This window comes from Trifolium pratense, linkage group LG4 (assembly GCF_020283565.1).
Source record: "Trifolium pratense cultivar HEN17-A07 linkage group LG4, ARS_RC_1.1, whole genome shotgun sequence".
Lineage (NCBI taxonomy): Eukaryota > Viridiplantae > Streptophyta > Magnoliopsida > Fabales > Fabaceae > Trifolium > Trifolium pratense.
Genome location: NC_060062.1, coordinates 50,754,742 through 50,826,830, shown reverse-complemented (window position 1 = coordinate 50,826,830; position 72,089 = coordinate 50,754,742). Strand labels below are relative to the sequence as shown.

Genomic DNA, 72,089 nt, shown 5'->3' with positions numbered 1-72,089 from the left:
TTAGAGTCAGCAAAATATATTATTAATAGATATCCAAATGCACAAGTAATGCTCATGGACTAAAAGGTACAAAACCAGAACTGCAAACACAGTACATGGCAAAAATAACAAATCCTAAACTAACAGACACAAAGCCTACATCCATGGACTAAAAACATCTACAAACAATGACAATCCCTAAACCAAAATAAATCAAATTGCCTAGGCAACAAGAGGAAATACAATAAACTAACAGAAGAAAAACAAATGCAGGCTTCCTCACTCATAGATTTGTAGCATTAAGAAATATTCGTTAGATTTGTATAATAAAACATATCACATAGTTTATGTACGGTATATAATTTGAATACTTACGTTTCAACTATGTCACAGATTTTTTTATCCGGCTTCTTTCCCAATGAACATAGAAAGACTACTTCAAGCTTCGTAGGATTAATAATGAGCAATTGCCAATGATGACTACAAGGGCAACATACAATTTAATGTGTTAAATTAATTTATATCAATTATAAGTGATTGACTTTATCAAGAAAAAAAAATTCTTACTTGTTTAAATAAGGAGCAATGTAACATTCTTTTTTATCATCACACATCTTCTTTTGTATGTAGGACTGAACACTACCACGCTCATTTTGACTATGAGTGAATTGCGGATCAATAAATCCATAAACGTTATTGTTGCCCAATTCCATACAACGACGATGAAGATATCTACAACATATTAAAAGTTATTTACATTATAAATGAAATTAAGTTAATCATAAATTAATAAATTTAAAAATAAAATATACTTACATAAGCCACACTTGTAAAATACTGATCCCTAATTCTTTTGTACCCATACACAAGTCTACAATATCTTCCCTTGGGAGCTCAATAAAGGCATTTGTCCCACCGAATTCAACATTAAACTTCAAATTTTGATCTATATACATTGCCTTTACCCCTAATTTTTGACAGATAGGTTCCGACTTTTTCGGTGGAGCATCATATTTCTTAGATCGAACATGCTAAATATGATAAAATATTAGACAACATATTTAAAAGATCTCAATTGTGTAAAAAGATAATAATAATTGTAATGAATACCTTGTTAGAAATAAGTTGCAAAAGTCTTTTGGGCCATTGAATGAAAGTATTGGGGGCGTCACCAACAGTTGTAACCTCATCAGTCGGCACAGGTAATTTAGCATTTGCATATATCACTTTGGTAACAGCCACTCTCACCATATCATTATTTAACACTTGATTATGTATATTGGGCCCCAACCTATACACATTAGCATATGCCACTACATGATTGCTTCCTTCAATATACAATTCACACTCTTCAGGAATATCCTCCGGATCATCATCTGACATATGCGGCAACTCTAAACAACTAGCCTTTGTGCTCTCATATTGTAGAGTGGTATTTGGAGAACAAACTGGGTTATTTGTGTATTTTTTAGAGAAAGCTGGCAACGAAGATATATCCCGCATCACTTGCGCTGTAATATCCTTAGTAAGCTCAGCCTTTATGGCCTCTATTTGTTCTTTATTCATAACAGGAGGGGTACCGGAATATTTACAAGAATGAGATCTAAAGTATTCTCGAATCCCCACACCCCCACCAACACCCCGAACCCGACCAGGGTGCTCACCTCGCCCTGTGGCTTCTGTCAAAATATCGTGTCGTCCTTGTGGGACAAAGGTCCCTTCTGACACCAGAGCATCCTACAAATATCATCAGTTCAAAATCAATAATTAGTAAAAAACTGATCAATATACTCGCAAAATAGATCAACATATGTTTGCAACAGACCAATAAAACAATGTTTTTACATTATTTAAACTAAAGGAAAACCAGCAAAAACCCACATGAGACATTTAGCCCCAGAAAATTGCATATACCATGATACATTTACTATTATCAAAGGCAGAATAATTACCTCAACAAAGTTGTAGAAGCTTTAACTCATTCATAGGGATACTTATACATGGCATGTTGCACTTATACATCGGATGAAACAAACATTTTTTTTTTGGTTACAAAGAGGGAAAACAAACATTGTTTTAATGGGCACACTTAAAATTTCATCAAGACCTGCATCAGATTGTATTACCTCTAATAATGCAACATGTTGTACATCATGATGCAAATGGAAGGTGGGGACTAGTTGCTCAAATTGGCCTTCCTTCCATTACTTAAAAGAGAAGATTAGACACGATGTTGAAATTGCAAACCACTTTTGGCCATTTTGCTCTGCAACATACTATTCAATTCATTCTATATTGACCAATTATACTCTTTATTTTGCTAAAAGCATTGATATGGCCAATTATATATTGCTAAAATCACATGCATAAACTCAATAAACATATGCATCAAAGACTTCATCAACTCAGCGCACAATCATAATTCATAAACATAAAAAGACATGCATAAACTCATCAAATATTACCAACTCAACAAGAATAGATAGACATAAGAGATAAGATAAGAATAAATATAACCATGAGCTATGTTATTTCAACACAGTTTTTCCAAACACATATTTGACATAGTAGACAAATTGAGTCTATACACACATATCGAGGCAGATTAAAAAATTGGGAAAAAGGCAGAAGCGCAAGAAACACAATTGTATAACTACTTACAATATTTTCTGCAATAAGACGCGTGGCTTCTGATGTATACTCTCCTGATGGTTTTAGTCGGGCTTGCTTCCACTTTTCATGACGTTGTGGTGGAGATGGAGGTGGAACCTCTGCCCCTCCAGCTGCTTCTTTTCTTTTTTTTAACTTATCTGCCATCATGTCTTTCTCGAGCAAAGCATATCCGCCTTGAGACAATCTATGGGGATATTTATTATAAGACTGAGCCACCTGCCCCTTCTTTCTTTTCTCCTATTATATAGCACAATAATTCATTACGTAGTACTAAATAATTTGTTGATTGATGAACTAAATAATAAAGCCAACTAACCAGAAAGGCAGGGTCCTCTCGCGACTTAACAAAATCGTTCCACGTTTCTTTACCAATATAAGAGTAATCATCAGCAGCAGATTTGCCAAACTTATTTCCTTTCTCGTCTATATATCTACTGGTTAAGCTGTTTTTAAAGGCCTTCCAACGCTCACCCGCATATATCATCGTTTTCTTATCAGCAGCAGCATTTTTAGGAATATCCCATACTTGCTATGTCACACAACAAATAGAAGATTTAGTACATATCAAAATACTGAAGTTATGTACAATTGTGATAAACACAATTAAAATTACCTTAAGTCCTGTCCAAATTTCATTTCTGTCTTCGCTACCAACCTTATCCCACTCATCAATCAGAATACTGATTTTCTCTCGAGCAAGGGAAGCCACATGATACTTGAAATCATGTGCATTTTTCCCTATAGGACGTCCATCTGAATTGAAATCAATCGATTTTCTCTCACCCCGTGCTGACAAAAGTTCCAACTTTTTCATCCGGGTGCAACCTCTTACATTTTTTTTGGTTGATTGAGTATTCAACCCACTTTGAGAAGGAGTTGATGCATCAGCCATGTGTCTGTTTAGAGAGAAAAAAAATATATAATAATGGTCAATAACAATTCAAGCTCAATAATATGAAATATAAGGGGGATTATATGATCAAAACTATTGTACATGAGACAATAAAAAAATTTACTTAAAAATTGCATATTTAGATCAAAATGTTTGATTGATTGTCAAAATGAGGCACCATGCCTTTAAATACAATGGTCAATGCTAATAGAATAAAATGACATAAAATAAACTAATATTTAAAATAAACTAATATCCTAATATTAATTTCCTGTTACAGTTTGAGTATTTTCCCATATCCCTTCTTCATGATCCTCACGAGTGGCATACACCTCGTCACCAATCGTATCTTCAACTAAAGTTGGCACCCGTTGTGAGAAAGAAGGAGTCTCATAAATATCTAGCGTTGCATGCTCACTGTCATTAGGTCTGTGGTTGCATTTACCTTTGAGAACCACTGACCACTTTTTGTTAGAACTAGAAGGGTCTCTAACATAAAACACTTGTTTTGCTTGAGATGCCATAATAAAAGGTTCATCCGTATAAGCTATATTTTCAAGGTTCACCAACGTAAAACCAAATTCATCAATTTTAACACCATTTTTTGTATCAACCCATTTACATTTAAACAGAGGAACCCTAAATGTAATGAAATCAATATCCCAAATCTCTTCTATGATCCCATAGTAAGGTATTGATGCCATAACAGGATTTTTATCTTTTGAACTAGAGAAGTGCATGGACTCAGCTACAACCATAACCCCACTGTTTTGCACGGTACTGGTGTCATCCTGAGTCTTTGTATAGAATGTAAAATTATTGATATCATAGCCAGTCCAAGTTATGACATCAAATTTAGCCCCCCTTGCTAGACGTTTTAATGTTTCAGAACATGTATTGTCAGCTAAAATGGTTTCTTTAAACCACTTTAAGAAAGTCTTGTTATGCTCATTCAAAACCCATTTTTCGTTCATTCGAGGAAATGTTTCTTTGACAATCTTTTTGTGAGCAGAAATGTAAGGTTGAACTTCATCAGTATTATTCAATATATACAATTGTGCTCGAAGTACCTCCTCTCGACCCATGCGTTTAAGTTTTAAACCCCGAATACCTCCAAATCTTCCACCATGACGAGACATAGGAATTCCTATAGCATCCGCTTCAGACATGTAGTTAGAACAAAACTCAATAGCTTCTTCTGCGATGTATCTCTCAACAATAGATGCTTCAGGACGATGTTGATTCTTCACATACCCTTTTAAGATCTTCATGTATCGCTCAATTGGATACATCCACCTCAAATAAACAGGACCACACAATCTAATCTCCCTCACTAGATGAACAATTAGGTGAACCATGATATCGAAAAAAGAAGGAGGAAAATACATCTCCAGTTGGCACAAGATAACAGCAGCTTCATTTTCCAACTCATCTAATTTTTTAGGATCAATGACTTTGCTACAAATAGCATTGAAGAATAAGCAAAGCCTAGTTAAGACAACTCTAACCTTTTTAGGCAATATGCCACGAATAGCAACTGGTAGTAGTTGTTGCATCAATACGTGACAATCATGAGACTTTAGGCCAACCAATTTCAAATCTTTCGATGAGACAAGACTCTTGACATTTGAAGAGTAACCATGAGGCACTTTTATGCTACGTAGACACTCACAAAAGCTTTTCTTCTCATTTCTTGACAAAGTATGACAAGCCGGAGGCAAATATGTTCGCTTACCAGATGACTTTGGAGCTAATTGTTGTCGTATACCCATCTCAACCATATCTAAACGAGAATTTGCATTATCCTTTGTTTTGCCCGGAATGTTGAGTAGTGTTCCGATTACACTATCACACACATTTTTCTCCACATGCATTACATCGATACAGTGTCTAATGATGACATCTAGTCATTTGTTAATTTTAATTATAATTCTACAACATTTTAGTTAGTTTTTAGGAATATTGCATGGTCAAAGAGAAGAATTTATGAAGAAATTGACATATCCAAGAGTTTGAAGAGAGAAGACCAAAATGAACAAAAATACTTAAAAAAATAATGAAGTTTTGATGAAGCATCTTCTGTTTTTCTCGCGTCGCGGCACTTATTTCTTCATGGCGCGATTCTACAATTGGACTGGCACGTGACGTCATCAAAGCATAAGCAAAGTGATACAATCCAATATTTTAATGACGTGTCAGTTAAATCAAGTTAGTGGGATGCGATGTGTCACGTGAGGGAGGGGATTTGGCTTTTCTTATGCATATATAAAGGCAGCAGCTATTGATTAGGATTATAACTTCCTGAGAGAAAATACGTGCGGCAGCGGCAGTGAAGAGAATAAAATTCAAGGGTTTCGCCGTCGCGATCTTCATCGGTTATTCATGTATAATTTTCCTAACTCTTTTATTATGTCAATTATTATTATGAGTAACTAATCTCATTAGATTAGGAATTATAGATGATTCTCTTTGTAACTATCTGAGCCATGTAACTACGTGTTCTAGTTTATTCAATGAAAACTTATAATTATTCAGTTAATCTTGTGTTTATTGCTTTTCGTTAATTGATCACTTTCGAATTGATTTTAAGTTATAAATCACTATTGACCCTAGGGTTTATACTGGAACTAGATTAATTGTTTGCCAATCGTAATTGCTTTAGGAATAAAGAATTAGTTGGTATGATTAAGAATTTAACGTTCATTCATGCTTTTTATAATATTAGTCTCACCTAAGGAATTAGGGTGCTATATTAGATAAACGGGATCGATGAGCCAAGGAATTGGACTCGGTCTATTTTGTTAAATTATCGTAATTATAAGAATTTTATTGTTGAGGGCTAGAACCTAGAGTACCAGATAGGGACAAAGAGAGGATTCAAAATAATTTCTAATCGTCTTTCTCTCATAAAAGTTTACGTTTCAACTTTCTTGCAATTTTAATTATTGTCATTGTTACTACAAATCAATCTGAAAACCCCCCTTTGCAATTTACTTATTAATCTTAAATTCATTGAATTGTTTCGTTGAAATAAGAACAATCCCTGTGGATACGAATCTTATAAATTTTATTACTTAACGACGAATTTAGTTCACTTGCTAAAATTGTCATCAAGTTTTTGGCGCCGTTGCCGGGGATTGTTGATTAATTTCAACAAGGCAATTTCGTTTTATTTAGGATTTACTTATTTTTAGTTTTAAAAAAAAAATAAAAAATTTAAAAAAATCATACTTTATTTATTCATATTGAACAGTGCTATTGAGGTATTTTCTTGTTGTTTATGCGAGGTAAAAAAGTTGCAACAGAGCTTCTTTTTGATTCTGAAATCGAGAAGACTGCAAAGGCGAACAGGAAAGCAGTACGGTTAGCACGGTTAGCTGAGCAAGAGCTGGCTGAAGTATCAAAAGGAATTCCATCAGACACAGGTTCTCAGTTTGAAGAAGAAGGCACGATGGCCGAAGACCCACTACCGCCGCCTAGGCGTACCATGGGAGACTATTGTCGCAGAACAGATGCAGGACAAATTTCTATGGGGTTCCAACCGGCGAATCCTGTGACATTTGACATCAAGAATATAGTTCTCACCGGGCTAAGGGATAAACAATTTGATGGAAGTGCAACCAGAGATCCATGGGAGCATCTGGAACGCTTTTATGAGACATGTACTATGTGTCGTCCTGAAGGTTACACTGATAGTCAAATTAAACTCAGGTTGTTTGGGTTTACTTTGATGGGAAGAGCAAAAGACTGGTTGCAGTGTATTCCGAGTGGTACCATAAACACTTGGAAAGAGCTCGAAGATAAATTTTTGGAGCGTTATTTTACTAATGATATGTTTCTGGCAAGAAGGGCTGATATTACTGATTTTGAACAGGGCGAGTCAGAGTCTCTATATGAAGCCTACGAGCATTTCAAATTGTTATTGAGGAAATGTCCGAATCACTCTTTGGACAACATGGAACAAATGCAGATATTTATCAGAGGTCTGAGAATGCAATCCAGAATGCTTATAGATGCCTCAGCTGGAGGTACAATTAGAAATAAAAATGAGGATGAAGTCAGACAATTGGTGGAGAACATGTGCATGAATGAGTATCGTTCCAAAAGTGACAGGAAGAGAGGTGTGATCGCAGTTGACACAAACACAGCTCTACTAGCCCAGATCGAGATATTAAACAAAAAGTTAGCTGCAAAGTCTTTAGCAGAGGTGAATGCTAGTCAGGCTCAAGAAGTCAAATGTGATTTTTGCCACGGGCCACACGCTAATGGAATGTGTTCACCTGAAGCTGGAGAAGTTAATTATGCCGGAGGATATCAGAAAAATAACCCTTATTCCAACACATATAACCCAGGTTGGAAAGATCACCCTGATCTGCAGTGGGGTAATCAAGGTAATTCTTCTCAAGGGAACTCTCAAAATCCACCATCTAGAAAATCATCTCCCTTGGAAGAAACAATTAATAAGTTCATGCAGATGACTCAGAGTAACTTCGAAGCCATGAGAGCCAGTCAAGAAACATCCAACAGAAATCATGAAGCTTCCATCCGAAATCTTGAAATACAAATTGGGCAAATATCAAAACAGGTGGTTGCTCAGTCTAATGGGGGTTTTGCTGGAAACACGTTGGATAATCCAAGGAATGAGAGTTGTAATGCCATTGGGTTGAGAAGTAGAGTTGTACCATCGGTAGTAAGTAAAAAGAGTGAGAAAATAAAAGAGTCTGAAGTAGAGAAAAAGAGTGAAACTGAGGGAGAAGTAGAAAATGAGTGGTTGATTGTAAATGATGGAGAAGTAGAAAAAGAGGGTGGAGTCGAAAAAAATGAGAGACTAGAGGAAGAAAAAAATGAGAATGAGAATAAGGGAAACACTGAGGGAGAAGTCGAAAAGATAGAAAAATTAATTGATGCAGATTCGATGCTCAGAAAAACCAAAGCCCAACTTCTCAAGGAACATGGGAAAGAGCAGGTAATTCCTTCTTATGTGAAGCTTCCATATCCTCGCCTTAAGAAAAAGAAAGAAAAGGAAGAAGGGCAATTCAAAAGGTTCGTAGAGGTGTTCAAAAATTTGCAAATTAATGTTCCCTTCAGTGAAGCTTTGGAGCAGATGCCGATATATGCCAAGTTTATGAAAGATCTCTTGTCAGGTAAGAGGAAACTTAGGGATGACGAGAATGTTACCTTGTCTGAGGAGTGTAGTGCAATTTTGCAAAGGAAGCTTCCCCCGAAGTTGAAAGACCCTGGGAGTTTCACTATTCCGTGTTCAATTGGTAAGGTAAAAGTTGAAAGAGCTCTTTGTGATTTAGGCGCTAGTATTAATTTGATGCCGCTATCCATGGTAAGGAAGCTTGATTGTGGGGAACCTAAGCCAACAAAAATGACTTTGACATTGGCTGATCGCTCCATCACGTATCCCTATGGAGTTCTTGAAGACGTGTTGGTAAAAGTTAATGATTTATTTTTTCCAGCCGATTTTGTTATACTTGATATGAATGAAGACTCAGAAGTCCCCTTATTGTTGGGAAGACCATTCTTGGCTACCGGTAGAGCGTTGATAGATGTGGAGTTAGGTGAGCTAATGTTGAGGTTTCAAAATGAACAAGTGACTTTTAATGTATTTGAGTCTATGCGTCATCAGAATGAAAACCCTCAATGTTACCAGGTTGGTGTAGTTGAAGAGTTAGAGGAGGAAATTGCTCAAGATGAGCCACCAATTAGATCAATCGAGCAAGTTAATGTTCTTGCTGAAGAAAACAAAAAGAAGGGAGGAAGCATGAAACATATGAAAGCTCCTATGGAAACTCCAAAATCACCTCTGAAAAAGAAAAGAAAAAAATGGAGGAACAAGTGGGAGAGGTTTAGGAAGCTGACACTTGAAAATATGGTCTTTGTTTCTAAAAAGGATGATATATGCCCCAAGAAGGAGAAGGTTGAAATAACTATCAAGTATCCACCCTAACATTGGTGGGTAGATCGTCAAGCTCGGGACGTTAAACACGCGCTTGATGGGAGGCAACCCATCCGGTATGTTTTATTTCAGTCTTTATTTTTAGTCAAAAAAAAAATATAACAAAAAAAAAAAACAAAAAAGAGAGACTATCAATGATGTCATTTGCTAACAATCCCTTGTGTTTCATCTTTATGTTGTCTTGTTTATTATCAAGTTTAATGTTTTTATGTCTTTTCAGAATTGTTAGTGTGTTAATACCTGAATTTGCATGATGAAAATCTCTTAGACTTGCACATAAAAGAATAACAGACGTGTGACTGCTCATGAAAGTGCGATGGTTAAAGAGACAAAGAGATGAATTGGAAAGATGGAGTTTTGCACGGTGTACAAGTTTAACTTTCAGATACCTCAGCTGGTGAGCATATTGAGCCAAATAAATTCCATGGTATACCCTTTTCTTTCACATCTTATGAGTGTATCCATGCTTTGTATATTTTCTAGAACTTGCGACTATTCTCTACTGTTGATTGGTTTTGCATTTACACACATAGAGGCACATTTGTTTGGTACTCCGAGCCTTTTCAAGCTACCCTGTTTATTATTTATCCGTTGCTAAACCAAATTGAGCCTAAAAAAAAAAAAAAATTCTCGTTTCTTTCGGTGACATACCAAATTATAAGCCTTTTAGACCTGAAATTTTTATCTGTTTGCCCTCCTTGGAGTTTGGTAGAAGCTTTAAATTTTCTTGTCATGGCATTATTTTAAGTTTGGGGTTGCTTTTGGAATTAGCAACATCTTAAGTTTGGGGTAGGGGTACTAGAGAACTTAAAAAATAATGATAATAATAACAAGAGACTCACAAAAATAATTGAGTTTTCTTCAAAAAAATAAAGAGCCATTAATCATGAAAAATAGTGGCATCTTAAAAAAAAAAAGAGAAAAAAAAATTGAAAGATAAGTTCTCTAGGTACCTTATTAACAATGAATTGAGCCCTGGTAATGGTAATGCTTCAACAAGGAATAGTAGTGGATACCTAACTCCAATTTAGCCTACTTTTCCTAAAATTATCCCACCATTTACCCAAGCCAAGTTATAACCCTCAAGACCTCAAAAATGTGTGCGATGTATTTACTTTGATTGACATTTAGAATTTTTTTCAAGCTTATGGTAAAATAGCATTTGCATGTTGATGGAGTGAATACCCTGTCAAATTGAGTGAATTGGTGAGTGAGAGATAAGGTTGAACTTTGAACATTGTGTGGAACGGTCATTGGACCAAATTTGATTCAAGTCTTGGAAGCCAAAGTGTTGATTGAGCAGGATCACGGAAGTTAACACCGGTGGTTCTATTGCCGGATGAAGAGAAAAAGGTTTATGAGATTTTTATCATTCAAATTAATTTGTTAATTCCCTGACAATTTTGTTTTGACAGACATGTCACTTGAGGACAAGTAACAGTTCAAGTTTGGGGTTGTGATGACATCTAGTCATTTGTTAATTTTAATTATAATTCTACAACATTTTAGTTAGTTTTTAGGAATATTGCATGGTCAAAGAGAAGAATTTATGAAGAAATTGACATATCCAAGAGTTTGAAGAGAGAAGACCAAAATGAACAAAAATACTTAAAAAAATAATGAAGTTTTGATGAAGCATCTTCTGTTTTTCTCGCGTCGCGGCACTTATTTCTTCATGGCGCGATTCTACAATTGGACTGGCACGTGACGTCATCAAAGCATAAGCAAAGTGATACAATCCAATATTTTAATGACGTGTCAGTTAAATCAAGTTAGTGGGATGCGATGTGTCACGTGAGGGAGGGGATTTGGCTTTTCTTATGCATATATAAAGGCAGCAGCTATTGATTAGGATTATAACTTCCTGAGAGAAAATACGTGCGGCAGCGGCAGTGAAGAGAATAAAATTCAAGGGTTTCGCCGTCGCGATCTTCATCGGTTATTCATGTATAATTTTCCTAACTCTTTTATTATGTCAATTATTATTATGAGTAACTAATCTCATTAGATTAGGAATTATAGATGATTCTCTTTGTAACTATCTGAGCCATGTAACTACGTGTTCTAGTTTATTCAATGAAAACTTATAATTATTCAGTTAATCTTGTGTTTATTGCTTTTCGTTAATTGATCACTTTCGAATTGATTTTAAGTTATAAATCACTATTGACCCTAGGGTTTATACTGGAACTAGATTAATTGTTTGCCAATCGTAATTGCTTTAGGAATAAAGAATTAGTTGGTATGATTAAGAATTTAACGTTCATTCATGCTTTTTATAATATTAGTCTCACCTAAGGAATTAGGGTGCTATATTAGATAAACGGGATCGATGAGCCAAGGAATTGGACTCGGTCTATTTTGTTAAATTATCGTAATTATAAGAATTTTATTGTTGAGGGCTAGAACCTAGAGTACCAGATAGGGACAAAGAGAGGATTCAAAATAATTTCTAATCGTCTTTCTCTCATAAAAGTTTACGTTTCAACTTTCTTGCAATTTTAATTATTGTCATTGTTACTACAAATCAATCTGAAAACCCCCCTTTGCAATTTACTTATTAATCTTAAATTCATTGAATTGTTTCGTTGAAATAAGAACAATCCCTGTGGATACGAATCTTATAAATTTTATTACTTAACGACGAATTTAGTTCACTTGCTAAAATTGTCATCATCTAACATCTAGATTGCACCAGTAAGGTAGATTAAATAACACCGACCTTTTCTTCCATATATTTGTATCAGTCGTTTGTTGTTCGTGCTTTCCAAATAGAATATTGACATCCTGGACCCGTCCAAAAACTTCCTCTCCAGTTAAGGCTTGTGGAGCAATTCCATTTTCTTGGTCTCCATTAAACGCCTTTCTTAACCTGCGATATGGGTGATTAGGTTTGAGAAATTTTCGATGCCCAAGGTAAACTGTCTTCTTTCCATTTTTTAATTGTTGGAAGCATGTATTCTCTTCACATATAGGGCATGCCTTATGTCCTTTAACACTATAACCGGACAAATTTCCATATGCAGGAAAATCATTGATAGTGCAAAATAACATTGCACGCATCTTGAAATTCTCGTTGGAATACCCATCAAGCACATCAACACCTTCCTCCCAGAGCATTCTCAAGTCTTCAATCAAAGGACTTAGATAAACATCTATATCATTTCCTGGCTGCTTTGGGCCCGAAATCATCATAGATAACATAATATATTTTCGTTTCATACAAATTAAAGGAGACAAATTATAGATAATTAATAGAACAGGCCATGAACTATGAATACTGCTTAAGTTTCCATATGGGTTCATTCCATCTGTCGCAAGTCCAAGCCTAAGGTTTCTTGCCTCATTACCGAAATCCGGATACAAATCATCAATTTTCTTCCATTGCAAAGAATCAGCTGGATGACGAAGTTGTCCGTCACGTTCCCTCTCAATCGCATGCCATCTAATATTCTTGGCATCGTTTGCATTAGCAAATAATCTTTTAAACCTTGGAATTATTGGAAGATACCACAACACCTTTGCAGGAGGACGCTTTGTGTTTTCATCACTATTCAAATCATCATCCTTCAATTTGAAACGTGATTGCCCGCATGTGGGACAATCCTTCAATTCTTCATACTCATTTCGGTATAATATGCAATCATTAGGGCATGCATGTATTTTCTTGTACTCCATACCCATCGGACACAATATCTTCTTTGCCTCATAGTTACGATTTGGCAATTTGTTACCTTCAGGGAGCATTTCACACAACAACTCTAGTAGTTCAGTAAAACTTTTATCCGTCCATCCATTTCTTGCCTTCAAGTTGAATAATCTCAACACCGCATATAACCGTGTGAAGTTAGTGCATCCCGGATACAACGGCTCTTCATTGTCACCGCGCAAACTATCGTACATATGAGCACGTTGAAAATACTCGGGTCCAATATCATTAATCATATCCTCTAACCGACAGTCCATATCTACATCAACTACCTCCCTTTCCGGCGCACTTTGCATGTCTTTTGACGGTTCACCGTGCCATATCCAATTGGTATAACTTTCGCAAATACCCTCACAAACAAGGTGATTTCGTATTTCATCTATTAAAAGTTGTGGCGCTCTATTTAAACATTTAACACAAGGACAAAAAAACCTATTATTATTAGGAAGTTTTTCACGAGCATATTGAAAAAACTCTTCCATTCCATTTTCGAACTCTGCACCTAAACGATTAGCTTTCATCCAACTACGATCCATAACTACTTCTGGAAAAAATAAACATCCACAAAGATTAAGGATGGAACAAAGACAACTTCACTCTAAGTGAAGCACGTGCTTGAGGAGGTTTAATTAAACCACTCTAATTTGTGATGGTGGTTAGAAGATGCGAAACAGTGAGGATGATAGAGTTTCAAGGGTAGCGGTTAATGCGATTCTGTCACAAGAGGGTTGAGTAATTGAAGGTTACCTAAGATGACAAAGAGGAAAACCTGGTGAATAAATGTGACCAAATTTAATTGTACTTTGATGAGTAGGTTTTCCGAGTCTTTATTAATTTCTACAAGCAACTCCGGATCACATTCTCCATGACAAGTCCAATACCAATAATTAGGTTTGAACCCTCTCTTAAGAATATGAAGTTTAACATCTTTGACGTGTTTGACAGGGACGTTTTTGCAATTAGAACAAGGACATCTAATATTATCATTAAGTATGCCCTCTCGTTTTAATAATGTCTTTAAATCAGTCATGTGGCTATTGTTAAATATATATTTACCAATGTATTCTAACATGTTTAAATCTATTTCTTTAGAGGTCAACAATAAGTACAAATTAATTTTATAAAACACATGATAAAATTATGATGTAATAACAATTAATATAACAATAAAATATTATTCACATATACATACCTGTGGAGAGTTATGATCTTTTTCCACCTACGGTTAGCGTTTTGATCTTGAAATCAACACCTACAAATCATGATATAAATAACACTATTATTAATTAAAACTATCCTGGTCAAGATGGTGGAAATGCAATAGCCAGTAATATATTAGTTCAGTATGGGATAACCGTTAACAAATCAATTCAGTTTTACCCAATTGTTATAACTGTTCATAAACAATAGCAATGAGAAATAGAATTACCTTTAATGGGCTGGCGGAAAATCCACGAGAGAAGAGGCTGATTTGGAACCGAGAGAGATAGAGAGAATCGTTGTGCAGCGGAGAAGAAGAGAAGGTCACGCGAGAGAGGTGAAGTGGTGGAAAAGAAAGGCTGGAACGCTTGAAGGGTGTAGCAGAGAAGTGAAGAGTTTAGCAAAAGTTTGAAGGGTCTTGCAGAGAAGAGAAGTGAAGAAAGGCTTATATGCTGAACGTGTTGTTAGCAAACAAAGTGAAACCTGTAACCTGTTGAGTAATAATATATGATTAATTTTTATCTATTTTATAAAAGATAATTTAATTTGGCTTAAATATCTCAACTAAGTTTTGTTAGTTTTATTTCATGTTACCTTATGTTTATCTTTCTTTTTTTTTTTTTTTCGATTTTGCATCTGTCAACAAACTATAAATAATTCAATTAAGTGTTTTCTGTCAATTATACTCTTAGTCAATTTGTTTTTTTCTTTTAAAAAAACTTTATTCTTTTTAATAAAACTAATTAATGTTATATATTTAAAAAAACTAAAGTTTGTTTTTTTTTTCTTTTCAAATTCTTTTAAAATAAAACTTTTATCTTTTGTCTCCGTGAGCTTAACTCAGTTGGTAGAGACATCGCACTATATATGCAGGAGCCCGGGTTCGAATCCGACACTCCACTTATTCACATATAAGGTGAATTTTCTAGCTAATAGGCTACTTGACAAAAAAAAAATCTTTTATCTTTTTTTCACAAAATAATTAATGTTGTATATTTAAAAAACAAAAGTTTGTTATTTTTTACATATAATAATAATTCCATGAAGAGTTAGAAGTCTATAAATAAGATGAGTAGTAATTGTTAAAAATTCGAAGGGCAAAGTAAAAGAAAAAAAATATAAGACTCCATGAACGTTCAAAAGGAAGAAAGAGTTGAAGACTCGTTGGAACTGCTAATGGGAGGTGAAGAGGGAGAAATAGTTGAAGACTCGTTTGACAAGATACGCGAACAAGATGACAATGAAGAAGAAGTTTCATCAAGGGTATCCATTAATATTCAAAAGGAAGAAAGAGTAGAAGACTCATTGGAACTGCTGATGGAACAAATAGTTGAAGACTCATTTGACAAGATACAAGAACTAGATGACAATGAAGAAGAAGTTTCATCAAGGGTATCCATTAATATTCAAAAGGAAGAAAGAGTAAAAGACTCATTGGAACTGCTGATGGAACAAATAGTTGAAGACTCATTTGACAAGATACAAGAACAAGATGACAATGAAGAAGTATCTTCCAAACATATTGAGATTCAACAAGAGATTAGAGAGTTGTTACATATCTGGCTTCCTAAATTTTATTGAAAATTTTGTTACTTTTTATTTTGAATTAACGTTTGTGTCTAGAACTTCATTAACTTAATTTTTTATTCCTTTTTCCTCGTAGGCAACTCACTTTGATAGCAAATCTATGAATCACAAAAAAATTGTTATACTAATTATGCGAAAATCCATATTATAGTTAGATATTAAAAATCCTATTCATGTGAATAATTTGGACAAGCATAACTTAGAGGGCAAAAATCATAACCCCGGACTAACAGATTACATGACATATGATTAGGGTGAAAGTGATATCACTATTATCTTTCGCAGTTAATTAAAAACCATATCCTCTCTACATACTAACTAGTAACTACTATATTTCACAAGTAATTAGCCAAAAACCAGTAAATCTAAAACCAAAATCCAGAAAGTATAAACAATTATCAACAAATAGAAACCTTACACAAAAAACATCAAAGTGCCTATTCAAATATGACTAAATCTTGTGGTTGAGATTGAGCGAAATATGACAAAATTGCAAGTAAAAATCAGAAAAATTAACATCAATATTAAACTTCTAACTGAGCCAAAAACAGAGGAGAAAATTGGTTTGGGATGAAAGACCAAGTTAGGGTTTTGGCACAATTTAGAAAAATCCCAATCTAAAGTTGAAAGAAAAGACTTACGAAATAAGAAGCTGAGGCTTGTTGGCATGGCTCCATGAGACATTGAGATGCGTGGAGACAAAAAGATGCATAAGGTACTTCCTTCACCGGCCGTTTTGGCCGGAGACAAAGAAAGCAAATTGAAGTTTCCTTTAGTAGTTGCGTTTGCCAGAGATATCGAGAGAACGAGCAGGGAGACTCCGCCGAAGAAAAGGAGTTCGAATGTGTGAGATATTGGTGTCGCGGATAAAGGGGGGTCGTGGAAGGAAGTTAATCGCTTATGGAGGAGCTCGCTGATAGACGTTGTTCACAGAGGGTGGATTTGAGAGTCTAGAACAGTGAGAAGAATGAGAGGATTTTTTTTTTTGGTAAAGAGGATTTGTTTTTTATGTTAAGGAGGTGAGTTCGATTCTCATATGCCACATTATAATTCAATTTATTATTAAAAATAAAGATACTTCTTAGGTCAGTTAAAGGCCACCTGACTTAACAAAAGAGGTTTCTTAAGTCAGCTCACCGACTCCTGACTTAACAAGAAGGTTTTATAAATTAATGAATTTTATTTGAATTTAATATTATTTTTTTAATATCTATTACGTCGGTTGATGAAAGAACCGACCTCAAAAAGTTTAACGTATTTACGGAGTTGCCACCGCACGTGTTCTTAAGTCAGGTGGCAACGCTAACCGACCTAAGAAGTTTTCTATAAAGTGTTTTTTCCACTAGTGAATTCTTACAAATTCACAGTGATATCAAATATGTAGATATAAAGTGAAACAGTGAAGTTGTAATTCTTACCTTTTTTGTTGCTGGATTATAGCTCATGAATCTACCATGAGGCTCACCTTCCATAATGTCAAAATAGAAATCCTTTAAATTGTATTTGTATGAAGCGTCTGTGAAATAAATTGTACCATCTTCACCTACGTCAACTCCATCAGTTAAATTGAATTTCAATCCATCATGTTCATCAGCCATAATTTCAACCTTCCCTTCTTGTGTCACTCTCAATAGTCCCTGTATTATTATTGTGCACAATTATATATCAAATGTCAAATTAAAATTTTGTGAGTTTAATTTTGTTCGTCAAGTAATATAGTGACTAAAAATTCTACCTTAAAATGAATAAGTGGAGTGTTTAAGATTCGAATCCCGACTTCTATATATATAGTGCAATATTTCTACCAACGGAGGGAAACTCATTGGATAAGTTTAATTTTAGTTAGTGAGAAAAAATATATACATTTTTTTCAAAAAAATTCAACCGGACCTATATATATCTAAAAAAATAATAATTACAAACTAAAGTAACGGCTAGATAGTTAACTTACAATATCTTTTTAATAATGGTGGAGCTAGAAAATTTAAAATTTTCTTAACAAAAAAATCTCAATTTTGTATTGAAAAATTTCAATTTTGAACAAAAAGTCTTTGTTTTACCCTAAACTAATCATTAAAAAAATATATCAGATTTGCTTAAAGTAAACCCCTAAAAATACAAAAAAAAATTAAAATTATATTTAGTCTATATACCTATTTTTCAGTTCATAAAGTTATTGTAATGTACACTTTTAAAATTTGGATGAACTAAAAATTGGTTCAATAACTAAAATAAAAAATTTAAACATTTAATCTAAAATAAGACATTTTCTATTTCTTTCTTTATTTTTTTAAAGCAATTCTATTTCTTTATCTAAAGGCTTTGTGGGAACCTACCAAATCACCATCCGCAACTATGAGTTCACCACTTTTCTCCAAAGCGAGTCCAAGCGGTCTTCCACCAGTATTAACCCAATTTTCAACCACCAAGTCATGCACCGATTCATTCACCGTAACTCGCTTGATCCACCCATCTTCACAACCTGTATAGATAAGACGCCTTCTCTTATCATAAGCCAAGTCTTCAGGTCCATGCACCTTCCCCTCACCCATAGTTTATGTTTAGCTCATTTATTTAACGAACTTAATTTTTAACTCAAGTTCAATTCATTTGGTTCATGAACCAAGCTTATAAGTCAATTATCGAATTGAACTTCAAACTATTCACGAGTTGGTTCTAGTCATTGTCAGCCCTAGCTTTCTCATCCGGTTAACAAGACCATTAATTTGGACCGGCTATGTATTTTCCATAATGTTATTTCCTAGAACACAAACCATGATAATCAATGTGTCTTTTAACTATATCAGTCGTTTGGCGGTTGTTGACTTGCACCAACTATGATCACTAGGAATTACGTGCTCTATAACATATTAACATTGTTTAGAAATTTTGTTCCACACACTCAAGAAATTAATGTACGTAATTGATGATCAGCTGCAAGTTGGATATTCATGTGTTTGTTTTTACATGAAATGCGTCCACTTGCTTGCTTACACCCATTTACTTCATTGAATACACCCATTTAAGTTGTGTTTTTTTTTTTTTACAAAATACCAAGTTGTTGTTTGGCAAGTTTTACTATTGTTTAAAATTCAACACTCCGGTAGTTTTTTTGTTTATAATAGAGCAAATAATCGAATTCAAGACCTCATACATACTATTAAATTCTTCATCATTAGACTAAATCTATTTCATTGGATATCGGAAGTCTGTAGAAAAAAATTAATATTATGTTATATTTTTATATTATTAATTTATTTTAAAATTTAAATAAATTTTAACCACGGGTATCAATATTCAACCAGATTCCAAAGTATCTAAGAATTTACTATTTATTTACTCACACTTGAGGGAAAAATTGTTGGTATTTCAAGTGTGAGTTGAGTCATACTACATAAAGGTCGGTCCCGACTTTTTAGAGGTCGTGTTTAAATATTAAAAATGATTTATTTCATATAATATCAGAATAAGCTATACTCTTTTCTAGGAAGCCCAGTAAATTAAAGAACCAAATAAGTCATACGACTATTTTCTAGGAAACCCATATATAAGTCTTGTAATATTCACATACTTTGCATATTAAAACAAACTTGAACACTCATTCATTACAATACAAACACAAAATGTTAACAATGGATCATCAACATACATTGCAATTGAATAATTCAACAACACCTTCAATAATATTCACATGTAGTGTTTGCAAGGAGCAAGGAAGTAATGATCGTAGTTTCACACCTGCGAAAACAGAAATTGCGATCACATCATCCATATAGAATGTTCAAAACTTGATGAACATGCTATTCATCCATTTTTAAGTTGTGTGAGAAAGCATCGGATGGAGGATTCTGTGACACTTGCGGAAAAGATCTGTTAGGTGTTTTGTATTGGTGTTCCAAAACGAACTCTGCATCCATGTTGTTTACATCTGCCAGATACTATTTTATCCGACGAGGGAGAAAAGATGTTAAAATTGTGTCATCAAGTTCCATCAGATTGCTCGGTCAAAAAAAAAAGTTCCATCAGATTGTGTTGTATGTAATAAAAGGCATGTAGCGAGGAACCAATTTGAAGGGTGGTCCTATTTATATGATTACTCTGGTACAATGGCATGTTTTCACGTGTCGTGTTTCAAGGATACCATTAATAATTGTTGCAAATTTGCCTTGAAAACGTGAAGAAAAAACAACACTAGTCTGCTGTTTTCCGCCCCGGGCGAAAAACCTGTGTTTCGGGCGGAAATTTGAAGCAGGAAAAAGGGGGCTCTCTGTTTTGGCGCCCCAGGCGGAAATTTTGGTGTTTCAGGCGGAAATTCCGCCCCAGGCGGAAAAAGCTGCGCCTCGGGCGGAAATCACTGCAGGGTATTTAAAGGGTCACGTTTTCTGTTTTTTCAGGACAAGTTTTGAGGGTTTCTTTCACCAAAACGGCGGCTAGGGTTAAGAGGGTTACTCTTGGTTCATCTCTAGGTTTTGGGTGTTGATTCTTTCATCTTGTAATCACTTATCATTGAAATCTCTTGGTCACGGGAAGAGATTTGGGAAAAGGGTAGAATTAGGGTTGAAGTCTAATTCTTGCAACTCTAGTGTATTGAATCTCGTTGTAATCAAGCTTTTCATTGATAGTGGAACGGAGGGTGGCTCTCTCCCCCAGAGTAGGTCGGTTTTGACTGAACTGGGTAAACAATTGCTTCGTGTTCTTTACAGTTTTATTACTTATCTTTTGTTCGTGATTATTATTGCTATTTCCACATTTTGATTGCTTATTCGATTTGCTCCACACATCAAGATTATTGGTGTGATTATTAAAGAATTCACAACAATTGGCGCCCACCGTGGGGCAAAGGATCAAACGAATTAAGTATCATGGGTTCTAAGTGGGAGATTGAGAAGTTCACCGGTAAAAATGACTTCGGTTTGTGGAAGGTGAAGGTACGGGCAATATTAACACAACAAAAGTGTGTTGAAGCATTGTTGGGCATATCGAATATGCCAAATACTCTCTCGAACGCAGAAAAAAGCGAGATGAATGATAAGGCTTTGAGTGTCATTATCTTGTGCCTCGCGGATAATGTGTTGAGGGAAGTAGCTAAAGAAAAAACTGCGGCGGCTATGTGGACCAAGCTGGATGCGTTGTATATGACGAAGTCTTTGGCACATAAGCAGTGTTTGAAAGAACGGTTATTTTTCTTTCGAATGGTGGAGAACAAGCCTGTGGTGGAGCAACTTTCGGAGTTCAACAAGATCATTGACGACTTGGCGAACATTGACGTGAATTTGGAAGACGAGGACAAGGCCTTTCATTTGTTGTGTGCTTTACCCAAATCACTTGAAAATCTCAAGGATGCGTTGCTTTATGGCAAAGAAGGTACTATCACATTGGATGAAGTTCAATCGGCTTTGAGGACCAAGGAGTTGACAAAGTTGAGAGACTTGAGGGTTGATGATAGTGCGGAAGGGTTAAATGTGATGAGGGATAGAAGTGAGAACGAAGGTAGAGGAAAGGGGAAGAAATATGGGTCAAAGTCTAGGCCAAAAGGTGATAATGGTGGCAGGTTCAGATGCTTCTATTGTCAGGATCCGGGTCACTTCAAGAAGGACTGTCCTAAGAGAAAGGGCAGTGGTAGTTCGTCAGCTCATGTTGCCGTTGATGAGGAGGAAGGCTATGAGAGTGCAGGAGCACTCATAGTCACCAGTTGACACTCATAGCTTGCTGATCAGCCTGGAGAGGCGGTGGTAATAATACTCAACATCAGCCTGGAGAGGCGGTGGTAATAATACTCAACATCAGTCTGGAGAGGCGGTGGTAATAATACTCAACATCAGCCTGGAGAGGCGGTGGTAATAATACTCAACATCAGCCTGGAGAGGCGGTGGTAATAATACTCAACATCAGCCTGGAGAGGCGGTGGTAATAATACTCAGGATTACGTTCGAAACAACAACTTTATTACTGTGAGAATGTGGATGTGCTAGTGTGGTGAAGTTGGGAATCAATGGAGTTGAAGTCATGGACTTTGGATGCTCCGATCACATGTGTTTTGAGGAAGGAGTACTTTGAAGCCCTAGAGCTAGTTGAAGGTGGAGTTTGTTCATCTTGGCGACGGGAAAGCTTATAAGGTTCAAGGTATGGTTGAATTTCTTTCACACAATGCGAGGTATTGTTCTTGAGCTTTGTTACTAGTTGTGATTCTCATGGCGTGGATAAGTTGTGAAACTTCGGTTGGTTGTTAGTGACATTGGTTGGTTTTAGTTGTACTAGTGAAATGAAGTTTACTAGGTGGTGGAACTAAACCGGGAAGTGTTGGAGACTAACAATGACTTGATGTGTGTTTCGGAGTAGTTGAAAAGTTTTACGTTACAAGGTGGAAGACATGGTGGTTTAAGGCTTTGGTGGAGGAATCTCGGTTTGAGGTGGAGGTACACCAAAGTGGTATGGCTATGAAGACCTTGTGTGGAAGCAACGGTGATCAAGCTTGGTAACTTGCTAGACTGCTGGAGGTAGTTGGACACAAGGAGAGTTTGAGGTTGCAGCTTGTGAAACCACCTAAAAATTCCAAGGTTGGTTGGAGGCAAGCATATCTTCAAGAGTACGGAAAGCTACAATCCGGGGTTTGAAGAGGGTATGGTTTAGCTTGTGTATTGTCCTAAAAATCCAAGGGCAATTGGAGGCAAGCATTTTTCGGGAGTACGGAGAGGTAGACTCCGGGGGCCGAAGAGGGTATGGTGTAAACAAGTGGAGAGAGCAGCACGGTGGTTGATTGGAAGTTGGCATCACCATCGTTTTAAAGGCAAGGTGGAGATTGTTGCAAATTTGCCTTGAAAACGTGAAGAAAAAACAACACTAGTCTGCTGTTTTCCGCCCCGGGCGAAAAACCTGTGTTTCGGGCGGAAATTTGAAGCAGGAAAAAGGGGGCTCTCTGTTTTGGCGCCCCAGGCGGAAATTTTGGTGTTTCAGGCGGAAATTCCGCCCCAGGCGGAAAAAGCTGCGCCTCGGGCGGAAATCACTGCAGGGTATTTAAAGGGTCACGTTTTCTGTTTTTTCAGGACAAGTTTTGAGGGTTTCTTTCACCAAAACGGCGGCTAGGGTTAAGAGGGTTACTCTTGGTTCATCTCTAGGTTTTGGGTGTTGATTCTTTCATCTTGTAATCACTTATCATTGAAATCTCTTGGTCACGGGAAGAGATTTGGGAAAATGGTAGAATTAGGGTTGAAGTCTAATTCTTGCAACTCTAGTGTATTGAATCTCGTTGTAATCAAGCTTTTCATTGATAGTGGAACGGAGGGTGGCTCTCTCCCCCAGAGTAGGTCGGTTTTGACTGAACTGGGTAAACAATTGCTTCGTGTTCTTTACAGTTTTATTACTTATCTTTTGTTCGTGATTATTATTGCTATTTCCACGTTTTGATTGCTTATTCGATTTGCTCCACACATCAAGATTATTGGTGTGATTATTAAAGAATTCACAACAATAATAATAATGAGGAACCTAAGTCGAAAGGAAGAACTCGTTCTGTCATGAAATTTACCGGTAAGTTAGCATTGGGTATAGTTCAAGCTAGCATTGGGGATTTTAGTTCTATTTTCACCATTGGGGAAGCTGTCATCAAAGCAATTTCAAATGATGAGTTCTAATTATGTACTCCCTCCGTCTCAAAATATAAGCAAAAAATGGTCAATCAAAAATGAATGTATTTGGACTAAATTTTTAACCAAATACATCCACTTTGGTTAACCACTTTTTGCTTATATTTTGGGACGGAGTAATATGTAATATATGTATTGTTGTATGTGTATCAATTGTAATCATTTTTTTATGGTGTGTTTTTGAAATTTGAATAATGATTGTATTTGAGTGTCTCTTGTAATTCCAATTCTTATGAATATTACAATAATATAATCTGCTTGAGATATTGTAATTCTATTGATAATCTCTTTGACATTCAATATTAGTCATTGTTCCGGTGAAACTTAATTTGAATTCTAAAAGAAACAATTTTTCTATAAAAATTTAACTGAACTCCAAATCATCAAAACTATTTTTCTTAAAATCAATAGATTGTTTTGGGATATACCTGTTCGAAAAAGATAGATTGTTTAGAATATAAGCTTTTAACCGAAAAAAATAAAGTCGTGGTTGCGATGCACTACTTTGCTAAAAAAACTTATAAGTCGCTAATTATTAAGCACAACACTTTGCACATCTAGCCATTTAAGAAAATCACACCTTATGGGACAAATCACATACAAAGAAAAGATGTGATCAGTTTCATAAGAACCACAACTCATAACACAAAGTTGTGCATCAATATTCAGAATACCTTTTTTAAAAAGATTATCATGAGTTGGAATTAGATTCGCCAAGAAACACCACAAAAACACTAACACCTCATTTTATTTCAAACCGAAGCAGTGGAATTCAACTCGAGTTCCACATCCTTCTCTCTTCTCCCGCATTAAAGATTGATAAACACCCTTGACCGAAAAACATTTGAAAGTTGGGACCTTCAAAGCCACTAATCAAGCACATCATACCACATTAATTATTTAAAAGACCCCAACACCCTTCCAACAACTCCTCCCACACAAACAATGAATGCCTGCAACTCCACCCTCCACCACCACATCCCAACCCCTCTGACACATCTCATACACCGTCACACCCTGCTCCGTAAAAAAGACCAGCTAACCTAGAAAATCGCTCATGCAATGAATCCCCTTCCTCCAATTATAAGGATCATCCCAAAATGTGTAATCTCCATTTTCGATCTGACGAAAAAGGTAATTCTGAAACCAACCGTCAATCCCATGACCATTTTTTAAAACATAAGATATCCTTCCACCATATTCTGAGGCCTTATCTCCACCCTCACCAACAACACCACCACTACTTACTCCATACTTATGTTCTAGAACGTGACGCCAAAAACCACCTCATTTGTCCTCAACCAACAACACTATTTATCTAACAATGCTATATTATTAGATAAATAATGTTGGAGAGGTTAAATGGTGTGATTACATATTATTTTATATTTAAACTTGATTAATTGTGTGAATGTGTCCAAATATATTTTATTTGAGTTTGTGTCTATATTAGGATCCCTCAAACTAGAGAGTGAGAGTTAGAGAATGATGAAGATGACAAAGCCGTTGTCACTATACACAACAATAATGTTGTGTGTTGCATCAATTATGGTTGTGGCACTAAAAATGTGGATGTGAGTTCCCTATGAAACTGTGAACCAAAATTCTTGAGAAAATCTATTTTCTACGCCAAATCGCAGGAAAACAACAAGTTTCCAGTAGTGTATTTAGATCTCTAACAGAAATTAAAATGTACGTAATTGATGAACTGCAAGTTGGATATTGATGTGTGTTTGTTTTTGCTTTAGAATTTAGATACATGAAATGCGTCCACTTGCGTACCCATTTAGTTCTTTGAATGCGCCTACGAAGTTTTTTTTTTTTTGACAAAAATGCGCCTACGAAGTTGTTGTTTGATAAGTTGTCCGATTGTTTAAAATAATTAGCTTCTTTTTTTTACTAAAAAATAATTTTTTTTGACAAATTTACTAAAAAATAATTCAAAAAAATAATAATTGTTATGAATAATATGTAATGAATGTCCATTATTGTGTAGGTTTTTTTGTCCCCTAATTGTGTCCTATAAATAGGACCCCTTTGTTACAATGTAATACACACTTGTGAATAGAATAATAACAATGGTCTATTCCTTTCTTTTCTCTCTTTCTCTTCTCCTTCTATATTCTTGCTATTCTTTAGAAATAGTTCATAACACGTTATCAGCACGATAGTCTCTCCCCTTTCAAGAAAGGTATAGCAACAAAGGGAAGTGACAATTTTATTTTATGTATGATTTTTTTTATTCTATTCTTTCAGATAATTTTTTGTCTTCTTGTTTTTTTATATTGATTCACAAACCTTCGATCCAGAAGTATCGTGGTGAAATTTTTGAAATATGAATCCTGAAGATTCATAGTGTGATAAAATTTTAAAATATGAATCCTGAAGATTCATATTATGATGAAATTTTAAAATATGAATCCTGAAGATTCATGGTGTGATAAATTTTAAAATATGAATCCTGAAGATTCATAGTATGATGAAATTTTAAAATATGAATCCTGAAGATTCATAGATATAAGTAAAATGAACATCAATCCCTGAAGGATTGGATAAATAACTGATTGAATATATATTTGATCCGTTATACATGTTCTTAAACAATTTTAAAATCAATTTGTATTACCCACGAATTCCCGAAGAATTCATTACGGATACATCTTTGAAGGATTGTACAATTAGATATATTATAATATAACGAAGAATATGGATTATTCTTATGAGGATTGCATAAAAGATTATTCTTACATTATAACAATATTATATAGTTCCTGAAGAACTTAAAAGAAAAATCAAATTATTTCTTAAGAATTCCAGAAGAATTCAATATACATATGCATCCCTAAAGGATAGTTTTACCAATTTTTATAAAATTTTGGCAATTTACAATTTTCAATGGATTTATTTATTTATTTCTATATTGTACAAAACATAAAAAATGTATATCATATGCCAATTTTCTTATCAATACGTTATATGCCAATTTATTTTTATTTTTTCAATAAGTTACTAATTAATCTTATTCATAACATAGGTTACATTATAATTATTATTAAGTTACTATTTAATTTGCATTATAAATTTTCAGTATGTTACATTACATTAGTATTAATAAAAAATAATTGGAATTAATTTTTTTTATTTGACTATGTTTATTATGCTTATCTAAGTATTTGCTTAATTTTATTATTTGATGATAGTATATATCAATAATAAATGAATGAAAAATCATTCCCAGAAGTGAATGAAGTCCAACCCATTGATGTTACTCCATTCCCAGAAGTGAATGTAGCAACACACGATTACCATGGACAAAAATTGTGGCCATCGTTGAGGTAATAGTCATGGCCGTGTTAATTTTAAAAGCTCGGCTTCTCGCTAGAATTGAAAGAAAAAAAAAGGAAAAGTAGACAAATTAGCAAAACTAATGAAAATATATGTGATATTAGCTAGTTCCCGAAGAACTAATTAAAGAATAAAAAGGGAAAACCTTGATATTGAAGCATCTTTGAATGATTGCTCAAAGAATAAAATTTTCTTGAAGAAATTATGAAGATTATTATGATCATTATATGAAGATCACTTGTGATATAGTTCTTGAAAAGCTAAAGCTTTAATTTGGCGCATCTTTGATGGATTGCTCAAAGAATATGGATTTTCTTAACCAATATTATGAAAGATTGTAAAATTGTGTTTTTCTCTAGCCATTCTGAATAGAGATTTGTTGTTGAGTTCCTGAAGAACTAATTTTTGTTTACAATATGATTAAAGTCCATATGATCTATTTGATCTTAGTATAAATTGGACCAAAATTAAAAGAACAATTATGTATGTCTCTTGAATATGCTCCTGAAGTAGCAAACTTATGAAAAAAATTTCAAAAAATATTTGATTAATCATATTTTAGATTGGTACAATTTCAATAATTATCAATTGAAATGTGAAAGTTTTTACATGATAATTCGACTTTATTTCTCGATGTACAACTTAGTAAGATCTCTATCTATCTATTTTATATTTTACTATGAGGTAGACGATTATTATTCCCTATGAAATATATGCCTAAGAAAAAAGTTACATTTAGCTTTTTATACATTAAACTTTGAATTTATTTTATGGTGATTATGTTTTCTTAAGCTTTGAATACAATTATTTTCTTAATTACTTATAATTATAATTCGGTTACAGTTTGTAAATATAAACTGATTTTAATTATTCCGGTTACATATTTAAATCAATTGATTGATTTTAATTTTAAAATATTTTAATTGTTACTATATTTTAATTTCTAATTCTACTGAAATCCACATAAAAAAAAATTATACTTTATTTTTACTCTTTTAATTCTCATACAAATAAATTATTACTATTTTTTTATTGTGTTCCACCGAAAAGATTTTTTTGTAGAAACATATTTGTTTAGCTTGAAAATATTCATCGATACTACTATTCATGAAAAATTAAATTTTATATTTGGTAGTACGAAAATTATTGAAGACTCCAGAAGAGTCAATGCATTGTTATATCGAGAAACAAAGTTGCACTTTGCTAATGTATTTTATATTTTAAGTCTTAAAGAAATTTGTTACCGAAGGATATTCACATAAATGAATATCATATTGAAACAAGAAACGACGGAGATATTTTATCTCTATATTACGAGACATATTATCAACTTTTATCTCTAGTTTGTGGTGTACTTATGATATTAGTGCAACTTAAGCACATGTTTAAGTAAATCAGAAGTTTACAATTTAAAATATATTAAGTTTGTAATTGGCAAGATCGGATGGGTCATCCCGAATCTATTATGATGTGAAATATAAAATAATTTTATATGAATTGAAGGGCCTGAAGTTTCTTCAATTTAATAATTTTTATGTGTTACTAGTTCCCGAAGGAAGTTGATAAATTAAGTAAATGAGCATATTTTCTTTTTTTTAGAATATATATAAGGTGATATTTGTAAATCAATACACCGATCATGTGGACCGATTAGATTCCTAAAATTTTAATTGATGCATCAACTAAATGGTCACATGTATGTTTGTTATAAACTCACAACCAGAAGTTTGTGAGATTATTTTTAAGAGATCGTTTTATATATATTATTCTAGAAAATATTTGATAAATATCATATGTTAATTGAAATTTATACCAAACATCTTGTGAAATATGTTCATACAAACAAAAAATAATGGACCTGAAGATTCATTCTAAGTTATAGTTGGGAACACTCAAACATGTATGTTGAGATATTGAATAGCATCATGCCAACAAATTATTATATACATAAGCTCTCCCTTAATTTATTTGAATTTTAATTTATAAACCTATTTTCCCATATAAACATTTTTGGATGTGTTGGGTACGTCTCAATTGCTCCAATATAATGCATTTAAATGGGTAGTAAAAGAATATTGGGAAATAATTTTTATATGAATCTCCAAAGTGAGCCAATAATTGGAGATTTTTTTACAGCTTTATGGGCTGATTATCAATTGGTGAATTAGTTTTCCCAATATTAGGGGGAGATAATAAGCAGCTAAAAATATGAACTAGAAGTTCAATTGAAATGTTTTGAAATAAATTAATAATTGTTATTTTGATCCTCTTAGAAATCAATATGAACCAGAAGTTCAAAAGATAACTCATTTGCAAAGTTTATGAAATCAATCAACAGCTGCTAATGCTCCAATAAAAATGAATGTCCCTGTTGGACAATCTAATATTGCAAATGATTCCTAACCACGCGTGAAGCATGGTAAGAAAATCGGTTCCAAAGATAAAAATCCTCCTAATATTGAAAAGGTGCTAAAAACAAAGATGACCCGAGTGAGGATATGAAAATAGTATTTGACATAATTAATTTTCCAGTTCCAGAAGAACTTATCAGGTACCTGTAATTTACGAAAATATAGAGATCTCGACAAACTATGTCATGAATGGAATACGATGGAACCGAGATGAAGTCAACGTTGACAATATTTTTGCACATAATAAAGCGCTATATATATATGTGATAAATGACAATGAGGATCATAAATCAAAGTCTATTAAGGATTATAGACAATGAAATGATTGACTAAATAAGATAGACGCAATTGATACAAAATTAAACTAGCTTTGCAAAGCGAAATGTTTTTGGACCAGTAGTCCATTTCATCTGCAGATGGAGATAAATCGATATGAATAAGTTTTCAAGAGAAAAATAATAAAAACAAAATGTTTAGAATTTGAATTGTTATTCAAGTATATTGATAAATGTCAATCATTGATTTTCAAGAAGCATATTCACCTGAAGTGAATTCAAAAATTAATTAAGTTGAGTAGCATCTGAAATACTCAATTCATGTGAAATATGTGTTTTAACATATTTTACTGGCTCACTTGATAATGATGATCCCTGAAGGATTTAATTATATTTGACAATGAATTATTTATATCCGAGGCTTATATTAATGATAAAATATCATCTAGACTCCCGAAGAGCTTATGAGATATTCTCATTTAAATTTATAATTTAAATAAGATTATATAGCAAAAGTGTTAAAACAGTTTGACATTGACAAATCTAATTTGTTGTATACTAAAAATGGTTGCAATGTCATTTGATGTGTCATGCCTCAAGAAAATGATGAACAATTTGAATTGGTCCTGAAGTACCATATCTTAATTCAATTAAGCTCACTAATATATTTGCTATAATTTCGTAGTATTTTATTTTTGCCTATTCATCCAACCCAAATATTGAAGTAAAGCAAAACATAGAATTATTTATACTTTAAAGAAACAACAATATCATCCAATCATATGAAGATTTTAGCACTACATCAAGCAAGCTGAGAAGATATTTTTGTTGAGAATTGTAATTCAACACGTACAAGAAATTCGTTGTTTTATTACAAAATGATGGTTCCTGCAACAACTCAACATGAAGATAATATCAGACGCAGTGCTAATTTAGAGAAGAGTATAATAAAGAAGATACGACAAATTTTTCTACAGAGTCAACTTTTAGTAAAACCTTGGAGCAGCTAGTACAGAAGATTATTTGATTTTTCATCTCATGTATAATAATTGTCTTTATGAGGGGGAGATATAAATATGTTCTGCACTCTTTTTCCCTTCACCGTGGTTTTGTCCCACTGGGTTTTCCTGGTAAGGTTTTTAATGAGGCAGTTCACACACAAATGATGATGTACTCTTTTTCCTTCACTAGAGTTTTTTTTAGAGAAAGAATATCCTTCATGGACATTCAAGGGGGAGTGTTATGAATAATATGTAATGAATGTCCATTATTGTGTAGGTTTTTTTGTCCCCTAATTGTGTCCTATAAATAGGACCCCTTTGTTACAATGTAATACACACTTGTGAATAGAATAATAACAATGGTCTATTCCTTTCTTTTCTCTCTTTCTCTTCTCCTTCTATATTCTTGCTATTCTTTAGAAATAGTTCATAACAATAATGATTTTTTAACTAAAAATAAAGAATATTCATTAATGATTCAAATCGATAGAGTACATCGATGCAAGACAAATTCAAAGTCCCTAAAAACAAAAATAAAAAATCTACAAACCATCTCATAACATTAACGTTAATAGCATAAACGGAAAATTATATAAGCCTACAAGTATGACTATATTGAAGTGTTCGGAATATTCATGCCTCCAGATCTGTAGCGTTGATGACATCAAATTCGTCATCGATTGGATCTGCGCTAGATCGAAATTAATCCTTCAACCTAAAACAAATGAACATTGCACAAAGATGAGAGACAACAAAATACACCATACAAGCATAGGAAATCAAAATAAACAAATACGTAAAAATCACACTTATTTATTATATGGGTCATGCTAACCGGTGCCCCCGGGCACTGGTTAAGGAAACTAAAAAAAGAAATTTTAAAATTGAAAATAATACTTTTTAGACTTTCGAGGCGTTGACTGCACAAACTTCAATATGATATTACTATGTTTGGTTCCTTAAACAATGCCCCGGGGGCACTGTTTAGCATTTTCCTTATTATTATAATTAATGAGAAAGAAAAAATAATTTTGATGGTTGATTTCAGGTTAAAATTAATCTTAAATCACCTTTCTTTAATTGACTAAGAATAAGAAGAAAGTGGTGACGGCCAAAGTTAATTAAAAGGGAAGAAAAAGAAAGAGAAAGTGGTGACGGCCAACTTTATAGCATATGGCTTATGTACTTAATTATTTATAAAAAATAATTAGTTATTATTGAATGATTTGAACACTCTCATAGTTGACGTACATAGCCTAGAACACAAACAAGACCATTCATTTGGAATGGCTATGCATTTTCCTTAATGTTATTGCCTAGAACTAGAACACAAGACCATGCACAAACAGTACGTCAGCACATTGTAACCAAAAAAATAATACGTCAGCACTATTACAACATTATCCGAAATGGACGCAGTTACTCACCTAATCATCCGATCAAGATTGATGGACAAAATGATTTTTAATTAATTTGATTATATAGAATTTTACTGGAATGTATTTATGTTACAAAATGAGCTAGAAATTAGGAGTAAATTCCTATATCATAGAGCTCTAAATAAGGAGAAATAATAACAAACATACTGCTGCACAATCCCTTAATCTATGGAGATAAAATCTCAACAATTTTAACCTTCTGATTTATAATCAACGGCTCAAATTAACTATTTCGTGAAAACTGTATTATTTTCTATGGCAGTGAATCTCAATCCCAACATTATCTACCAACCATGCATGCACCTACATGGTGATACACATATAACCAAAAAAATGTCATAGTTGTATAGCATTTCTTAGAAATAATAACCTGAAAAATATGCCATACATAGTTGTATAGCATTTCTTGGAAACCCGTAAGCCATGTCTTATTGACACTACTTTTTACATATAAATAGAAATTATTCATAAAGTATGTTAATACATTAAATAGCTAGCATATATAACATATACACTCTTAGCTAAATCTTGAACACTTGTTACAATATTTGACAAAAAGTTACAAGACACAACAATGGGTCATGAACACACATTACAACTGATTGGTTCATTCACATGCAGTGGTTGCAAAAAGCCTGGTTTGGGAAGTCGTTACATATGTACAAACACATATTGTCATAACGTCTTCCATAAAGAATGTACAAAATGCCTTCATTCAAAAGAAAAAGAAGAGAGAATGAGTTCTTTCATGAAATATACCATGAAAGGGTTGCACGTAACATCGCTAGTGGGGCATATAACATTGGTAGCCTTAGGGGATATTACTTCTCTTGGTGAAGCTGTTAAAGACCTCAAAGAAATATTTTGTGATGATGAGTGACTTAATCTTTCATACACTTTCTTTAATTTTCATAAAACTCGTTTCTACTTATTAATATTTAAAGGTTTAAATGATGTTTTGGTCCCTGTAAGTTGGCGTTTTTTTGGTTTTAGTCTCTATATCTTTTTTTTAGCAATTCATCCCTGTATGTTAAATTTTTTTGATTTTAGTCCCTAAAGCTAAAATTCGCAGGAAAACCTGCAGATTTTTCTTTGAATTTTTCGGTGGATTTAAAATCAACATGTTTCATGCAGATTTTCCTATGGATTTTAGCTTTAGGGACTAAAAACAAAAACACGTCAACTTACGGGGATAAATTGCTAAAAAAAATATACAAGAACTAAAACCAAAAAAACGTCAACTTACGAGGACTAAAAAATTATTTAAGCCATATTTAAATGAATCTCATCATATAATGTGAGAATTTTACATTATTTAGTGAGATGTATATGAATTTCAATCAATAGAATATTATTTTTCTAAAAAACTAATAAAGTGTGTTGAAGGTTCATTTTTATAAATTTCTTTCTCCCCCGGTACACACAAAATAACTATAATATATGTTATTTCCCGTTTGTATTGTTGTATGTGTATCAATTGTAGTTTTTTTTTTTTTTTAAATTTGAATATTGATTGTATATTGTACTGAATATTATAATTTCAATTTTTATGAATATTATGATAATATATCCTGCTTGAGATATTGTAATTCTATGATAGTCTCTGACATTTAATATTTTGATAATATATCTTAGTGATTCTTTCACCTAAAAACTGTATAAACTAGTTGATATCAATAGTTATAGCTTAAGAGAATAATAGATAGAACATGAGAGTAATTGTATGAGGTTTAGTAAAATTGATCAAGCTACATATATACATGACAAATTTTATTAAATTAATTATTAACTTTATTAAAATTATGGTAAATATTACTCCCTCCGGTCCTTATTATAAGAAACACTTTGACAAAATCACACAGACCAAGGAAGGTAAATTTTCTCATTAATGATTCTAACATTTTATGTTATATTCCAAAACTAACCTTTGACTAGCATGTGAAATAGGACTCTCTAATTAATGCACTAGCATTATAATGAATTATTTGATTGTATTTAATAAGGGTACAAATGGAATTGTGTCAAAGTGTTTCTTATAAAAAGGACCAAATAAAAATTCCAAAGTGTTTCTTATAAAAAGGACCGGAGGGAGTAACATATGTTCTGCTCTATGGTCAAGTGAAACATGCATTACAAAAGTATGTTTTATATCAGAGGTTTGCTAATTTACACCCACCTAAAAACATTAAGGTGTAAATTAGCAATGCACACATTTTTGGTTTTGGTCCCTGTAAGTTAGCGTTCTTTAATGAGGTTTGCTAATTTACACCCACCTAATAACATTTACCTAACTAACCCTCAATTTTCAAGTGTGAAATAACTAAGTCAAATGGTTTTTTTATCCAAAGTGAAAGTGTGCGCATTGCTAATTTACATCCACATGTTTTTAAGTGGGTGTAAATTAGCAAACCCCTTTATATTATATCATCTTAATTTTCTACTAATCGTGGGGCAAAATGGTACAACAATAGAATAAACCAAAGAAGATCCTTTGTTAATGAATTTATAGTAATGTTTATTGTTTGAATAATATTAAAATAATCAATCAGTGGGTATCCTTTGTTTAAGACATTCAACAAAACACCATGACCTATTAAATAAATTCTAACAAATTTTACTCGTTTGGCTATTGAGAAAGTACACTAGAAGGGCATTAGACTTCCAACGCTGACTTCCCCTTTTATTTAATAATAATTTATTTTCATACCAAAATATATAAATAATGCACCCATAATCTCATAAGATCATATATATAATTCGTATATCTGTGGGCTAGTGACAAGGGAACAATTCCAACAATCAGAAACCAACAATTGAGGGAAGCATCCAATTGAGTTGGTTTGACCAAAGCCACTAATTAAACAAAGGACACAAACAACACATGGTTTCTATGCCATGGTTAGTTATTAAAGAATGAATATATGCTTTTGGAACATATTACTAATGGCTGGCTATGTGTATATATACTAGAAGGATCAATAAACTCTTTTCATCAAAGCAATAATAGCATTTGCAAACACAAAAACTCTCATTGTAAACTATCTTCCATTTAACATCAAGTAGAAAAGAAAGATGAGTGTAGAAATTTTAGATGGTGCCACCATTGTCCATTTCCTTGAAGATGAAGAAGCATTTAATAGCTCCATAGGAAATCGGTTTGCTCAACTCGACACAAACAATGATGGTCTTCTCTCCTATGAAGAGTTGTTGAAAGAGCTCCAGGGGCTCAGGGTTTTCGAAACACACTTTGGTATTGATGTGGAGTCAGACCCGGGTGAGCTTGCTCGTGTTTATCAATCCTTGTTTGTTCAATTCGATCACAACTTGAATGGCGCAGTTGATCTAGAAGAGTTCAAGAAGGAAACCAAGCAAATGATGCTTGCAATGGCAGATGGAATGGGTTTCTTGCCAATTCAAATGGTCTTGGAAGAAGACAGCATCTTGAAATTAGCTGTTGAAAGAGAGTACAATAATGTGGCAGCTTAAGTGCTATTCTGAAATGATCATGCTTACAAAGATTTAACTAATTTTGAAGTATTTTAATATTTTGTTTGTTGTTATTACTGTTAACATTAAAACACCTTAAACTGTTTTGTTATGAATACCAAATGTATGCATGAAATGAAATAAACAATTGAGCTTTTACATCTCTGTCAGAAAAGGATCTGTATTGTGTTTTTTAAGTATAAGTATGGTTGAAGAAATTGACCCAACAACTAAAGCTTATAATCATAAAAGTCAGGTGAATCCAAAATTTCATCTCCAGAAGAAAATTATACATTTCATACCAAGTGATATTAATTTGTTCACAAAATCACATATTACCTACAGGTCATCCATGGTTTATCCATAGACAAACTTGCTACGATACGCCCTATGTTACAAGATCATATACATCTCACGAGTTTGAATGAATGAGAGGATGTTTTCACCAAACAGCTCAACCAGTGATGTCAGGATACGTCCTGAATTCAGTTCATCCTTCCAAACCTGGGCTAGGACTGCTGAGATATTAAAACCCTGAGTATCACCCCCACTACTTATAACTTCACCGTCGGTAGTGATCTGATTTTTCATCTGTCCAGAAGATGATGGTGAACCAATTTTTGAATCAACTGAAGCTTGAGTTCCTGTCTCCTCTTTCTTATGAGATGGTGAGGAATTCGCCAGATCCACACTAACCTCTCCATCAGTAGCTGTTTTCTTCAAAGGGGGCTGCTGGTCCAATTCCATAGGGCTTGCCTTTCGTTTGTCTTGATGATCAATCATGAAAAATGAGTCAGTATACGAACTAATAATAATCATTATAAAGGACTTGTAATAATTTCAAGTAGATGATGGCTATGGCACTATCTGCACTTTTATATCATCACAAATTAAATCCGAATATTATGTGCAATGTTTTCAAAGAATCGTATAATTAAATATATATATATTCAAGAGAAACAGTGTCGAGATCGTTGATTTTCGGATAAAATCAATCAGTCCAGGCTATATACAGTAACTATTGAAAGCCTATCAAGAAATTAGACGAAAGTTTTGTCAATCACTAGCTTACAACTATTACATTGACACTTTAAATTTACAAGTCACTGTCCAACAATAAGTTAGGAAACTCACAATTTGAACTGTAATTCGACAAGCCATGATTGTGTGAAACTTGACTCTTGCTTTTGGTTCAAAAGCTTCATTCATTTTAGTGAGATTCCAATATTTTAGCATGTAGGTTCCTTTCTTTTGTAGGTATTATACTCCATTAAATAAATTAACTATGCAAAAAGGGTTCTCCCTCAATGAACTGGTTTAAAAGTTACAATACCTAGACATGTACAATTGACCAGCTTTTTGTCAGGCAATGAGGAAAATACTTACGAGGTGGAGAAGTAAGAACACTTGCACTGGTCTTCCAGACAGAATGAGGGGCAGGAGATGGAAAAGCTGGGAACATCTTTAGTGGAAGGTATATACATTGACCTGCAGCACGCCGAATAAAACATTACATACAATCATCAGACCACTAATTATACTGATATAGTAATGTTTTATTAGTTGTAACAAATATTTAATAACATATCGTACCAGCAAGGCTCCATAGACACGCCAAGCTTCATGCCTTTTCACTTCAATTTTTCTGTGTCTCAAGAAGCATCTCTGGTTCAAGAAGACGTATATATGCTTCAAAATGACTTCAAAACCTTGGATATAAGAATGGATACTGACTTAAATCAAACAACCCATTGGAAGTTAAAATAAATTTGAACTAGCGAGTATATATTGGTCACTCAACATCTTATAGACAAATTGCATTGCAGGGCAATATTCAAACATATAATAAACAAATAAACTGGTTTATTGATTTTTCTCTTTCATAATATTAATCCTACTTTTGGTGTTTCACTAATTCCATAATTGCCAAGAGCATGGAGAGGCACAATACCACATTAGAGCCCAGTGCTCCTAACCCCTGACAAATATGATGATCACCCAATTTTTTCCTGTTCAATCATTATGGTGATATCCAAACTAACTCATAATTTCTCTTTTTTATACAATATTAATTACATTTTTTAATTTGTTTAGTATAATCAAAACGGCTTATATTTTGGTAAGGAGAGAATATATAACATTGAAGAAGGAAGACAAGAGAAATTCATTCATTCTATTAAAATATCAAAACAAGTACAATTCTTAGGAAATTTAATTTTAAAGAAAATAGTATATAAGGACTACACAAATCCATTACAAAAAACATATATATTTTATTGATAATCAAAGAAATTTAATAAACTAAACCAAACTAGAGAAGTGAGAAGATAATAGTAATTATCCAGAACCCACTTGGGTTGGTCGAGTGGTATTGGCTTGGGTTCTTGGAGTATGCTCCTCTCAAGGTCTCGGGTTCGATTCCCAGTTGTGCCAAATTTGGTGGGCTAAGTCCATACAGAGCAAAAAAAAACTCTGGCTTTAAATGGGGCCCCCGCAAGTGGGCGGTGGGATTGGTCCTAAGGCCGGATACCAAGTTTAAAAAAAAAAAAAAATAGTAATTATCCAGAAAATTAGACTATTTATTGCATCAAACTGAGCTTCTTTCTATTTTTGGCAAAGCAAATAAAGTGAAATTGATGTTATTATTTAGCTTTCTTTGGCAAAGCAAATGAAGTGAAAACTGATGCTACGGCAGTGGCTATGAATCCAAATAGAAGAAGACTAGCTGAGGCATTAGCCTTTCCAAAAAATGAGATTAAGGGAAGATCAAATATTTCATCAGAGAGTCTTTGAAGATCTTCTGAAGCACCAAATCCAGCAGCTGAACCGGAAAGTAAAAAGTATGATATTATCTGTCCAAAAAAAAATATAGTTAAAAATGTCAATTCATTGAGATAAAACACACATAGTATTTAATTAGTATCTATCTACACCATAAAAATGTACCTTATCACCATAAAAATCAAACTTATAGCCTCCGTCACCATTTAATACACGATTTCCTGTTGCCACGGTAAAAATCGAAAGTGCCATTTGCAGAAGAGTGTAAACAAACCCAATTACTATTGTGGAGATCATGTATCTACATTTTCAAAATTGTAGACTCTTAATATAGAAGATAAGTTAGTTAGTTGTTAGAAATTAGTTACAGTTTGTTAATTAGTACGCTATGAAGCACGGACCCTAACACGGACACCGCGACACGACACGGACACGGACATCGCGACACCGCTAATGTAAAAAATGAAAGACACCGACACCGCTATATATTTATAAAATATATAAATTAATAATCAAAATATATACATGTAAATCTAAGTTGAGAAAGTTATTTCTAAAAAAAAAATTAAAACAATTGTTAGAAGTCCCACATTGGCTAGAGATATGGTAAAGATAGCCTTTATAAGTGTAGTGCAAACCTCAACTCTAAAGCTAGCTTTCGTGGTTGAGTATAGGCCTCCCAAATTCTAATAACAATATATGATAGTATTTTACCTTTATTTATCCATCTACTATCGAAAAAACTAAAAGTATTGTAATCAAAATGTAATGTCTGCAACCCCTCGTTGATCAATAATGTTGTTTCGACACATCTTTAACTCTTATAGATATGACTAATATGTGTATAAGAAGAGTATAAGCAAAGAAAAAACAATGTTTTTTGGGACACTTCTCCGACACCTGTCATACAAGTGTCTTACAGGTGTCGGACACAGATCCAAATGAGTGTCAAAATAAAGGAAAAATTGAATTTTTTTGGACACCGGTCTGAGCTATCCGACGCATGTTGTACGAGTGTCGGACACCGACACGTGTCGGACACCGCGACACGCCTAATCATAGAGGTATCCCTGCTTCATAGTTAGTACGTACTCCCTCCGGTCTTGTTTACAAGCAAAAATCAACAACAAAAGTTGGCCCAAAATATAAGCAAAAATTAACAATATTAGCTTTAATTAATGCTACTCTTCCAAAAACACCCTTATTAATTATTTTACTTTTTAACATTATTGTAGAGTTCCAATACAAATTTAATACATTATAAGGTTATTTTAGGAATTTCATTAAAAACATCACATCAAATTAAGATAAAAAAAGTCATTCCTTAATAAGTGTACAAAAGACAATTTTTACTTAAAATATAGGCCAGAGAGAGTAGTTAGTTTGTTAAGAATTACTAATATTATTTAAATATTAAACTTTGATAATTATATTGTCTATTTATTTTAAGAAATTGAGAGCATCTCTACTCGTTAAAACAAGTAAAAGATAAATATCAATTTAAAATCCGTTTCAAAACAAATGCCACTTTAGTAAAAAATTAATTTTATTTACATTTGCCAATATAAAATTAGTATTATTTTACATCCAATTGTATTCTCTAATTAATTGAAGGTACATAATACCAATTAGAAATAAAATTAGTTTAGTAAAATTTTTAAAAGACATTTATTTATTTATTTATTGAAATGGAGGGAGTATATTGTATAAAATCAGGAATCTCTGATTTTAAAAAAAATTAAAGTCATACCAATTTGATTATGTACCCACGGGCACTCTTTAAACATACTATTTTCCGATAATTAATTGGAGAACTAAAAACTAAACACTCACCGATAAGCATGGATATCTTGGAACTTAATTTTAGGTTGGTCGCGATGGTCATAAATATCATCATCTAGAGTTTCCTTTGTTAAGACAATGAGTATGAGAGCAATGAGAAGGAACAGAGAAGTTAACACCCTCATAAGTAAAAGTACAGTTCTTGAATTTGATGGTTTACTAGTTGTGGTTGTAGTTGTAGCTGGAGTAGTATTTGTGGTGTTATTCTCCATCTCAAAACCTTCTAATTCTTAAATATTCTAAAATCAGAAACTCCGTTTCTTAATTTTTACAAATGTGTTGTATAGTTGTTTGTGGCCTTTTATATAGCATGAAATTGATAAATTTAGTTAATCAAAATAAGTACATTGTCAATTGACCAAGTAGAGACATAGAATGATTTGTCTAATAAAGTAGTACTATTAATTAACCAAAAATACATTGTCAATTGGATTCTCGTGAAATTTAGTCGATAGAGATATCATATTATATATATACATAGTTAAGAGCTGAGATTTAAATCTCGAACACTCCACTTATTTATTTTTAAGGTAAAATTTTATAATAATTATTTTTTGGGTACTAATTTCATAATAATAATTTAATACCATAAGAATTATCTTTTTTCTGTAATTTTTTCAAATGATTCTTATACTAAGTAGTGATTTCTATGAAAGCTCACATTTTGATAATAAAGTTCACATTTTTTTGTATTCCATTTGACGGATAACAAAAACTTCCATTTGATAATTTTTATTTTTATTTTACTTTTATCTAGATTGGCCTGCAGTTTCAAGAATTTTGGAATATTGTCATTGACGGATTTAGCATTCTTTTACAGATTTTATTTTTTTTATAATCATATGATTCCAAAGGAAATGAGATTCTAGTAATCGAGTTTGGTCGCGCAATAAGTAAAGTATTGCAAAAAAAGTATTCCACCTAGAAATTGAACTTGGATTCTTCAAAACAATTTGTCCTTGGAGAAGCACATTAATCACTTAAGTTCAATAATCTACTTCTTTTACGGGATTTTTGCTTATAAGAAAAAATAGAACAATTTTCAAGGCAGCCGTCATGTTGTTTATAAAATTATTATATATTAACACCAATGTTTGTTGTATTGATTTCTATATGATTTGTGAGCAGATGATTTCAAAGGAGCTTTATGACTCTTTATAGAAAGTGGTGGATATCGTAATAATTAATAATTTAGAGATCGATATATTATATGAAATTAGAACACACTTACTTGATAATCATAATCACAAAACATCGTTATCGAAAGCGCCGATATCGGAACCACCGATGTGTTAGACAAGGTCTTCCTTTGCCTATCACTTGCTCCGGTCTTTGAGGTCTTTGATGGGTAAAACCACAAATGAGCTTAATGTGTTTGTGCGTGACGGCAAAGGTGACCTAGCCAATCTTATATATAAAAGATCTCAACCTAGTACCACCCATCATAGACCCTAGAGTTGGGCCTACACTTTATTTCTACACAAATCAGAATTAGTGTTCAAGCCCATTATTACTGATCACAATTATCGGGCTTAAGCATCATCAAATGGATCACAACAACATCAACCCGTTTTTTATTAATATCAAAAGCCACAATTGATTGCAGCCCACAAAATATTAGAAAATATTCTAACATTCTCCCACTTGGGCAAAATCAATTGTGTATATTTAATTTAAAGAAAACACTTTGAAAACGACTCTTGGGTTGATAACATATTTATTAATGTGGCCACAATGATCCCAAGATGCAACATCTAATTAAGACTCCGTCCAACAAAAGTTAAATGATATTGAATCATAGTGGTAATTATATCATTATCGATACAACACCTTCCATGGTTACAAATACCACCAAACTCCGTCGACTAGTCATTTGTGTAGAGTGTAGCGAGAAACTGATATGTCTGTGATCAAACAACCATACTATCATTTTCTTCGTCAGTCCTCAATTTCTCTCAAATGCCTTAAAGCCAGAGAAATTTTTATGGTCCATAAGATACCACAAGTCCAAGCTCTCAAATGATGTTGACTACTGCAGTATCATGATCTAATCAACATTGAGCTTCAATATTTTAGACATAATTTCTCTCAAATGCATGAAAGCCAGAGAAATTACATGGTCCTTAAGATACCATAATGTCTCAGCTCCAAAATAGTGTTGATCACCGGCTAAGTGATCCCGACAACACTGAGCTTAATTTATTTATTTATGCTTACACATAATGTCTCAGCTCCAAAATAGTGTTGATCACCGGCATAATGATCCCAACAACACTGAGCTATAATATTTATTTATTGTAATGTCTCAACTCCAAAATAGTGTTGACCACGGACACAATGATCCTAATAACACTGAGCTCAAAATTTTCACATATATCAATTGTCATACACTACGGTTCCTTCAGCAAAGCACAACAATCCATCATATTGCATAAACTAAAGCCTGAATCAAAATTTTGGATTGACTCAAAAACCCAATCCATCATATATGAAAACTTGAATTATTTTTGAATTATTTAGGTAGATAAGTCTCTAATATATATCTCCAACAAACCATGATGCATGGTTATTTTAAAATGAATAACAGTAACCAAAGCTTCCAGCTAAAGAAAGGAACATGTGAATGAATATACCCATATTTTGTAAATCCACACATTCACAAAATCACATAGGCTCAGTTTAAGTCAACAAGCTTTTGATCTCCGCAACAAATTAGCCAAACAAATCAAACCAAAATTGAGACTCAGAAAATTATACAAAGCTGGAATTCATTCATATCAAATTGTATGTAAAAATTAAGGCAATAAGGCAAAAGTATAGAATAAAAATCTTATACTTAATAGACTATAAAAATTATGTACGTAAAAGAGAAGGATGAACATGTTTTACTCTTATATGATAGCAATTAAAACAAACCAACAGTGACAGATTGACAGGAACAACCTTATCTATTTATTTATATTTGATAAAAATAAATCAAACATTATAAATGAGTTAATATTAAATTTAAACTCCCACTGATCAAGCATATCAAAAGAATCTTGATCAAATGTTCTTTTCAAACTCCCACTAATCAAGCATATGAAAATCTTAATTATCGATCACTTGTTCAAAAATTCTTTTCAAACTCTCACTAATCAAACATATGTAAAGAACTCACAATGTCAGTGTTTGCAATGTTACTCTTGAAAACAATGGACCTAAGTTTCTTGATTAAGGGATCAACTAATATAAAATTTTTAACAAGATCAATGTGACAATCAAGTAGTCAATTCTCTCCCACTTACCCAATTGTATCATTTATTCAGATGTGCTCTCCGCATTAATCATAGGCTTATTCTCCAAATCTTGGTTCCATTTCTTATAATTTTATGATGTTCAAAATTTTGATGGAAGCATAACAATTATATGTGGAGACATTCATACTTGAAACAAAACCAGAATGCATTAGTATTATCATAAGAGACCAATATAATAGTGCAGTCACCTTTGGGCAGAATGCACAAACTAAGATCAATGTCTCAGTAAAAACCTCATGAGTCAATTATCTCAAGGACAAGATATAGCTCAAAATCAAGAAGCTATCACAACGAGGCCAATATAATAGTACAATCACCTTTGGGCAGAATGTACAAACTAAGGTCAAATCCTCAGTCAAAACCTCAGATGAGTTAATCAATGAGTATACATTGAACTTTGAGATTTGTCACCTTTAGGCAGACAAATTCCTCCGATCAATACATCGTCAAATAACTTCATCTTAAATTAATTTTTAATTATAACATATAATCATCACCTTTAGGCAGAAAATCACATGTCACAATTAAAAAACATTCCTCATGCTACAAAGAAAATTTCATCAAATCAATAATATAAGCGGTCCCAATTTGATGGTAACGGCCTATATCAATGCATGAAATCTCTTGCATAAGAATCATTATCTCTTGTCTCTTGTCAAAATACGACTCAGTAAAAATATGCATCATTTAAATGCATCTAATCTGGTCACTCATTATTTTAATTTGCATTCTGAACATGTCGTTTATTCATAATTCATAGTGGTATTAGAAAAGCACAAAAAATATTAATATATTATGTGCTATTATTTAGGGAGAGAGCTCATTACTGTTAAACAATCAACTCATATTAGTGTGAAACAGTCAACTCAATCTAATAAATAAATAATTTATGCAGCGGAAAAATAAGAGACTTCAATTTTAATTCCATTGAGGATATAAAACAAATTAATAGTCCCGAACTTTTATAAATAACATAGGACTCCTCAATATAATTCTCTATAAACATTTATAAATAGTTGACATGTAAAACTCTCCCACTTGATAGAGAATTGTAGTTGAATTGTCAATTCAAGACTTTTAAAAATATTTAAGCAGATATTCAACTATCTTCTCTATCACACCATGGACATGTCAAACAATGTCACACTAAATTTATATTTTTCTAGAATAGAATTCTCAATATATTAAACTTGAAATACTCCCACTAAATAGAGTAAAATTTTAAAAATTGGAGTATATAACATGAAATCAATTAATTAGAGTTTCTAATTTTAGAATATTATGGAAAATAATATCACTTTTAAATACAATTGCATATTTATAGTGGGAGAATTAACATTCCAAAAATTAAGGAAACAAACGAACCACTAATGTGTCAAAATCAAACAACACTATAATAGTCCAAATTGAATCCGTAAGTTTAGAGAATAAATAAACTGGCAAATGTATTTGGAGTATCATTTTAATCCCGCAAGAATCATCATGGTAATTGTCAATTTATTGCAAATTTCTTTCATAAAAGATAACTGAGTACATGGATATTTCTCTTGAAAACACAATATTGGAGAGTAATCCCAAATTCCAAATTAACTTAACAATTAGTATACAGGGTTACTTGCTAAAACCCCAAACAAAAGTATCACTATACACTATAGAAGTCGGAATCATATCATTTGAACTGAAAGGTTAAAGTAATAATAACATATAACATATTATATAATTCGGTTCAAAAGTGTGGAATGCGATACTATCATTTAAAGAGAACAATCTCAAATAAAATTTATGATTTTGGAGGGGTCAATCGCATCTTAAGGGTTAAATAAAATCCCTAAATGACCTCTTAAGAAATATGGCAGAACATAGGATCTTGATTTTCAAAGAGAAAATAAGTAAACTAATTTTCAAGTTCCTAACCAAGTTCCGCCTTCTAAATAAATTTTGAGATTATAATAAGACAACACAATCATGGCCATAATTCTCGTATCTTAAACAATTGTTTACAGAACCTACGAAAATTTCATTCATTTGATTCCAGCAAACAAACAAAAAATAACACTACCAACAAAATCGCTGGAAAATTGTTAACATACACGGCAGTTCGATTGCATAAAAGCAACAAACCAAAGTTTGTGAATAGCTAAAATTCGAATAACGTACACAGATCAATTTGAATCCAAAGGTGTCAATCTCGATTTACAAGACCACAAACAAAATCAATGATTTATTTGTACAATCTTGTATAAACAGAAGATAAAGGTGTACAATAGCCAATTTATATACGCATCACACATTTGATTTAAAACTCTTTATACATATATTAGTCAAATTAATCAAATGTCCCATATTATTGATTAGTTAAAAATTCGTGGAGCGAAATCAGACAATCCCTTCAATTTATCGAATAATAAACAAATACAGCTTACAAACATTCTCAAAAATCAAATATAAATTGGCTATAGCGATTCACGATTAAAAAATTAGGCTAGGGTTCTAAATCATATAATAACAAGCTCTGAAACCACGTGTAATAATTAATAATTTAGAGATCGATATATTATATAAAATTAGAACACACTTACTTGATAATCATAATCACAAAACATCGTTACCGAAAGCGCCGATATCGGAACCACCAATGTGTTAGACAAGGTCTTCCTTTGCCTATCACTTGCTCCGATCTTTGAGGTCTTTGATGGGTAAAACCACAAATGAGCTTACTGTGTTTGTGCGTGACGGCAAAGGGGACCTAGCCAATCTTATATATAAAAGATCTCAACCAAGTACCACCCATCATGGACCCTAGAGTTGGGCCTACACTTTATTTCTACACAAATCAGAATTAGTGTTCAAGCCCATTATTACTGATCACAATTATCGGGCTTAAGCATCATCAAATGGATCACAACAACATCAACCCGTTTTTTATTAATATCAAAAGCCACAATTGATTGCAGCCCACAAAATATTAGAAAATATTCTAACAGATATATGGTTGTTATATGTTATTTTTCGAGATAATTATAAGTAAAATGACTCAGGATCCGTTGACACCAACTAGTTTGACACCAAATGTTACACCTCTCAATAACGTTTTAACCGATATAAATTTTATAAAATCCACCGTTGGATTGAAAGTTTACATCATATAGATCATTTGTGTAAAATTTCAAATAAATCCAAAATCATTTGATATGTTATTGAGATACATCAAAATTAACGGTTTTTGTATTTTTTTAAATGCCGTTAATTATGAGAGTAATCAAGAGAGGAGAGTGTAACTTTTAACTTAAGTAGAATGAAAATTCAATAATCTATGAAGAAATTAGGAGAGTCTCAATTTTTTAGGAGTTAATTATGTGCAGCTCAACAAGTTCAACAAAGACAAAATTTGTGTTCGCGTAACTCTCAACTTGGTAAAATTATAAATGCAATGTTGATGCATCTTTGTTGACATCAATGAGGTGGATATAGGTATGTGTTTCGCAATGATCTCTCTCACATATATATATATATATATATATATATATATATATATATATATATATATATATATACACGGCCCTGAATCCATCAAGGATCACTGTTAGACCATTCAAAGAAAATGACATTGTGTTACTACTATTGGCAGGGGATGAAAAGATTGATAATCTGCAATTTTATGGAAAAAAGATTTGATTTTCATAAAAAATTTGAATGAGTGAATAGCAAATTTGCCTCCCAAAATTGTAGCGACCTTTCATTTATTTCTTGAATTTTTTGAATTGAAAATTGATGTTATTTAGCTTTCTTTGGTAAAGCAAATGAGGTGAAAATTGCTGCCATGGCTGTGGCTATGAATCCAAATAAAAGAAGACTAGCTGAGGCATTAGCCTGTCTGAAGAATGAGTTTAAGGGATGTTCTAGTTCTTCTTTGTAGAATCTATCAAGATCTTTTGAGGCACCAAATCCAGCAGCTGAACCAGAAAGTAAAAGATATGATATTATCTGTCCAAGAAAACATAAGAAATCAAATGTAGCTAGAAATGACAACAATATATTGAGGTAAAATCACTTCTTTTTTTGTAAAACAAAAATATCCTCCACGCACAGCTGCAGAGGCTAATCCGTTTGAGGTAACTGAAATTCATTTAAGGGTTGATTTATTCCAACAAATGCTTCTCTATACGCACCGTCCAAGGATCAAACTCAAAACCAAATGGTGATAAGGAAAAAAACACACTTATTAAGAAAAAATAAAAATGATAATTTGAAATATATTTTTGTGTGTTTTTCTTGGAATAAATTGCATGGCAAAATGTAAAAATAATTTTTATTGATGGTTGTTTATTGAGAAGAGAGGAGAGAGAAAAATTTAAATGCAATTTGCATTTAATTTTATGAGAATAAAGAAAAAACATTCTTGAAAAAAAAAAATTTTCTTATAAATTGGGGAAAAAAATGTAGTTTTTTCCCTGTAATATAGGACTGAGGGAGTAGTTGACTATCCATAAAAAATATCATACTCTAACATTCACTACTTAAGAGAAAACACGGATTGTACCAGTATCCTCTCTCCATTTTCATCATCAAAGAACATTAATTACTCGATGCTTCTCTAATATGCGTATCAGAGAAGTATCTAACATGTATCAGTCGTTTTCTTTTAAAAGAATAATATTAATTATCCGATACTTCTCCGATACGAGTATCGGGACATATATCAATATCAAATACGTGTCGGGCACGATATTTCACCATTTTTGAAATATTAGAGCTTCATAGATAGAAATTAAACTCATCAAAATATAAAAAATATTACTCCCTCCGGTCCTTTTTATAAGAAACACTTTGAAAAAATTACACAGACCAAGGAAACATACTTAACATAGTTATTTTCATTTAATACTCTTGTAAATTTAAATTTATTCAATGTATACCCTTATTTAATTACTCTTTATTCAACTAACTTACTTATTTTTAAATTCTTTTTCATAATAAATAAGCGCATAAGTGAAATTGAATATTTAAAACATTTGAAAATTGGTCAAAGTTTCTTATAAAAAGGACCAATTTTTTTTTCCAAAGTGTTTCTTATAAAAAGGATCGGAAGGAGTACTTATTATATATGGAATGTATAGATGTACCTTATCACCATAAAAATCAAACTTACAGCCTCCATCACCATTTAATACACGATTTCCCGATACAACAGTACAAACTGAGAGTACCATTTGTATAAAATTGTATACAAACCCAATTGCTATTGTCCAGATCATGTATCTACATTTTCAAAATCGTAGATTGTTAATATAGAAAAAAGAACAAAACTACTATATCTTATCTGATTCTATATTAATTATTTGATCCAATAATTTTGTTTCTTTTTTTTTAAAGGGCTTTGTTTCTTCTTTTATAACTGATGATGTAGATATATAAATACAATGCTCACCGAAAAGCATGGACGTCTTTGAGCTTAATTTCAAATTCGTCATAATCTGGATCTTCATTTGCCGTTGTTGAGACAATGAGTATGAGAGCAATGAGAAGAAACACAAAAGTCAACACCCTCAAAAGTAAAATGACAGTTCTTGAAACTATTGAGCTTGAGGGTTGGCTAGTTGTGGTTTAAGTAGTATTATTATTTGTGTTATTCTCCATCTCAATTAAGTTTTCCAAAATTCTAACATAAAAACTTTGTTTCTTTGTACAAATGTGATGGTTTGTGGCCTTTTATAGCATGGGATAAATTGGTAAATTTAATTAACATAGGAGGCTCGCATGCATGTGCGAGGTGTGCGACGGCATAGGGCCTCAAAATTTTGAGGGCCTCAACTCAAAATTTTGAGGTCCTATAATATTACTTATATATTATTTATACCTATAAAATATCAGATGTATATTAATAGATTAATTTTTAGGCCCTAAAATAATAGTTATATATTGTTAATGTTCATAAATATCATGAGTATCAATATATTAGTTATCTATACTCGTAAATATAGTTCTAGTCCATTTTAATCTTTGCATAAAATTTAATCTTAGATTATGATGTTCCTTTTTGACGTTATATTCAAAGATAATTATTTTGTATTTCTTGTTCCATTTAATTTAATGTAAGATTTAATATTGATAATTTATATGTTTACAAGAATTTTTTTTTTATATTATATGCAATTTAAATCAATAATTTTTTTTATTTTTTTTATTAAGGGACCACTTTTATATTTTGCACAAAGCCTCCTAAAACTCGGAGACGCCCCTGTTAATTAAGCAGACAAGATAAGTACAATGTCAACTGGCCAAGTAGATACATAGAATGATTAGCCTAATAAAATATTATTCCATTTGTCCCTAATTAAGTGTTATTTAAAATTATTTCACATAAAATAAAAAATAATAAAAATAAATGAATAAGTAGATTATATATGATAAGGTAGATACTAGTTTTGTTATTCTAATAAGGTGCATTGACTTTATCTATTTTTTTTTGTCGATTTTTTAAGTACGTGATTATGTAAGACCCTTGCAACCCTTTATAGAAAGTCGGTAGAATGCTCTTGCAATGATGCTAGGATGGAAAGAAAATATTTTGTTTCGAATGAACAAGATGTTGAGGAATTGGACTTTTATTTCTAGGTAACGAAGTAAACAGTAAAATATCAAATTAATTGAATGGTCTAATGATATTTCTTAGTTTACAGATCCTCTAAAAAATGATTAATAAAAAAAGGAATATCCTCAAATTTATAAGAATTTTTTTTGTTTATATATCATATCATTTGATCTTTTAGGTCAAGACGTCACTTCAACGATTATACCACTTATAAAATTGCTAAATTGCTACTTATAAACTAACTTATTTATTTAGTTGACCATTACTCTTTCATTTTTTTTAAGCAAGGTTGACGATTACTCTATAGATATGTGAATAATTGATATGTGAATTTTACAGATCTTATCTATTCAATTTGTATCTGTGGTTTTGACAATTGATTGTAGGTATGTCTACCTCAACAAGAAGACGTAATTATCGTATACAACCTCAACCTCCCACTCAACCTCCACCTCAAGATCAACCCCCTCAACCACCCCCTCCACTTCAACCCCAACATCAACAACCTCAACCTCTCACTCAACCTCCACCTCGAGATCAATCCCCTCAACTTCAACCCCAACATCAACAACCTCAATCTCCCCCTCAACTTCATCATTTACAAGTGCGAGACTTAATCCCAAACGAAGTGGGATTTAAGGTGCTAGCAAATTGGAATGTTGAAAGGCAGGCAGTGGGAGAGTCAGTTGGATTATTAGCAGGCTATTTGGGCTTTCTTGCGAGTAATGATGATTTATTTCCTATCATGTATCCAAAATGGCCTAAAGTTACTACAACAAAGAAAGATTTGGTTTATGAGAAAAACATAGAGGTATAAACTGAAATGTGTTAAGTTTAGTAACATTCTTATATTTTAGTTATACTTAAGTTAAGTTTAGTAACATTCTTTAAATTTGTTTGCGTTGAAGGCAAAATTTATTGTCAATGATCAAGATCATCAATAGTATATTTATTCAAGTGTGGGGAAAAAGTGGAAGGAGTACCGGTCTTTTTTATTCAACAAATATTATGATTGGTCTCTTAGTGTTGAACAAAACATAGAGAATTTCCCGGGTGAAGTTACAAAAGATCATTGGGCAATGTATTTGGAATATAGATTGCATCCAGACACTATGGTAATATCAATAATTTGAATTATTTTATACTTTGTTCTTAAGTTTAGTTTTTTGATTTATTGATCATTGTCTAATATAGAGGAAAGCAGATCAAATTGCGAAGAACCGCCAAAAGCAATGTATTCCCCACATGTTAGGCCGAAAGTCATTGGCAAGAACAAGGGATGATATGGTATACAATTAAATTATTACATTGTATCATTATTAGAAAATTATTACATTGTATAGTTAATTTAATTATATGGTGCAATAATTTAGGAAAGACGAGATGGACGGACCTACAACAGAGGGGACATGTATGAAGTCTCTCACAAGAAGCGGAACGGGGCATATGTTAATGATGAGGCTCGAAAAAAAAATGTAAGAAATTTCTTGTTAATGATGTGAAATCTGCAGCTAGCAGTGTCTGTTATGAGAAGCAGTAAACTAATGAATAATTAGCACTTGTTGCATGAGTCACACTATGAAAGCACTTATAATTAGCACTTGTTTTCATTTGGTAGTTTTATGATGATTAACTCATTCTCACTTGATCAAATATTTAGAGATTTTAGTGATGTTAAGATTCATATGACAGTGTTTGTTATATGAAATATAAGAGAAGAACTTTTCTCTGTTTTTCCTTTGTATTAATATTATTTGCAGGAAGAGTTACAAAAAGAAATTCGTGCATCGAATTCGGTGAATCAATCTTTTGTGAAAGTGTTTGGGAAAGAGCATAATGGGTATATTCGAGGAGTAGGACTTGGTGTAACACTATCTCAGATTTTTGGACATAGTTCTCGTCATTCAACATCAGTTGCGGATGCACAAATAGGCAAGATGCAAAGAGAAATTGATGCGCTAACTACACAAGTTGCTGAAGTTGAAGCGCTAAAAACAAAAGTTGCTGAATTTGATAAGTTGAAAGAACAATTTGCTTTTATTATGGCTAATATGAAAGGAAACCATGCAAGACAATCTCCCTATGAATTTATTATATAATATTGTTTAACTCTAAATTTGTTTAGCACCTGAGTCAACTATCCATGAACCAAAAGCTGAACTGTTAAAAGAGTAAGAAGCTTAGTTGTACCTGAAGCAACATGACCACTCACTGTGTTAACTTTGCTTGAAGTAATAGCATTGTTAGAAGTACTTGCATTTGAAGCTTGCACGAGATTGAGTAAATTATACTGGTCCTTAGTGAAGCCAAAAGCATCATTGCTACTATTGCCTTTAACACTCTTTGTATCATCAATATCTTCCCTCTCTTCGAAAGATTCAAGTGATGCATTGTTTGCAGTAGTAGAACGTCCATAGTGAGGAGGAAAACCATGTTTCCTATAACAATTTTCAACTACATGATTAGTTTTACCACAATAAGAACATTCATTGTTCTTTGCACTGAAACTGTTCGACCTATTGCCTCCTTGAGCAAAGGAAGAGTGACTTGAACCACGTCCACGCCCTTGGCCTCTGCGTGAGTCACTAGCATTAACACGCACTTTGGATTCATCCAAATGAGTCGAATTATTCTGTCTTTCATATTGAATAACCAATCAAAAAATCTTGTTAATAGTTGGTAAAGGATTCATAAGCAATATTTGAGCGCTCACAGGATCAAATTGCTCATTCAAGCCTGTGGGAAAATGAATTGAACGCGTCACTTCGTGTTGATTCTTGGAATTGCGAACTCCAGATTCACATATGCACCTCATAGGGCATGAACAAACAGGTGTAGGAAAGTAGGTCTCAAGCTCTTCCCATAACGACTTAAGTGCAGTGAAAAACTCAGAAACAGAGATTCTTGCTTAAGCGAAAAAAATTTCACATTGAAGTTCAGAGGTACGAATGTAATAACCTTGAGAACCTTTCTTTGAGTTCGTTCCAAACATCCAAAGCATTTTCATGAAAAATAACGCTTTGAGCAATTGAATCTTCAACTGAATTGAGGATCTAAGAATGGATCAAGTTGTTACAACGATTCCAAGCTTTGAAATTGGGATCAAACTCAGTAGGAACTTCAATAGAACCGTCAACAAACTCGAATTTGTTCTTACCTCCAAGTGCTCCTCGCATAGATCGAGCCCAAACTTGATAATTGGAATGCGTAAGAACAGACTTCACTGAGATACTGTCAGGACCATCAGAAGGATGCACATAGTAAATGTCACCAGGATTATTGGACGGATCAGAGTAAAGCACGATAGTAGAACCACTAGCGGTGTTGCTATGACCACCACGAGCCATGACAAAGAGAAAGCGATGCGCAACAGAGCTCAGAAGAGCTCTGATACCATCATGAAGTTATGGATGGTAAAGAGAAACAAACTCAATATTGTGAGGAAAAGAGAGAATAAAGAAAACTTAACTTTGATTATTGAATGAATGAATAAGAATTCAGTTACAAGCAAGCTTATATACTAGCTTCTAAGCTCTAACAAACTAACAGAATCCTAACAAACTATGCCAGCTAGGCATAAGGAAGAACTAATCTACCTAAAGCACACTGTAGTTACAATGCACCAGTCACTTCTTGCACAAGTAACTTCATCGGTAACTAGGTGTTCAACAACTTCAACTTATCAAAATCATAGTCAACTTAGACCAACTATTTTTGCAAAAATTACACTTTAAATCTTTAACATCAAATCACGCCATTAGTGTAATTTCGTCAAACTTTGTGAATTTACATATACACCTTTTAAATTATGTAATGTACCTCAAATTCGACAGCATTGGTTTAGTAAGAGAAAAACAACATTTTTGACCTAGTGCATCTGCAAATGCATTAGGAAAGTAGAGGTTACGTAATGGCAAGCAATGTTACCCCTTTAGTTGCTTATAGCTCATGAATTTACCATGAGGGTCACCTTCCACGTTATCATAGTAGAAAACTAGAAATCCTTCAAATTGTATTTGTACGTAGCGTCTGTGAAATAAATTGTATTAAATTTAATTTTTATCCATTATTTTCATTTGCTAGAATTTACCATTTATTTCCTTCCCCTCTTCTCGTCACTCTCAAAAGCCCCTATACATTAATATTATTATTCTGCACAACAAAAATGTAAAAATTAGTTAACTAAATAATCTATGAATTTAATTTTTTTCAACCGTTAGAGTAAAATATTTTGGACATCTCAACAAGATTGATACCTCCAAAAGTCATCATTATCTACCATACTCTCATAATAATATATATAGAAAAATAAGCATGTATATGTGGACATTTATGAGTGTCAATTAGAGGTGTATAAATTAACCGATGAATGAACCGACTATCAACACGGAAATATGTTCAAGCAGCATCAACAAACTGCAACAAATGGCAACAAGCAGTAACGACTCTTTCGAATCAAAATAAAACTTGAGAATAGTTGTATACATACCAACATCATTTTTTTTATAATCAATAGTTGTATATAAATATAAGGGTGTGTTTGTTTCATGGATTCTAAACATATTCCTGGAAATCTAAGGCTGGAAATAAAATTATCCGTGTTTGTTAAAATGGAACCAACAATAGTTCCAAGGAAATAATTATTCCAGGGAAATGGTTTTGTCCCACGTTGCCAGGATTATTAATCCCTTCTAATAGAGGCAGGAATATTTTATTCCCAAGGAACAAAATCAGTTATGTATAAAACTACCAGCCTACACCACTATCTACCCACGATTTCACATAATGTTCCCTCTTTCTTTCATTTTTTTTTTCAAAAATAAAATATATTAATTATTTTAAGAAAAATTAAATAAAAGATTCCTGGGAATTAATAATGCTATCCAAACACTTTTTTGAAAAATTTATTCCTTGGAAAGTCATGCTAGGGAAAGTTGTTCCTGGGATTAATTTTTGTAACCATGAAACAAACGCACCCTAAGGGAGTATTAGGGATACTTCAACCCTTACAATAGAGATTTATAGATTTTCTAAATAAGCTAAATGATTAGTACACCAATCGAAAAAAGCATGACATAAGTTTTTTCCGCTCCTACTAATGAACCAAAACCAAGAATAAAGCTTGATATATTTGCCAACAGATTGCATAGATTAATTGAAGCTCCTCTAAAAATAACATAGTTTCTTAAGGACCAATGTAGTTGCACATCAAATAAGTTGTTTCACTTTCTTTAACCTGCTATGCTTTAGAAAATCACCAAATGCTACAAAATGAGTCCATCCAACATTGCTCAGAATAGTATCAGTTCCCAACCAATGGTATATTTCATTGATGACACCACCATGAGTCTATACAGAAACTTAAAATCTATTTGTATACCATAATATAACCTTATGATAATCTATTTTTTGTTTAATTAATTGTGGGGGAGAGCAGGGTACTTTTCAATATCAAGACGTATTATAAAAGAGTATAGAATAGAGCCACAATATATGTGATTCCCAATCTTAATCCCAGCGGTCAATGATAATTTGGGATCATAATAGTGTGAAGTTGGTTTTCCTTCCAAATCCACAGTGATAATTCCTCCATTCTTTGCCACATTCAGACTTGATACATGTTTTGTGATAAGTGCCAAAACCTTCCTAATGAAGGGGTATTTAAGTAATATATCCAGTTCAGGAGAAGAAGCCTGCCAAATCCACAAGCAAAAACATTAGCATTAATATTAGAAAATGCTAATTAACTAGTGCCTTGAGGCAGTAGTTAAAAAATTAAATATATTAAATAAGTTTTGAAATTAATATGAAATATTTGAGTTTTTGTTAGCAACTAATGTGTTATGAGTTGATGATTTAAAAATACTATTTATGACTTTTTTTCAAATGTATTTTATATTGTGTTGGATATATGGTGTTAAAATTTTGTGTACAAATATAAGTTTTGATATCTTTAATAAATAGTAAAAAAATAAAATGAAAAGAGACTTGAATTATACCGTGGCTATTCCTATTAAATAATGTCCTTGTCCATCATAATGAATGTTATCAGGCATGCCAGGGAGGTCACAAAACTTTTCAATGCTTCCTTTTTTTGGACCCTCTATGTAATATTTCTTGCAATTCATCCTGCAAAACATTAGTTCATACAATGAAATACTATCCAACAACATTCAGAAGTATGCATAAAATGACACATCCCTTAATTTGATGGAAATAATTATTTGAGAAGATGTTTTCTATTTCATTTTTAAAATTAATATGAAATTTTGCTTTTTAGTTTTATTTTATTTAATTTTCAAGAATTAATTGTATAGTAAAATAAACTATTTTTAGTGTTTTCTATCTAAATCTTTGAAAACATAAAATGGCTTGAAAAGCAGGGGCTGCAACACCCCCCCGCATATATTAATATGTATAACTTTTAATGTATATGAGTTGCTAATGACACATCTTAATTTACTCACTCTTGTTTTAGGTGTTTCTAAATAAATATATTGTGATTTTATCTTATAATTTTGAGTAAAATATATTTTTTGTCTTTATAAAATTAAAAGTTTTTAAATTTTGTCCTTCAAAAATTTTACTTTTAGCCCATATTAGTATTTAATAGCAATTATTTTGAGGACTAAAAGTATCAATTTTTTGTAAAAATATTTGAAAATAGGGACTATTCTTACCAAAATACAAGATTTTAAAGGATATTTTCAGTTAAAATTTAATAGGACTAAACATAAAAACTCGTTATTTTATAAGGACAAAAAAATATTCAACTCTATTATTTATTATTAAAAAAAGAAATTCGGCCCCCCGTGTGATTGATTTCTGTATCCGTCCCTACTTGAAAATAAGATTACAATTTTGTAATTTAAAATGGAAAAAAAAAAAATAAAGAGTTAAGTGTCATTTTGGTCCCTAAAAAAAAAGCATAATACCTACTTTAGTTCATGAGGAAAAAGAAGAAGTAACATTTAGCCCCTTAAAGTTAAGTGTGCTTTGTCAATCTTGTACACAATTGTAAAAAAGCAAAAAAATTATGAAGCATATTATTTTAAAGTTTTACTAGTTCAAATATTATTTTTAGTGGTAAATTTTTTTCTAAAAATATGTTCAATATTTTTTCGCAAGGGCAGAAATAGAATTTCAAGAGGAAGAAAAGAAACGTGGAGGAAGATAATTCCCACAATTGTTTTTTTAATATTGTTGAAGTGAGACAAAGTTGACATGGCACTCTACCTGTGTCCAAATATATTTAAAATGAATGTAAAAGACATTTAAGTCCCTATAACAAAAATATTTGGAGACCGTTGTTTTAAAATCTTGGGTTAAATATGCAAAAGATCCCTGCACTTATGAGTCATTTGAGTTTTAGTTCCTGCATTTTAAAAACATTTCATTTTGCCACTGCACTCTCATTTTACTTTAAAAATGGTCCCACAGGCCTTTTTTTTGTTGAAATGACACATTTTTGCTGATCTGTCACTGTTGACTGAACTTTAGAGTTGATGACTCATTTAATTTTTCAGTGAATCGATCAAAATACCCTTAAATAAGTAATTTTTTAAAAGTAAAATAAAATTGACACATCATAAAAAAATGTGCCACTTCAACAAAAAAATGGGTCCGGGGACCATTTTTAAAGTAAAATGAAAGTGCAGTGGCAAAATGAAAGGATTTTAAAATACAGGGACTAAAATTCAAATGACCCGTAAGTGCAGGGACCTTTTGCATATTTAAGCCTAAAATCTTTTTAAATATCTAAATAAAAAATTTCATCTTTTTTCCTCCTTTAAAATATAGTGCATTATTTTTATAGAAACTAAAAATAAAATTTGTGATATTTATATTTATATGGATTAAAATCTTATTTACTCCTTTTTTTTTTATCATAACTAAGTTCTAGATTTTGAGGGGGTCAAAAATTAAAAAATTCTCAAAGAAAAAGCAAGCTATAAACAACTTACAAGACAGTTTCACAAAACACCACAAAATGTTGATCTGGTGAGACTGCAACGCCATTAGGAAAATAGAGGTCACTGGCTAATAGTGTTGTCTTTTTTGTTGTTGGATTATAGCTCAAAAACCTACCATTAGGGTTCCCTTCCATTATATCTAGGAGAGAATCCTTGACTGAGTATTTATGTGAAGCATCAGTGAAATAAATAGTGCCATCATGTGCTATATCAACACCATCTGTTAATTTGAATTTTAAGCCATCAATCTCAGTTGCAAGTACCTCAATTTCTTTTTCACTTGTTACTCTTAACAGTCCCTGCATATATCATTATAATTCATTAGACAAGTGGTCACAAATATGTAATTGCGGTTGCGGTTGCGGATGCGGTTGCGGTTGCAGTTGTTGCGAATGCGGTCATTGTGGTTGCTGCACGTGCAATGCGGTTGTTGCGGCGTGAAATCATTTTGAAATTTCGCAAGCTATATAAAATCAAACTACTATGTAACTACATTATTTATCCACCATTGCATAGTCTTAGTTTATTCTATAAACAATAATTTGAATGTATTTAAAATACACGGTTGAGAGATTGTTAAAAGTAAGATTTTTAATTAATTTGACACAAATTAGGATTTGAAGATCATAAATTTTACTTTTTGGTGAGAAAATTTGAAGGAACATCGCCGAAAACAACTGATGCGGCTTCCGATGCGGTTGTGATGCGACTTCCGATGCGGCCGTACACGTGAATTAAGATCACACCGCAATTGCGGTGACTACCGCATCAGCAATACTGCGGCCGCAATTGCGGATGCGGACCACAATTTAAAACCTTGATGTCATATATATTTTTTAATAAACAAATAGTTATTTGATTAAATAAAAATGATAAAATAGTAAGGTTTGATCAAGCGGTGAGAGATTTTGATAGTATACTAGAAGTCGTAGGTTGGATCATTAACTCCATTGTAAGCAACAAAAAAAGTGATAAAATAGTAAATTAAAGTTTACATGAAGAGTAATAAATTTGAAAGGAAAAAATTACTCAAAAACTTGGTATTCTTGCTCTATGTAGTCATAAATTATTGTTATTTTTATCATAGTTATTATTTGATTAAAAATACTTTTTAGTATTCTACCAAAAAAAAGATACTTGTTAGTAATCCCCATGAGTTTAACTCACTTGATAACTGATGTTATGCAGGAGCCAGACAGAGATTCAAATCTTAAACACGACACTTATTCACCTTAAGGGTGAAATTTATAATCACTAAACTGTACCTGACAAAAAAACACTCCTTAGTACTAGTTTTCGTAGGCATAAATTATTGTTATTTTTATCATAGTTATTATTTGATTAGAGATATTTTTTTAGTAGTCCTCATAAGTTTAGCTCAGGTGGTAAATAACGTTATTATGTAGGGGTCAGATTGAGATTCGAATCTTAGACACCACACTTATTCACCTTAAGTTTGAAAAATTTATAGCCACTTCACTATACCGGACAAAAAAAAAAAATACTCCTTAATACTAGTTCTCTAAACAAAAAGGACTTTTCTTAATTTTGATTGGTGAATACACATTCAAAATGAACATGTGGTGTTGAAATTAACAGACGGCACGTAACATGTATTGTTGTTTCTTGGTGGTCGTAGTTTTTTTAGTCTTTTGTTTGCTTGGTTATTGTATCATTTTCCTTCATTTGAGTATAAATTACTCATACTCAAGGGAAGTCTTAGAAGAAGACAGTGCAACTCCTTATAAAAAAAAAAAGATTAACAGGTATCTCACGTAGCAGGACGGACCCAGCCATAAATTCTAGTCGGGTTAAAAAATATAGGCATTATAATTTTTTTTCATCCTAATAATAATTCAGTTAAACAATAAATAATATGTGAAATTACTACTAAGACAACATGTATATCAAAAAAAAAAACAACAAACCGGAAAATATTTATTCAAAAAAATAAACCAACAAACTATATCTAAAAAGCCACAAAATTTCTATTCGAAAAAAAAAGAACTACTAATTTATTGAATATATGTTAAATCATGTATATCACTTGTTTAATTCAATCAGCTTATATCTTATTAATTTTTATTCTAATTTTATCCGTATTTAATTTTTATTCCAATTTTACCGTATTATCTTACTTGAAAAATTAAATATTAATTAAATTTTTTTTTATGTTATGTCATATTTATATGCTAGTTTAATTGCTAATTTTACCCAATTCTATAAATTCAATTAGTGGTCCACTATATTTTGACAAAAAAGTCAAAGTTGATGATTATAAAATTAAACTATATAACTTAAAATAATAATTTATGTATAACCAAAAACTTGAAATCATCAATAATAGACTATGAACTAATATTTGCACTATTATTGGACCAGACGGAAATACAAGCTGTCTTGTAGCATGCATGGGTTCGACGTATTCTTTTGCTTGAATTCGACTAGATCCCTTCCCGCCTAGTAGTTTTCACAGGTAGGCTACCGGGGAAACTCGGTGGAGCCGTGGTTCTTTGTCTCTTTGCACTTAAACTAATATGTATACGAGAGACTTACAATTATCAATAATAAACCCTAAACTAATATTTACATTAATATTTGTACGAATATGTATAAAAAAAAAACATAAAATTATTTATAAAATTTTTATTTTTTATTTTTAGAAAAATTTGAACTGGGTTGATGTCACTATGGCCATACCAAGCCTTGAACAGGTCTGTCCATGTCACGTAGCCTTTCAACAAAAAAAAAAGACAGGTATCTCACTGTTTTTTTTTTTTTTAAACAGCTAATATAATTTTATTTTTTTTTAATTATGTACAAGAAGTACATAATAGGCAAGAAGCATTACAACAAGAGGATTACCCTCAAACACACCAAAACGCTAGGCAAAAAGCCCCACAATACAGCAGATAGAAGCAGAACATCTCAGACCCACACAAAATGGAGAAAAAACAAAAAAACAAAACATAGGCACAGCAGAACAGCTAATATAGTTATTAGTATTATTGTTTTTTGTCGTGCACTACATGAAAATAAGCACTTTACGATAGTCAAAATTGCAGTTTGCAACGGTTGAAAGCGTTACAATCCGTTGATGGTTTGTGTGTGGCAAGTGAACTTTGCAACAGTTTTAAATACCTTATTTATATGTTAAGAATTTTTTAAAAATTAATAAGTCAAATGACTTCATAATATCAAATTATCATAAAAAACAAAATTAAGTTCAACCAAAGACTATTTAATTTAAATTATTTGTTGATTATAGAAAAGGTCTCGATTATCACCAAAAAAAAAAAAGGTCTCGATCCAATCCCGTAAGCATAATTTAATTTATAATAGTAATATTATATGTATTATGCAGGACCAAAGTTCAAACTTTGATACTCCCACTTATATATCTTAAAAATAAAATTTTAGCCCCCAAGACTATTTGACAAAAATATCTGAATCCAAAACTAATTCAATTTTATTGATTTCAGGAACACCTCTCCAATTGAGTGAGCTTCTTTTTAATTAAACTTATTACAGATATGTTTTGTTTTTAGTTTTTTTTTTCTTCATAAGTTCCTTCAATAATCTTTATCCGAGCTGCTTAGGAAACATGGATATCTCTTAGTACTCTGGCAGAAGTCTAACCATTTCTGCTACCTTCAATTTTAATTTGTTTTCATGTTAAACAGTGTCTCCGGAGCATTTAGTCAAGCATACCAAAAATATAAAATTTAATATTGAATGTACAATTTTCAATATAGAATTTTTTTATTTATATGTTTTTTTTTAATATGTTTAAATAGTATATCGAGGTCGTTATTTAACATTTTCCTTTTTTTTAATTGAATGCTATCTCTGACCTTTTTTTTTTTGTTAATCAATTTAACAATAGACAATTTTTTTTTGGTTAGAAGAATGAAATGATTTTCACGCTTTCCATTTTCAGTAAATTTTTTATATTTCCAATCCAATATTTATATCAAAAGCGGTTACCTTCTTTGCCCCCAAAATAAAAACAGTTACCTTATCTGCATCAGCAACTATGAGATCACCATTCCCATCAAAAGCTAGCCCAAGGGGCCTTCCACCGGTGTTGATCCAATTCTCAACAACCGAGTCAGCCACCGATTCATTCACGGTGACACGTTTAATCCACCCATCTTCACAACTAGTATAAACTACACCCATAACAGCGTCATATACAAAATCTTCAGGTCCCAAAACTTGTCCCTTTGCAACTTCTTCAGATCCTAATTGCATGTGATCGTTACGTAAAGGAGCTGTTAAAGGAGATGATCGGTTTAGTTCGTTGACCGGCAGATGAACCGGTTCGAAAGGATCGAGCCGATAGAGAACCGCTGCTGCAACAATAACCGGGAGAATTATTGCCAAAGGTGTGAAAAACCATGTCTTAGTTTGAGTTGTTGTTGTGTTTGTGTTTGACATCTTGGAACTATGGTAAGGTTTTAGTGGTGATGGTTTGTTTCAGAGTAGTTGATATTTGTGATATATAATACTACAAAACGTTGATTTCATTGTAATGTTTGCTTCATGATAATGATGTAATAATAAATTAAGTAAAACAAATGGTATATGGACACGTAATGAAACACGTCCTGGTTTTTTCTAAAGATAATTTGGGTATTAATTAATACTATTTACCCGGCAACAAATAAGAATAACTTATACTAAGTTATTTCTAATATAACCAATTAAATCATTTTTTTTAAGAACCCAATTAAATCATTACAATCGATTAAATTATTACAAGTCATTAATATATTAAACATAAATACTCCGGTACACATATTATGTGGATATGTACCGATACAGGATTTAGTGGGATAATTGTGATTGATCCACAAAGAGTATTTAATATAGAAAAATTAATAAATTATATTTGTAAATAAATCAGAATCATCCACTCAACAAATGTACCAGTACATATCTACATAATATGTGTACCAAAGAATTAATGAGTTGTAATTATTTAATTGTTTGTGTCTAATATTAATGCTTAGGTGAGGATGACCTAAAAATTTCTGAAATTTAAATTAATTATAAATTTTTGTGTATATTACATGCAAATTTAATAATATGATTTGTTCTAATTGATTGATTATCGGATAAACACTTCAATTATTAACGTAGTCATCACCATACATACATACTGATAAGCTGTTGTGTTGGATCTGTAGAATGGAAATAAATTGAAAATAAAAAGTTTGTCAAAAAGAAAAATTGAAAAAGAAAAAAAATCCAAACTCTACCCATTGATCATAATATAATGTAATTATTGGGATATCGTACAACTAATGAATAATGAAGAACTATATAGTCGAGTTGGATGTGGAATACAATACCGTATAATATTATTAAGAATAGATTATAATATGCCATTAGAAAAATGATTTAATTGATATGCATTGACGGTGTAAAATAATTTTGCACAATCGTTCAATAAACAACCATTATTTACACTGTCAACCAATACCAACCATGTTTTCCACCACATCACCCCACTTCACCCCACTTTCTTGATATGACATGGCAAAATAATGGTTGTTTATTGGACGATTGTGCAAAACTATTTTACACCGTCGGTGTATATCAATTAAACTCTTAGAAAAAAGATTATAATATTGGAAATACTGGCTTGATTATTATTTTTGTAGTTTGAATCAAACTTGAATCAGTGAGACTACACTTCAAGTAGTTTGATTTGGGTATTGGGTTCATTCTAAATTCATAAACTCACAAATCGAATACATTAAAATAATAATTTAAATGAACGCATTTTTGTTCCCACAATACATTAAAATAATACTCTAGTTTAGATGTGCAATTTTGTCCCCTAGTAATTATAACACTCTAGTTTTTTTTTCTTCTTTTTTTTTATAGACAATCTTTCTTATATATATATATATTATAATAATTATAATAATTACATATGAACAATGTTGAGAAATACAATCCAATGACTTGGTGAAAACAATCCAATGACTTGGTGAAAACAATCAATAACTTGTTAGTTACTTGCTTAGCAAGTTAGTTATTAGTTTGATTGTTGTAACTACCTTAGTTTGTTAGATGGTTAATAACTAACTTGAATTAGTTACTCTAATCATGGTTACTTGTTAACCAAGTATCACACTACAATTTGTATCTCTATAAATTATATTTCTAAGATCAATAATAATCAATCCTCATTGATGAAACTATTCCCTCTCTCTCACTCTCTTCTCCACTCTAACAAGTGGTATCAGTTAGCCTTTTAGGTTTGATCTAATTCCCTTTTCACATAGAATTCAACCATTCCTTCCACCCTTGATTCATTGTTACTGCAAGATGAATAATAACAACAGTTTCCCTGCAAATCTTCCAATTCTTGATGGCAAGAATTGGGACCAATGGTGTGTGAAGATGAATGTAATCTTCAGCTATCAAGATGTTGAAGATCTCATCACCACTGGTTATGAGCAAACTGCTTTCAAAGAAGTCAAGAAGAAAGACAGTAAGGCCTTGTTCTCGATCCATCAATGCGTGGATTCATCAAATTTTGAAGATACTCAGTAATGCTCATGGTGGAGGAGATAAAGTCAAGAAGGTGAAACTTCAATCTCTTCAAAGGCAATATGAATTGCTGGGTATGTTGGATAAAGAATCCATTGGTGAGTATTTTACAAGATTGCAAACTCTGGTCAATTCAATGAAAAACTATGGTGAAGTAATCTCTGATGTACAAATCATTGAAAAAGTGCTTAGAACCTTGAACTCTGAATATGATCACATAGTGGTAGCAATTGAGGAATCAAAAGATCTGTCTACAATGTCAGTAAATGAGTTACAAAGTTCACTTGAGACACATGAACAGACGTTGCAAGAAAGGAAAGAAAAGAAAGACAACAAAGCTACTCAAGATCATGCTTTATATGCAAAAAATGGAGGTCAATGGAATAAGAATGGAAAGGGAAAGAATAAATGGAATAAGCATAAGGGAAAGGCTGAGTTCAGTAATGATCACAATGGTGATCAAGATCAACCCGAATCTTCAAGGAAAGACAGTTTCATCAAGGGCAAGAATGGTGGAAAGAAGAGTGACAAAAGCAAGATTCAATGCTACAACTGTGAAAAGTGGGGTCACTATGCTTCTTAGTGTAGAAGCAAGGGAAAGAAGAAGCAAGAGAATGAGGCAAATCATGCAAGACACAATGATTCAGACTCAGATGGTGTTTTGATGATGGTGACGTCAAACTCAGAAAATGATACCTCAAAGTTATGGTATCTTGACACTGGATGCTCAAATCACATGACAGGTCATAGAGATTGGTTATTGGAATTTGATGAAAATTTCAAAAGCATAGTGAAATTTGCAGATGACAGCACTATATCAGTAAAAGGCAAAGGCAAAGTGATGGTTCAAAGGAAGAATGGTAATCACACTTTTGTCACTGATGTGTTGTATGTACCATCTATGAAGCACAACCTGTTGAGTCTTGGACAGTTACTTGAGAAAGGGTTCAATTACTCCACAAAAGATCATAGCATTGAAGTATTTGACCCTAAGAACAAGTTGATTCTGAAAGCTCCATTGTCAAAAAATAGAACATTCAAAGTAAATCTTCAAGCTTCTGCATTTCAGTGTTTTTCAAGTTTGATCACTTAAGATGAGAAATGGCTGTGGCATTACAGGTGTGGACATTTGAACTTCAAAATTTTGAATCACTTGTGTAATAAGAAGATGGTTGTAGGGTTACCACTGATTCACACACCAGACAAGTTGTGTGAAGGTTGCTTTGTAAGCAAGCAACCCAGGAATTCATTCAAGAGTTCAGTGTACTCTAGGTCAAAACAACCACTTGATGTAGTCCATTCTGATGTGTGTGGACCAATTGAAGTTCCAACTCTAGGAGATAGCATATATTTTATGACTTGTGTTGATGAATTCACCAGAAAAGTCTGGATTTATCTGCTGAAAGAAAAGAGTGAAGTATTTTCAATGTTCAAGAATTTCTGTGTACTAGCTGAAAGACAAGTGAAAATAAGCTAAAGGTACTTAGAACTGATGGAGGTGGAGAGTACAATTCTAAGGAATTTCAAACTTACTGTACTCAGAAAGGTATCATTCATGAGGTGACAGCTCCCTACACACCTCAACATGATGGTTTAGCAGAAAGAAGGAATATAACTCTACTCAATATGGCTAGATTTATGTTGAAGGGTAAAGGTTTACCAAAGTGCTATTGGGGTGAAGCTGTCAACACTGCAGCATATGTGTTGAACAGGTGTCCTACAAAGAGATTGAAGGATAACACACTAGAGGAATTATGGATAGGTCATAAACCAAGTATGAAACACTTGAGAATCTTTTGTTCACTGTGTTACAGACATATTCCAGATGAGAAAAGAAGAAAGCTAGATGATAAAAGTGAAAAGTTGATTCTCATTGGATATGATGCTACAGGTGCCTACAGAATGTATAATCCCAACAATAAGAAAGTTTGATTAGCAGAGATGTGACTGTTGATGAAAAATCACAATGGAAATGGAGCTCAGAAGCAAACAAACAAGTCACAATGCAACTGGAAGATGGATTGAATGATGCTGCAATCACACATCAACTAGTAGATAATCAAAATCAAGGCACACATCATGAAGGAGATATGCATACATCAAGTGATGATGATGATGATGATGATAGAATTCAATTATCATCAGTGCCTGCTCAAGCTCCAAGGAGATCAATTAGAAACAAATTTCCCTCTGTCAGGCTTAATGATCATGAATTCACCTAAGATAGTGTAGTGAATGAATATGGTGACTTGGTACATTTAACATTCATGGCAGATGCTGAGCCAATTAACTGGAAAGAAGCTGTAGCAAGTTCAAAGTGGAATGCAGCAATGAAATAAGAACTCCATTCAATTGAAAAGAATCACACATGGAAACTAGTTGAGCTACCTCCACAAAAAAAAGCTATTAGTGTGAAATGGGTGTTCAAATTGAAAAAGGATCCAGATGGTAAGATAGTGAAACACAAGTCAAGGCTGGTTGCAAGAGGATTTCTTCAGCAAGAAGGAATTGATTACACTGAGGTGTATGCACCAGTAGTAAGAATGGAAACTATCAGGTTAGTGATTGCAATAGCCAGTTCATACAATTGGTCACTATACCATATGGATGTAAAATCTGCTTTTCTCAATGGTCCATTGAAAGAAGAGGTTTATGTACTGCGACCACCTGGATTTGAAATTGCATCAGAAAAGAACAAAGTGTATAAGCTTAACAAAGCTTTATATGGCCTTAAACAAGCTCCAAGAGCTTGGAATAAAAGGAGTGATGAATTTCTGCAAAAGGAAGGTTTTGTGAAGTGCATTGTTGAAATTGGTGTATACATGAAGGGAAGTGATATCTCAGATGCTATAGTCATTTCCCTGTATGTAGATGATTTGCTGATTACAGGTCACAGCACAACTAGCATTGAGAAATTCAAGGGGAGATTGAAAAGTGAGTTTGAAATGAGTGACTTGGGCAAACTCAATTACTTCCTTGGATTAGAATTTCACTATGCTTCAAATGGTATTGTATTGCATCAGAAAAAATACATTGAAGATGTATTGAAGAGATTTCAAATGGAGAATTGCAAAGCAGCTGAAACTCCAATGGATGCAAATTTGAAATTGTCAAAAAATGAAGATGAACAAGCAGTTGATGCTACTTTTTCAAGCAGGTAGTTGGCAACTTGAGGTTCATTTGCAATACAAGACCAGACATTAACTATGCAGTGGGCTCAGTGAGTAGGTTCATGAGTAAGCCTAAAACTTTTCACTTGATTGCAGCAAAAAGGATCCTAAGATACTTGAAGGGTACACAGGATTATGGTCTAACTTTTCCAACAAGCAACAGTGAAACTCAAATTGAACTTGAAGGTTTTTCAGACTCTGACTGGTGTGGAGACAAAGATGATAGAAGGAGCACATCAGGTTACTGGTTCAGGTTCAGAAATTCACCTATCTCATGGTCTTCAAAGAAGCAGAACATAGTAGCATTATCTAGTTGTGAGGCTAAGTATGTAGCAGCAGCACAAGCAGCTTGTCAAGTAGTTTGGCTTGAATCCTTACTAGAAGAATTGAAGATCAACTATGTGAAGCCTATGAGATTGAATGTTGACAATAAATCTGCAATCAGCTTGGCAAAGAACCCCATTGCACATGGAAGGTCAAAGCACATTGAAACCAAGTATCACTTTCTAAAAGACCAAGTCAGCAAAGGCAAATTGAATGTGATGCATTGCAGAACAGAAATTCAAATTGCAGACATCATGGCCAAGCCACTGAAGGCTGATAGATTCAAAGAATTAAGGAAAATGGTAGGCATTACCATGATTGCAGACAAGACATTGGATTGAGGAGGTGTGTTGAGAAATATAATCCAATGACTTGGTGAAAACAATCAACAACTTGTTAGTTACTTTCTTAGCAAGTTAGTTATTAGTTTGATTGTTGTAACTACCTTAGTTTGTTAGATGGTTAGTAACTAACTTGAATTAGTTACTCTATTCATGGTTACTTGTTAACCAAGTATCACACTACAATTTGTATCTCTATAAATTGTATTTCTAAGATCAATAATAATCAATCCTCATTGATGAAACTATTCCCTCTCTCCCACTCTCTTCTCCACTCTAACAAACAAAAGGTAGACGTGCAACAAGTTGCGCCGCTAAATCTTTTTGGATAGAAAAACTCAATTTTTGAAAAACTGCATTCATCAACCTATGCGACACAACATTACTATGCATGACCTTTTGAACTTTGTTTAAAAGGTTTACAGCCTCCGGTGCTAGAAAGCCAAGTGTCAAATGCAAACGGTATAAAAACGTGTTGATTGTCAGAACATGTTTTCTCATGTTTGGTCATTTTGCTTGAAGCAGCTTTAAGGGTTGTCTGTCCTACAATAAAATCTCCAACCCCTAGTCCGACAAGTGGAGAAACTCCAGTCAAATTCAGACAAGCATGTTTCCTGCCTACTCATCCAAACAACAGAACATCCACCAGGCAAAATGTCGATCTCCCTTCTCGTGGGTCAGTTAAGAAGTTCACATATGTCTTTAATGTGACAATCTTTTAACACGTGTGATTGTAATTTGACATAAAGAATGAAATAAAATTAATAAATTGATTAAAAAAGGATAAAATACATTAGAAAAATCACGTGCAAATGCATCCAAACTCATAAAAAATGCATCTTTTCTCTTCCTCACATTCCAAATGCATTCAAATCCTCAAAAAATGTATCATTCTTCTCTCTTACTCACGTTCTCTGGGTTTTAATATGCATTTTGTGTTGAGAAGAAGGTGATGGGTAGAGATAAGAATGATGCATTTTCTTCGTTTAGAAGCATTTGTGCATGACTTCTTTAATGCATTTTAATTTTCTTAATCAATTTATTAATGTCCTTCTTTCTAGCCATTTACATCAACATACGTGTTAAAAAAAATCTCGTTTTAACTCATTTTTGTCGAAATGGGTAAGGTTTTAGTGGTGGTGGTCGTGATAGTAACTTTGTTTGATATCATGATAACGAACGATATAAATTCAACTTATTGGATGTGTTTGTCGCAGAAAAACCGAAAAGATTGTGTTGGATGTGGAAATTGGAATACCACTACTTTATAACTATAATAACTAAAAAAATAAATATGGCCACTTACTTTAGAACTACAATAACACAAAAAATAAATATGGTCCCTTACGACAATACATTTTGGCCCCATGACAACAAATGTTTGCAAGATAAATCCAAAACAAATATTTGAAAGATAAATCTAATTTTGGACGATGAATTATTTTAAGTGGTAAATTTTTTTGACTACCTAAGTAGGTATTGAGGGGTTTGATTTATGGCTATTGTGTATGAAAATCATTCATTTGGAAGAAAGATAGTCTATCTTGTGTATCACATAGATTAATTGATGAATATTAATTATTACTAACGGCGGTAAAAATTACATACGTATATCTGGTAATCCGAAAAGTAAAAAAAGAAAAAACTACCTAGCTTGGGTTAGGGCCGGCCAAGTGTCTGTGGCCCAGTTCTGCATGGTACATAGGCTAGTAAGTTAACAAATGTAGTAAGATAATTACTTTTGCCATCCAACCAATTATGGGACACGCCCTACAAAATTACCAATATACCCCTGTCAGTGACTTAGGTAACGGAATCTTGTCCGTCACCTAAGTAACGGACGTGAGAAAAATTTCAGTTTTGTTGCAAGTTGAAGGCGCAAGCCCTACCAAACACCCTATGGCGTTACTACGTCCACGACCTAAGTAGCGGACGTGTGTTTTACAGTAATATTAACAAGAACGCTGAACAATGTATATAACCGAAAATGCAAAGAAGAAATACAAATCATATATACTACGTATAATTAAACAATTTTTCCGTTTCAACTATAAGGAATTTCATCCTTAGGAAAACTAAAAATTACATAAATAAAATCGGCTGCAGATACACCACTGATCAGGCAGTCAGAAGAGTGGTCTGTGCCGACTAATATTACATGATAGACACAAAAATTACATTGCAATTACAATCAAATTTGTGTTATCTCATAAGGATGAAAATATTCGACCTGCCATCTGTTATCGAACACTTCGGCATCATCTAAGAACTTCTCAAAGCAGAGCCTACAACACAGAAAGCTCGGCTGACAGATCATGATACCATCGTGACCAAGATATTATTGTGGTCTTACCGGCCATGATTCTCTTTTCGCCTTTGTTTTCGACTAATCTTACTGTAGCTAAACATTGGGACACAAAAGTTCCCTGTCGAATAAAATACTGCAGCCAACAATGGTTACTAAACAACACCGTTAGCTGCGATAAGATTAGTCGACGGAAGACTTGGCGGCCACTTAAGCACGAAATGATAAAAACTATACATTATAACCAATTAAAAAAAATTGACAGAAGAAGAATAACAAGGAGAAGTGTTTGTGATTTTTGATCAATCAAGAAGTCCTTTTATAGGCATTTTGGACGTACCTGTGGCCAATTAAAATTGGTCACGTACGTGACAGACCTTTGACTGAGTGGGATGACTTGACCATCGACTGTTCCGCTACTTAGGTCGCGGACGTGAAACGTAGGGTGGCCGCGACTTAGATAGCGGAAGGCAATTTGACAGACATCAGCAGAGTCAGTAAATGAACAAAGTTGCAATTCAAATATACTCCCTCTAGTCTCATATATAAGCAACTTTTCACTTTTTAGATTCATTATTCAATAATTGATGTATCTGAACCATTTTGGTCCAGATACATCAATTATTGAATGAATCTAAAAAGTGAAAAGTTGCTTATATATGAGACAAGAGGGTGTATATATATATATATATATATATATATATATATATATATATATATATATATATATATATATATATATATATATATATATATATATATATATATATATATATATATATATATATATATTTCATTAGCACAATAGACACAAAAATTACATCAATTTGAATATTTCATCTAATCTTCTTGCTCTTATTATTGAATAAACTACCTAGTAAACAAACTAAACAAAGGACCGTGCGAAAATTTACACATAAAATGAGAAAATTTAAATAAACTAAAACAAAATATATGCAAGAAAACCTAAGTGGGAGAGGTATGTGGCTTCAATTCGGTGAATGTGGCTATTTATAGGCAATTTTGCATCACCAAGGGCGAATTAAAATTGGCCACTTCGCATTCCTTTGACTTGTGCAGGTGCTTTAGACAACCGACGGGTCTGCGACTTAGGTAGCGGACGATAAGGGTGAAATTACTCAAAAACTACTCATTTTACAACGTCCGCGACTTAAGTCGCGAACAGGTAAAATGGAAAAATCGTAGGGCGTGCGAGTAATCGATAAGGTGAGAAAAGTAAATCTCATGTAGTAATGTGACAAAAAGAAAAGTATATTACGTAAAAAAAAA

At 32.7% G+C, this 72,089-nt stretch overlaps 9 protein-coding genes and 1 pseudogene across 10 annotated transcripts in view; 3 read left to right on the top strand and 7 right to left on the bottom strand.

Moving 5' to 3' along the window:
- The window catches only part of LOC123882433, a 17,718-nt gene extending 714 nt beyond the window's left edge, over window positions 1-17,004 (bottom strand). The window contains exons 1-10 of one of the 2 annotated variants that reach the window (XM_045931290.1): window positions 16,647-17,004; window positions 14,648-14,908; window positions 14,411-14,470; window positions 3,266-3,548; window positions 2,969-3,181; window positions 2,641-2,889; window positions 1,090-1,716; window positions 796-1,010; window positions 547-711; window positions 355-459 (exon numbers count right to left, since the gene is read on the bottom strand). In XM_045931290.1, coding sequence (XP_045787246.1) covers window positions 355-459; window positions 547-711; window positions 796-1,010; window positions 1,090-1,716; window positions 2,641-2,889; window positions 2,969-3,181; window positions 3,266-3,544 — 1,853 coding nt within the window. In that variant the 5' untranslated portion in view covers window positions 3,545-3,548; window positions 14,411-14,470; window positions 14,648-14,908; window positions 16,647-17,004. The remainder of the gene's footprint in view (window positions 1-354; window positions 460-546; window positions 712-795; window positions 1,011-1,089; window positions 1,717-2,640; window positions 2,890-2,968; window positions 3,182-3,265; window positions 3,549-14,410; window positions 14,471-14,647; window positions 14,909-16,646) is intronic. The other variant, XM_045931291.1, reaches the window with a different exon arrangement.
- On the bottom strand, window positions 3,808-5,418 carry LOC123922856. Its single transcript, XM_045975530.1, has one exon. The coding sequence runs from the start codon at window positions 5,416-5,418 to the stop codon at window positions 3,808-3,810; it is 1,611 nt and encodes a 536-aa protein (XP_045831486.1).
- On the top strand, window positions 6,825-9,318 carry LOC123922855. Its single transcript, XM_045975529.1, has 2 exons — window positions 6,825-9,203; window positions 9,292-9,318. Exons 1-2 carry the CDS (start codon window positions 6,825-6,827, stop codon window positions 9,316-9,318), a joined length of 2,406 nt encoding a protein of 801 aa, XP_045831485.1.
- Window positions 12,183-13,754, bottom strand: LOC123922854. The gene has a single exon (XM_045975528.1). It carries the CDS (start codon window positions 13,752-13,754, stop codon window positions 12,183-12,185), a length of 1,572 nt encoding a protein of 523 aa, XP_045831484.1.
- Window positions 17,005-35,107: 18,103 nt separating the features above from the next.
- Window positions 35,108-35,762, top strand: LOC123882432. The gene has a single exon (XM_045931289.1). It carries the CDS (start codon window positions 35,192-35,194, stop codon window positions 35,603-35,605), a length of 414 nt encoding a protein of 137 aa, XP_045787245.1. The 5' UTR covers window positions 35,108-35,191; the 3' UTR covers window positions 35,606-35,762.
- Window positions 35,763-35,873: 111 nt separating this feature from the next.
- LOC123882431 (transcription initiation factor TFIID subunit 6-like) lies at window positions 35,874-37,123 on the bottom strand. Its single transcript, XM_045931288.1, has 2 exons — window positions 36,992-37,123; window positions 35,874-36,372 (listed from the first exon to the last, which is right to left on the bottom strand). Exons 1-2 carry the CDS (start codon window positions 37,065-37,067, stop codon window positions 35,999-36,001), a joined length of 450 nt encoding a protein of 149 aa, XP_045787244.1. The 5' UTR covers window positions 37,068-37,123; the 3' UTR covers window positions 35,874-35,998.
- A 1,124-nt stretch (window positions 37,124-38,247) lies between these two features.
- On the bottom strand, window positions 38,248-40,440 carry LOC123922853 (CASP-like protein 4D1). Its single transcript, XM_045975527.1, has 3 exons — window positions 40,220-40,440; window positions 38,552-38,687; window positions 38,248-38,457 (listed from the first exon to the last, which is right to left on the bottom strand). The coding sequence occupies exons 1-3, from the start codon at window positions 40,438-40,440 to the stop codon at window positions 38,248-38,250; spliced, it is 567 nt and encodes a 188-aa protein (XP_045831483.1).
- Window positions 40,441-47,301: 6,861 nt separating this feature from the next.
- Window positions 47,302-49,164, bottom strand: LOC123922852 (annotated as a pseudogene).
- Window positions 49,165-50,446: 1,282 nt separating this feature from the next.
- Window positions 50,447-52,218, top strand: LOC123922851 (pinin-like). Its single transcript, XM_045975525.1, has 2 exons — window positions 50,447-50,930; window positions 51,880-52,218. The coding sequence occupies exons 1-2, from the start codon at window positions 50,508-50,510 to the stop codon at window positions 52,216-52,218; spliced, it is 762 nt and encodes a 253-aa protein (XP_045831481.1). The 5' UTR covers window positions 50,447-50,507.
- A 3,056-nt stretch (window positions 52,219-55,274) lies between these two features.
- On the bottom strand, window positions 55,275-62,623 carry LOC123882430 (protein STRICTOSIDINE SYNTHASE-LIKE 7-like). Its single transcript, XM_045931287.1, has 4 exons — window positions 62,110-62,623; window positions 58,084-58,391; window positions 56,119-56,248; window positions 55,275-55,812 (listed from the first exon to the last, which is right to left on the bottom strand). The coding sequence occupies exons 1-4, from the start codon at window positions 62,530-62,532 to the stop codon at window positions 55,537-55,539; spliced, it is 1,137 nt and encodes a 378-aa protein (XP_045787243.1). The 5' UTR covers window positions 62,533-62,623; the 3' UTR covers window positions 55,275-55,536.
- Window positions 62,624-72,089: the final 9,466 nt, after the last annotated feature.

Bases quoted from the DNA above. Each gene is read 5' to 3' on its own strand.
- LOC123882432 (XM_045931289.1), top strand. From the start codon at position 35,192: ATGAGTGTAGAAATTTTAGATGGTGCCACCATTGTCCATTTCCTTGAA.
- LOC123882430 (XM_045931287.1), bottom strand. From the start codon at position 62,532: ATGTCAAACACAAACACAACAACAACTCAAACTAAGACATGGTTTTTC. The intron at 58,392-62,109 runs GTAACTGTTTTT...TGATATATGCAG, and splicing joins TAGTTGCTGATGCAGATAAG to GGACTGTTAAGAGTAACAAG. The intron at 55,813-56,118 runs GTATAATTCAAG...TGGATTTGGCAG, and splicing joins ATTTAATAGGAATAGCCACG to GCTTCTTCTCCTGAACTGGA.
- LOC123922855 (XM_045975529.1), top strand. From the start codon at position 6,825: ATGCGAGGTAAAAAAGTTGCAACAGAGCTTCTTTTTGATTCTGAAATC. The intron at 9,204-9,291 runs GTTGGTGTAGTT...TTCTTGCTGAAG, and splicing joins AAAACCCTCAATGTTACCAG to AAAACAAAAAGAAGGGAGGA.
- LOC123922851 (XM_045975525.1), top strand. From the start codon at position 50,508: ATGTCTACCTCAACAAGAAGACGTAATTATCGTATACAACCTCAACCT. The intron at 50,931-51,879 runs GTATAAACTGAA...TATTATTTGCAG, and splicing joins TTTATGAGAAAAACATAGAG to GAAGAGTTACAAAAAGAAAT.
- LOC123922853 (XM_045975527.1), bottom strand. From the start codon at position 40,440: ATGGAGAATAACACCACAAATACTACTCCAGCTACAACTACAACCACA. The intron at 38,688-40,219 runs GTGAGTGTTTAG...TTGAAAATGTAG, and splicing joins CAAGATATCCATGCTTATCG to ATACATGATCTCCACAATAG. The intron at 38,458-38,551 runs GTACATTTTTAT...TTTTTTGGACAG, and splicing joins TTGATTTTTATGGTGATAAG to ATAATATCATACTTTTTACT.
- LOC123922856 (XM_045975530.1), bottom strand. From the start codon at position 5,418: ATGCATGTGGAGAAAAATGTGTGTGATAGTGTAATCGGAACACTACTC.
- LOC123922854 (XM_045975528.1), bottom strand. From the start codon at position 13,754: ATGGATCGTAGTTGGATGAAAGCTAATCGTTTAGGTGCAGAGTTCGAA.
- LOC123882431 (XM_045931288.1), bottom strand. From the start codon at position 37,067: ATGTTCCCAGCTTTTCCATCTCCTGCCCCTCATTCTGTCTGGAAGACC. The intron at 36,373-36,991 runs GTAAGTATTTTC...TTGATCATCAAG, and splicing joins TGTTCTTACTTCTCCACCTC to ACAAACGAAAGGCAAGCCCT.